Genomic DNA, 72089 nt, shown 5'->3' on the forward strand with positions numbered 1-72089 from the left:
TGATTGTGATTGCGTGATTGTGATTGCGTGATTGTGATTGCGTGAATGTGATTGCGTGATTGTGATTGCGGGATTGTGATTGCGTGATTGTGATTGCGTGATTGTGATCGCGTTATTGTGGTTACGTGATTGTGATGGCGTGATTGTCATTGTGATTGTGTGATTGTGATTGTGATTGTGATTGTGATTGTGATTGTGATTGTGATTGTGATTGTGATTGTGATTGTGATTGTGATTGTGACTGTGATTGTGATTGTGATTGTGATTGTGATTGTGATTGTGATTGTGATTGTGTGATTGTGATTGTGTGATTGTGATTGTGTGACTGTGCTTGTGTGATTGTGATTGTGTGATTGTGATTGTGTGATTGTGATTGTGTGATTGTGATTGCGTGATTGTGATTGCGTGATTGTGATTGCGTGATTGTGATTGCGTGATTGTGATTGCGTGATTGTGATTTCGTGATTGTGATTGCGTGATTGTGATTGCGTGATAGTGATTGCGTGATTGTGATGGCGTGATTGTGATTGCGTGATTGTGATTGCGTGATTGTGATTGCGTGAATGTGATTGCGTGATTGTGATTGCGTGATTGTTGTTGCGTTATTGTGATTGCGTTATTGTGGTTGCGTGATTGTGATTGCGTGATTGTGATCGCGTTATTGTGGTTACGTGATTGTGATGGCGTGATTGTGATTTTGATTGTGTGATTGTGATTGTGATTGTGATTGTGATTGTGATTGTGATTGTGATTGTGATTGTGATTGCGATTGTGATTGTGATTATGATTGTGTGATTGTGATTGTGTGATTGGGATTGTGTGATTGTGATTGTGTGACTGTGATTGTGTGATTGCGATTGTGTGATTGTGATTGTGTGATTGTGATTGTGGGATTGTGATTGTGTGATTGTAATTGTGTGATTCTGATTGCGTGATTCTGATTGCGTGATTGTGATGGCGTGATTGTGATGGCGTGATTGTGATGGCGTGATTGTGGTTGCGTGATTGTGATTGCGTTATTGTGGTTGCGTGATTGTGATGGCGTGATTGTGATTGTGGTTGTGTGGTTGTGATTGTGTGATTGTAATTGTGTGATTGTGATTATGTGATTGTGATTATGTGATTGTGATTGTGTGATTGTGATTGTGTGACTGTGATTGTGTGATTGTGATTGTGCGATTGTGATTGTGTGATTGTGATTGCGTGATTGTGATTGCGTGATTGTGATTGCGTGATTGTGATTGCGTGATTGTGATTTCGTGATTGTGATTGCGTGATTGTGATTGCGTGATTGTGATTGCGTGATTGTGATTGCGTGACTGTGATTGCGTGATTGTGATTGCGTGATTGTGATTGCGTGATAGTGATTGCGTGATTGTGATTGCGTGATTGTGATTGTGATTGTGTGATGGTGATTGCGTGATTGTGATGGCGTGATTGTGATTGCGTGATTGTGATTGCGTGATTGTGATTGCGTGAATGTGATTGCGTGATTGTGATTGCGGGATTGTGATTGCGTGATTGTGATTGCGTGATTGTGATTGCGTGATTGTGATCGCGTTATTGTGATCGTGTGATTGTGATCGTGTGATTGTGATTGTGTGATTGTGATTGTGTGATTGTGATTGTGTGATTGTGATTGTGTGATTGTGTGATTGTGATTGCGTGATTGTGACTGTCTGATTGTGATTGTGATTGTGTTAGTGTGATTGTGTGTTTGTGATTGTGTGATTGTAATTGTCTGATTCTGATTGCGTGACTCTGATTGCGTGATTGTGATTGGGTGATTGTGATTGCGTGATTGTGATTGCGTGATAGAGATTGCGTGATTGTGATGGCGTGATTGTGACTGCGTGATTGTGATTGCGTGATTGTGATTGCGTGATTGTGATTGCGTGATTGTGATTGCGTGATTGTGATTGCGTGATTGTGATCGCGTGACTGTGATCGCGTGATTGTGATCGCGTTATTGTGGTTACGTGATTGTGATTGTGATTGTGATTGTGTGATAGTGATTGTGATTGTGTGATTGTGATTGTGATTGTGTGATTGTGATTGCGTGATTCTGATGGCGTGATTGTGATTGCGTGATTGTGATTGCGTGATTGTGATTGCGTGATTGTTGTTGCGTTATTGTGATTGCGTTATTGTGGTTGCGTGATTGTGATGACGTGATTGTGATTGTGATTGTGTGATTGTGATTGTGATTGTGATTGTGATTGTGATTGTGATTGTGATTGTGATTGTTATTGTGTGATTGTGATTGTGTGATTGGGATTGTGTGATTGTGATAGTGTGGCTGTGATTGTGTGATGGTGATTGTGTGATTCTGATTGTGTGATTGTGATTGAGGGATTGTGATTGTGTGATTCTGATTGCGTGATTCTGATTGCGTGATTGTGATGGCGTGATTGTGATGGCGTGATTGTGATTGCGTGATTGTGATTGCGTTATTGTGGTTGCGTGATTGTGATGGCGTGATTGTGATTGTGATTGTGTGATTGTGTTTGTCTGATTGTGATTGTGTGATTGTGATTGTGCGATTGTGATTGTGCGATTGTGATTGTGCGATTGTGATTGTGCGATTGTGATTGTGCGATTGTGATTGTGCGATTGTGATTGTGTGATTGTGATTGTGTGATTGTGATTGTGTGATTGTGATTGTGTGATTGTGATTGTGTGATTGTGTGATTGTGATTGTGTGATTGTGTGATTGTGATTGTGTGATTGTGATTGTGTATTTGTGATTGTGTGATTGTGATTGTGTGATTGTGATTGTGTGATTGTGATTGTGTGATTGTGACTGTGTGATTGTGATTGTGTGATTGTGATTGTGTGATTGTGATTGTGTGATTGTGATTGTGTGATTGTATGATTGTGATTGCGTGATTGTGATTGCGTGATTGTGATTGCGTGATTGTGATTGCGCGATTGTTGTTGCGTTATTGTGATTGCGTTATTGTGGTTGCGTGATTGTGATTGCGTGATTGTGATCGCGTTATTGTGGTTACGTGATTGTGATGGCGTGATTGTGATTGTGATTGTGTGATTGTGATTGTGATTGTGATTGTGATTGTGATTGTGATTGTGATTGTGATTGTGATTGTGATTTTGATTGTGATTGTGATTGTGATTGTGATTGTGATTGTGATTGTGATTGTGATTGTGATTGTGATTGTGATTGTGATTGTGATTGTGATTGTGATTGTGATTGTGATTGTGATTGCGATTGTGATTGTGATTGTGATTGTGTGATTGTGATTGTGCGATTGGGATTGTGCGATTGTGATTGTGTGACTGTGATTGTGTGATTGCGATTGTGTGATTGTGATTGTGTGATTGTGATTGTGGGATTGTGATTGTGTGATTGTAATTGTGTGATTCTGATTGCGTGATTCTGATTGCGTGATTGTGATTGTGTGATTGTGATGGCGTGATTGTGATGGCGTGATTGTGGTTGCGTGATTGTGATTGCGTTATTGTGGTTGCGTGATTGTGATGGCGTGATTGTGATTGTGGTTGTGTGGTTGTGATTGTGTGATTGTAATTGTGTGATTGTGATTATGTGATTGTGATTGTGTGATTGTGATTGTGTGACTGTGATTGTGTGATTGTGATTGTGCGATTGTGATTGTGTGATTGTGATTGCGTGATTGTGATTGCGTGATTGTGATTGCGTGATTGTGATTGCGTGATTGTGATTTCGTGATTGTGATTGCGTGATTGTGATTGCGTGATTGTGATTGCGTGATTGTGATTGCGTGATTGTGATTGCGTGATTGTGATTGCGTGATAGTGATTGCGTGATTGTGATTGCGTGATTGTGATTGTGATTGTGTGATTGTGTTTGTCTGATTGTGATTGTGTGATTGTGATTGTGTGATTGTGATTGTGTGATTGTGATTGTGTGATTGTGATTGTGTGATTGTGATTGTGTGATTGTGATTGTGTGATTGTGATTGTGTGATTGTGATTGTGTGATTGTGATTGTGTGATTGTGATTGTGTGATTGTGATTGTGTGATTGTGATTGTGTGATTGTGATTGTGTGATTGTGATTGTGTGATTGTGATTGTGTGATTGTGATTGTGTGATTGTGATTGTGTGATTGTGATTGTGTGATTGTGATTGTGTGATTGTGATTGTGTGATTGTGATTGTGTGATTGTGATTGTGTGATTGTGATTGTGTGATTGTGATTGTGTGATTGTGATTGTGTGATTGTGATTGTGTGATTGTGATTGTGTGATTGTATGATTGTGATTGCGTGATTGTGATTGCGTGATTGTGATCGCGTTATTGTGATCGTGTGATTGTGATCGTGTGATTGTGATTGTGTGATTGTGATTGTGTGATTGTGATTGTGTGATTGTGATTGTGTGATTGTGTGATTGTGATTGCGTGATTGTGACTGTCTGATTGTGATTGTGATTGTGTTAGTGTGATTGTGTGTTTGTGATTGTGTGATTGTAATTGTCTGATTCTGATTGCGTGACTCTGATTGCGTGATTGTGATTGCGTGATTGTGATTGCGCGATTGTTGTTGCGTTATTGTGATTGCGTTATTGTGGTTGCGTGATTGTGATTGCGTGATTGTGATCGCGTTATTGTGGTTACGTGATTGTGATGGCGTGATTGTGATTGTGATTGTGTGATTGTGATTGTGATTGTGATTGTGTGATTGTGATTGTGGGATTGTGATTGTGTGATTGTAATTGTGTGATTCTGATTGCGTGATTCTGATTGCGTGATTGTGATTGTGTGATTGTGATGGCGTGATTGTGATGGCGTGATTGTGGTTGCGTGATTGTGATTGCGTTATTGTGGTTGCGTGATTGTGATGGCGTGATTGTGATTGTGGTTGTGTGGTTGTGATTGTGTGATTGTAATTGTGTGATTGTGATTATGTGATTGTGATTGTGTGATTGTGATTGTGTGACTGTGATTGTGTGATTGTGATTGTGCGATTGTGATTGTGTGATTGTGATTGCGTGATTGTGATTGCGTGATTGTGATTGCGTGATTGTGATTGCGTGATTGTGATTTCGTGATTGTGATTGCGTGATTGTGATTGCGTGATTGTGATTGCGTGATTGTGATTGCGTGATTGTGATTGCGTGATTGTGATTGCGTGATAGTGATTGCGTGATTGTGATTGCGTGATTGTGATTGTGATTGTGTGATTGTGTTTGTCTGATTGTGATTGTGTGATTGTGATTGTGTGATTGTGATTGTGTGATTGTGATTGTGTGATTGTGATTGTGTGATTGTGATTGTGTGATTGTGATTGTGTGATTGTGATTGTGTGATTGTGATTGTGTGATTGTGATTGTGTGATTGTGATTGTGTGATTGTGATTGTGTGATTGTGATTGTGTGATTGTGATTGTGTGATTGTGATTGTGTGATTGTGATTGTGTGATTGTGATTGTGTGATTGTGATTGTGTGATTGTGATTGTGTGATTGTGATTGTGTGATTGTGATTGTGTGATTGTGATTGTGTGATTGTGATTGTGTGATTGTGATTGTGTGATTGTGATTGTGTGATTGTGATTGTGTGATTGTGATTGCGTGATTGTGATTGTGATTGTGTGATTGTGTTTGTCTGATTGTGATTGTGTGATTGTGATTGCGGGATTGTGATTGTGTGATTGTGATTGTGTGATTGTGATTGTGTGATTGTGATTGTGTATTTGTGATTGTGTGATTGTGATTGTGTGATTGTGATTGTGTGATTGTGATTGTGTGATTGTGATTGTGTGATTGTGATTGTGTGATTGTGATTGTGTGATTGTGATTGTGTGATTGTATGATTGTGATTGCGTGATTGTGATTGCGTGATTGTGATTGCGTGATTGTGATTGCGTGATTGTGATTGCGTGATTGTTGTTGCGTTATTGTGATTGCGTTATTGTGGTTGCGTGATTGTGATGGCGTGATTGTGATTGTGATTGTGTTTGTGTGATTGTGACTGTCTGATTGTGATTGTGATTGTGTTAGTGTGATTGTGTGGTTGTGATTGTGTGATTGTAATTGTCTGATTCTGATTGCGTGACTCTGATTGCGTGATTGTGATTGGGTGATTGTGGTTGGGTGATTGTGATTGCGTGATTGTGATTGCGTGATTGTGATTGCGTGATAGTGATTGCGTGATTGTGATGGCGTGATTGTGATTGCGTGATTGTGATTGCGTGATTGTGATTGCGTGAATGTGATTGCGTGATTGTGATTGCGGGATTGTGATTGCGTGATTGTGATTGCGTGATTGTGATCGCGTTATTGTGGTTACGTGATTGTGATGGCGTGATTGTCATTGTGATTGTGTGATTGTGATTGTGATTGTGATTGTGATTGTGATTGTGATTGTGATTGTGATTGTGATTGTGATTGTGATTGTGACTGTGATTGTGATTGTGATTGTGATTGTGATTGTGATTGTGATTGTGATTGTGTGATTGTGATTGTGTGATTGTGATTGTGTGACTGTGCTTGTGTGATTGTGATTGTGTGATTGTGATTGTGTGATTGTGATTGCGTGATTGTGATTGCGTGATTGTGATTGCGTGATTGTGATTGCGTGAATGTGATTGCGTGATTGTGATTGCGGGATTGTGATTGCGTGATTGTGATTGCGTGATTGTGATTGCGTGATTGTGATTGCGTGATTGTGATCGCGTTATTGTGGTTACGTGATTGTGATGGCGTGATTGTCATTGTGATTGTGTGATTGTGATTGTGATTGTGATTGTGATTGTGATTGTGATTGTGATTGTGATTGTGATTGTGATTGTGATTGTGATTGTGATTGTGACTGTGATTGTGATTGTGATTGTGATTGTGATTGTGATTGTGTGATTGTGATTGTGTGATAGGGATTGTGTGATTGTGATTGTGTGACTGTGATTGTGTGATTGTGATTGTGTGATTGTGATTGTGTGATTGTGTGATTGTGATTGTGTTAGTGTGATTGTGAGGTTGTGATTGTGTGATTGTAATTGTCTGATTCTGATTGGGTGATTGTGATTGCGTGATTGCGATTGGGTGATTTTGATTGCGTTACTGTGATTGCGTGATTGTGATTGCGTGATTGTGATTGTGTGATTGTGATTGTGTGATTGCGTGATTGTGATTGCGTGATTGTGATTGGGTGATTGTGATTGCGTGATTGTGATTGCGTGATTGTGATTGCGTGATTGTAATTGCGTGATTGTGATTGCGTGATTGTGATTGCGTCATTGTGGTTCCGTCATTGTGGTTGCGTCATTGTGGTTGCGTCATTGTAGTTGCGGTATTGTGGTTGCGTGATTGTGGTTGCGTGATTGTGATTGCGTGATTGTGATTGCGTGATTGTGATTGCGTGATTGTGATTGCGTGATTGTGATTGCGTGATTGTGATGGCGTGATTGGGATTGCGTGATTGTGATTGCGTGATTGTGATTGCGTGATTGTGATTGCGTGATTTTGATTGCGTGATTGTGATTGCGTGATTGTGATTGCGTGATTGTGATTGCGTGATTTTGATCGCGTGATTGTGATTGCGTTATTGTGGTTACGTGATTGTGATGGCGTGATTGTGATTGTGATTGTGTGATTGTGATTGTGATTGTGATTGTGATTGTGATTGTGATTGTGTGAATGTGATTGTGTGATTAGGATTTGTGTGATTGTGATTGTGTGACTGTGATTGTGTGATTGTGATTGTGTGATTGTGATTGTGTGATTGTGATTGTGGGATTGTGATTGTGTGATTGTGATTGTGTGATTGTAATTGTGTGATTCTGATTGCGTGATTCCGATTGCGTGATTGTGATTGCGTGATTGTGATGGCGTGATTGTGATGGCGTGATTGTGGTTGCGTGATTGTGATTGCGTTATTGTGGTTGCGTGATTGTGATTGTGATTCTGATTGCGTGATTTTGATTGCGGGATTGTGGTTGCGTTATTGTGATTGCGTTACTGTGGTTGAGTGATTGTGAATGCGTGATTGTGATTGCGTGATTGTGATTGCGTGATTGTGATTGCGTGATTGTGATTGCGTGATTGTGATTGCGTGATTGTGATTGCGTGATTGTGATTGCGTGATTGTGATTGCGTGATTGTGATTGCGTGATTGTGATTGCGTGAATGTGATTGCGTGATTGTGATTGCGGGATTGTGATTGCGTGATTGTGATTGCGTGATTGTGATTGCGTGATTGTGATCGCGTTATTGTGGTTACGTGATTGTGATGGCGTGATTGTCATTGTGATTGTGTGATTGTGATTGTGATTGTGATTGTGATTGTGATTGTGATTGTGATTGTGATTGTGATTGTGATTGTGATTGTGATTGTGACTGTGATTGTGATTGTGATTGTGATTGTGATTGTGATTGTGATTGTGTGATTGTGATTGTGTGACTGTGCTTGTGTGATTGTGATTGTGTGATTGTGATTGTGTGATTGTGATTGCGTGATTGTGATTGCGTGATTGTGATTGCGTGATTGTGATTGCGTGATTGTGATTTCGTGATTGTGATTGCGTGATTGTGATTGCGTGATAGTGATTGCGTGATTGTGATGGCGTGATTGTGATTGCGTGATTGTGATTGCGTGATTGTGATTGCGTGAATGTGATTGCGTGATTGTGATTGCGGGACTGTGATTGCGTGATTGTGATTGCGTGATTGTGATTGCGTGATTGTGATTGCGTGATTGTGATCGCGTTATTGTGGTTACGTGATTGTGATGGCGTGATTGTCATTGTGATTGTGTGATTGTGATTGTGATTGTGATTGTGATTGTGATTGTGATTGTGATTGTGATTGTGATTGTGATTGTGATTGTGATTGTGACTGTGATTGTGATTGTGATTGTGATTGTGATTGTGATTGTGTGATTGTGATTGTGTGATTGGGATTGTGTGATTGTGATTGTGTGACTGTGATTGTGTGATTGTGATTGTGTGATTGTGATTGTGTGATTGTGATTGTGTGATTGTGTGATTGTGATTGTGTTAGTGTGATTGTGAGGTTGTGATTGTGTGATTGTAATTGTCTGATTCTGATTGGGTGATTGTGATTGCGTGATTGCGATTGGGTGATTTTGATTGCGTTACTGTGATTGCGTGATTGTGATTGCGTGATTGTGATTGCGTGATTGTGATTGTGTGATTGCGTGATTGTGATTGCGTGATTGTGATTGGGTGATTGTGATTGCGTGATTGTGATTGCGTGATTGTGATTGCGTGATTGTAATTGCGTGATTGTGATTGCGTGATTGTGATTGCGTCATTGTGGTTCCGTCATTGTGGTTGCGTCATTGTGGTTGCGTCATTGTAGTTGCGGTATTGTGGTTGCGTGATTGTGGTTGCGTGATTGTGATTGCGTGATTGTGATTGCGTGATGGTGATTGCGTGATTGTGATTGCGTGATTGTGATTGCGTGATTGTGATGGCGTGATTGGGATTGCGTGATTGTGATTGCGTGATTGTGATTGCGTGATTGTGATTGCGTGATTTTGATTGCGTGATTGTGATTGCGTGATTGTGATTGCGTGATTTTGATCGCGTGATTGTGATTGCGTTATTGTGGTTACGTGATTGTGATGGCGTGATTGTGATTGTGATTGTGTGATTGTGATTGTGATTGTGATTGTGATTGTGTGAATGTGATTGTGTGATTAGGATTTGTGTGATTGTGATTGTGTGACTGTGATTGTGTGATTGTGATTGTGTGATTGTGATTGTGTGATTGTGATTGTGGGATTGTGATTGTGTGATTGTGATTGTGTGATTGTAATTGTGTGATTCTGATTGCGTGATTCCGATTGCGTGATTGTGATTGCGTGATTGTGATGGCGTGATTGTGATGGCGTGATTGTGGTTGCGTGATTGTGATTGCGTTATTGTGGTTGCGTGATTGTGATTGTGATTCTGATTGCGTGATTTTGATTGCGGGATTGTGGTTGCGTTATTGTGATTGCGTTACTGTGGTTGAGTGATTGTGAATGCGTGATTGTGATTGCGTGATTGTGATTGCGTGATTGTGATTGCGTGATTGGGATTGCGTGATTGTGATTGCGTGATTGTGATTGCGTGATTGTGATTGCGTGATTTTGATTGCGTGATTGTGATTGCGTGATTGTGATTGCGTGATTGTGATTGCGTGATTTTGATCGCGTGATTGTGATTGCGTTATTGTGGTTACGTGATTGTGATGGCGTGATTGTGATTGTGATTGTGTGATTGTATGATTGTGATTGCGTGATTGTGATTGCGTGATTGTGATTGTGTGATTGTGATTGTGTGATTGTGATTGTGTAATTGTGATTGTGTGATTGTGATTTGTGTGATTGTGATTGTGTATTTGTGATTGTGTGATTGTGATTGTGTGATTGTGATTGTGTGATTGTGATTGTGTGATTGTGATTGTGTGATTGTGATTGTGTGATCGTGATTGTGTGATTGTGATTGTGTGATTGTATGATTGTGATTGCGTGATTGTGATTGCGTGATTGTGATTGCGTGATTGTGATTGCGTGATTGTTGTTGCGTTATTGTGATTGCGTTATTGTGGTTGCGTGATTGTGATTGCGTGATTGTGATCGCGTTATTGTGGTTACGTGATTGTGATGGCGTGATTGTGATTGTGATTGTGTGATTGTGATTGTGATTGTGATTGTGATTGTGATTGTGATTGTGATTGTGATTGTGATTGTGATTGTGATTGTGATTGTGATTGTGATTGTGATTGTGATTGTGATTGTGATTGTGATTGTGATTGTGATTGTGATTGTGATTGTGATTGTGATTGTGATTGTGATTGTGATTGTGATTGCGATTGTGATTGTGATTGTGATTGTGTGATTGTGATTGTGCGATTGGGATTGTGTGATTGTGATTGTGTGACTGTGATTGTGTGATTGCGATTGTGTGATTGTGATTGTGTGATTGTGATTGTGGGATTGTGATTGTGTGATTGTAATTGTGTGATTCTGATTGCGTGATTCTGATTGCGTGATTGTGATTGTGTGATTGTGATGGCGTGCTTGTGATGGCGTGATTGTGGTTGCGTGATTGTGATTGCGTTATTGTGGTTGCGTGATTGTGATGGCGTGATTGTGATTGTGGTTGTGTGGTTGTGTGGTTGTGATTGTGTGATTGTAATTGTGTGATTGTGATTATGTGATTGTGATTGTGTGATTGTGATTGTGTGACTGTGATTGTGTGATTGTGATTGTGCGATTGTGATTGTGCGATTGTGATTGCGTGATTGTGATTGCGTGATTGTGATTGCGTGATTGTGATTGCGTGATTGTGATTTCGTGATTGTGATTGCGTGATTGTGATTGCGTGATTGTGATTGCGTGATTGTGATTGCGTGATTGTGATTGCGTGATTGTGATTGCGTGATTGTGATTGTGATTGCGTGATTGTGTTTGTCTGATTGTGATTGTGTGATGGTGATTGTGTGATTGTGATTGTGTGATTGTGATTGTGTGATTGTGATTGTGTGATTGTGATTGTGTGATTGTGATTGTGTGATTGTGATTGTGTGATTGTGATTGTGTGATTGTGATTGTGTGATTGTGAATGTGTGATTGTGTGATTGTGATTGTGTGATTGTGTGATTGTGTGATTGTGATTGTGTGATTGTGATTGTGTGATTGTGATTGTGTGATTGTGATTGTGTGATTGTGATTGTGTGATTGTCATAGTGTGATTGTGATTGTGTGATTGTGATTGTGTGATTGTGATTGTGTGATTGTGATTGTGCGATTGTGATTGTGTGATTGTGATTGTGTGATTGTGATTGTGTGATTGTGATTGTGTGATTGTGATTGTGTGATTGTGATTGTGATTGTGATTGTGATTGTGATTGTGATTGTGATTGTGATTGTGATTGTGATTGTGATTGTGATTGTGATTGCGATTGTGATTGTGATTGTGATTGTGTGATTGTGATTGTGCGATTGGGATTGTGTGATTGTGATTGTGTGATTGTGTGATTGTGTGATTGTGATTGTGTGATTGTGATTGTGTGATTGTGATTGTGTGATTGTGATTGTGTGATTGTGATTGTGTGATTGTCATAGTGTGATTGTGATTGTGTGATTGTGATTGTGTGATTGTGATTGTGTGATTGTGATTGTGCGATTGTGATTGTGTGATTGTGATTGTGTGATTGTGATTGTGTGATTGTGATTGTGTGATTGTGATTGTGTGATTGTGATTGTGTATTTGTGATTGTGTGATTGTGATTGTGTGATTGTGATTGTGTGATTGTGATTGTGTGATTGTGATTGTGTGATTGTGATTGTGTGATTGTGATTGTGTGATTGTGATTGTGTGATTGTATGATTGTGATTGCGTGATTGTGATTGCGTGATTGTGATTGCGTGATTGTGATTGCGTGATTGTGATTGCGTGATTGTTGTTGCGTTATTGTGATTGCGTTATTGTGGTTGCGTGATTGTGATGGCGTGATTGTGATTGTGATTGTGTTTGTGTGATTGTGACTGTCTGATTGTGATTGTGATTGTGTTAGTGTGATTGTGTGGTTGTGATTGTGTGATTGTAATTGTCTGATTCTGATTGCGTGACTCTGATTGCGTGATTGTGATTGGGTGATTGTGGTTGGGTGATTGTGATTGCGTGATTGTGATTGCGTGATTGTGATTGCGTGATAGTGATTGCGTGATTGTGATGGCGTGATTGTGATTGCGTGATTGTGATTGCGTGATTGTGATTGCGTGAATGTGATTGCGTGATTGTGATTGCGGGATTGTGATTGCGTGATTGTGATTGCGTGATTGTGATCGCGTTATTGTGGTTACGTGATTGTGATGGCGTGATTGTCATTGTGATTGTGTGATTGTGATTGTGATTGTGATTGTGATTGTGATTGTGATTGTGATTGTGATTGTGATTGTGATTGTGATTGTGATTGTGACTGTGATTGTGATTGTGATTGTGATTGTGATTGTGATTGTGATTGTGATTGTGTGATTGTGATTGTGTGATTGTGATTGTGTGACTGTGCTTGTGTGATTGTGATTGTGTGATTGTGATTGTGTGATTGTGATTGCGTGATTGTGATTGCGTGATTGTGATTGCGTGATTGTGATTGCGTGATTGTGATTGCGTGATTGTGATTTCGTGATTGTGATTGCGTGATTGTGATTGCGTGATAGTGATTGCGTGATTGTGATGGCGTGATTGTGATTGCGTGATTGTGATTGCGTGATTGTGATTGCGTGAATGTGATTGCGTGATTGTGATTGCGTGATTGTTGTTGCGTTATTGTGATTGCGTTATTGTGGTTGCGTGATTGTGATTGCGTGATTGTGATCGCGTTATTGTGGTTACGTGATTGTGATGGCGTGATTGTGATTTTGATTGTGTGATTGTGATTGTGATTGTGATTGTGATTGTGATTGTGATTGTGATTGTGATTGTGATTGTGATTGCGATTGTGATTGTGATTATGATTGTGTGATTGTGATTGTGTGATTGGGATTGTGTGATTGTGATTGTGTGACTGTGATTGTGTGATTGCGATTGTGTGATTGTGATTGTGTGATTGTGATTGTGGGATTGTGATTGTGTGATTGTAATTGTGTGATTCTGATTGCGTGATTCTGATTGCGTGATTGTGATGGCGTGATTGTGATGGCGTGATTGTGATGGCGTGATTGTGGTTGCGTGATTGTGATTGCGTTATTGTGGTTGCGTGATTGTGATGGCGTGATTGTGATTGTGGTTGTGTGGTTGTGATTGTGTGATTGTAATTGTGTGATTGTGATTATGTGATTGTGATTATGTGATTGTGATTGTGTGATTGTGATTGTGTGACTGTGATTGTGTGATTGTGATTGTGCGATTGTGATTGTGTGATTGTGATTGCGTGATTGTGATTGCGTGATTGTGATTGCGTGATTGTGATTGCGTGATTGTGATTTCGTGATTGTGATTGAGTGATTGTGATTGCGTGATTGTGATTGCGTGATTGTGATTGCGTGACTGTGATTGCGTGATTGTGATTGCGTGATTGTGATTGCGTGATAGTGATTGCGTGATTGTGATTGCGTGATTGTGATTGTGATTGTGTGATGGTGATTGCGTGATTGTGATGGCGTGATTGTGATTGCGTGATTGTGATTGCGTGATTGTGATTGCGTGAATGTGATTGCGTGATTGTGATTGCGGGATTGTGATTGCGTGATTGTGATTGCGTGATTGTGATTGCGTGATTGTGATCGCGTTATTGTGATCGTGTGATTGTGATCGTGTGATTGTGATTGTGTGATTGTGATTGTGTGATTGTGATTGTGTGATTGTGATTGTGTGATTGTGATTGTGTGATTGTGTGATTGTGATTGCGTGATTGTGACTGTCTGATTGTGATTGTGATTGTGTTAGTGTGATTGTGTGTTTGTGATTGTGTGATTGTAATTGTCTGATTCTGATTGCGTGACTCTGATTGCGTGATTGTGATTGGGTGATTGTGATTGCGTGATTGTGATTGCGTGATAGTGATTGCGTGATTGTGATGGCGTGATTGTGACTGCGTGATTGTGATTGCGTGATTGTGATTGCGTGATTGTGATTGCGTGATTGTGATTGCGTGATTGTGATTGCGTGATTGTGATCGCGTGATTGTGATCGCGTGATTGTGATCGCGTTATTGTGGTTACGTGATTGTGATTGTGATTGTGATTGTGTGATAGTGATTGTGATTGTGTGATTGTGATTGTGATTGTGTGATTGTGATTGCGTGATTCTGATGGCGTGATTGTGATGGCGTGATTGTGGTTGCGTGATTGTGATTGCGTTATTGTGGTTGCGTGATTGTGATGGCGTGATTGTGATTGTGGTTGTGTGGTTGTGATTGTGTGATTGTAATTGTGTGATTGTGATTATGTGATTGTGATTGTGTGATTGTGATTGTGTGACTGTGATTGTGTGATTGTGATTGTGCGATTGTGATTGTGTGATTGTGATTGCGTGATTGTGATTGCGTGATTGTGATTGCGTGATTGTGATTGCGTGATTGTGATTTCGTGATTGTGATTGAGTGATTGTGATTGCGTGATTGTGATTGCGTGATTGTGATTGCGTGACTGTGATTGCGTGATTGTGATTGCGTGATTGTGATTGCGTGATAGTGATTGCGTGATTGTGATTGCGTGATTGTGATTGTGATTGTGTGATGGTGATTGCGTGATTGTGATGGCGTGATTGTGATTGCGTGATTGTGATTGCGTGATTGTGATTGCGTGAATGTGATTGCGTGATTGTGATTGCGGGATTGTGATTGCGTGATTGTGATTGCGTGATTGTGATTGCGTGATTGTGATCGCGTTATTGTGATCGTGTGATTGTGATCGTGTGATTGTGATTGTGTGATTGTGATTGTGTGATTGTGATTGTGTGATTGTGATTGTGTGATTGTGATTGTGTGATTGTGTGATTGTGATTGCGTGATTGTGACTGTCTGATTGTGATTGTGATTGTGTTAGTGTGATTGTGTGTTTGTGATTGTGTGATTGTAATTGTCTGATTCTGATTGCGTGACTCTGATTGCGTGATTGTGATTGGGTGATTGTGATTGCGTGATTGTGATTGCGTGATAGTGATTGCGTGATTGTGATGGCGTGATTGTGACTGCGTGATTGTGATTGCGTGATTGTGATTGCGTGATTGTGATTGCGTGATTGTGATTGCGTGATTGTGATTGCGTGATTGTGATCGCGTGATTGTGATCGCGTGATTGTGATCGCGTTATTGTGGTTACGTGATTGTGATTGTGATTGTGATTGTGTGATAGTGATTGTGATTGTGTGATTGTGATTGTGATTGTGTGATTGTGATTGCGTGATTCTGATGGCGTGATTGTGATTGCGTGATTGTGATTGCGTGATTGTGATTGCGTGATTGTGATTGCGTGATTGTTGTTGCGTTATTGTGATTGCGTTATTGTGGTTGCGTGATTGTGATGACGTGATTGTGATTGTGATTGTGTGATTGTGATTGTGATTGTGATTGTGATTGTGATTGTGATTGTTATTGTGTGATTGTGATTGTGTGATTGGGATTGTGTGATTGTGATAGTGTGGCTGTGATTGTGTGATGGTGATTGTGTGATTCTGATTGTGTGATTGTGATTGAGGGATTGTGATTGTGTGATTCTGATTGCGTGATTCTGATTGCGTGATTGTGATGGCGTGATTGTGATGGCGTGATTGTGATTGCGTGATTGTGATTGCGTGATTGTGATTGCGTGACTGTGATTGCGTGATTGTGATTGCGTGATTGTGATTGCGTGATAGTGATTGCGTGATTGTGATTGCGTGATTGTGATTGTGATTGTGTGATGGTGATTGCGTGATTGTGATGGCGTGATTGTGATTGCGTGATTGTGATTGCGTGATTGTGATTGCGTGAATGTGATTGCTTGATTGTGATTGCGGGATTGTGATTGCGTGATTGTGATTGCGTGATTGTGATTGCGTGATTGTGATCGCGTTATTGTGATCGTGTGATTGTGATCGTGTGATTGTGATTGTGTGATTGTGATTGTGTGATTGTGATTGTGTGATTGTGTGATTGTGATAGCGTGATTGTGACTGTCTGATTGTGATTGTGATTGTGTTAGTGTGATTGTGTGTTTGTGATTGTGTGATTGTAATTGTCTGATTCTGATTGCGTGACTCTGATTGCGTGATTGTGATTGGGTGATTGTGATTGCGTGATTGTGATTGCGTGATAGTGATTGCGTGATTGTGATGGCGTGATTGTGACTGCGTGATTGTGATTGCGTGATTGTGATTGCGTGATTGTGATTGCGTGATTGTGATTGCGTGATTGTGATTGCGTGATTGTGATTGCGTGATTGTGATCGCGTGATTGTGATCGCGTGATTGTGATCGCGTTATTGTGGTTACGTGATTGTGATTGTGATTGTGATTGTGTGATAGTGATTGTGATTGTGTGATTGTGATTGTGATTGTGTGATTGTGATTGCGTGATTCTGATGGCGTGATTGTGATTGCGTGATTGTGATTGCGTGATTGTGATTGCGTGATTGTGATTGCGTGATTGTGATTGCGTGATTGTGATTGCGTGATTGTGATTGCGTGATTGTTGTTGCGTTATTGTGATTGCGTTATTGTGGTTGCGTGATTGTGATGACGTGATTGTGATTGTGATTGTGTGATTGTGATTGTGATTGTGATTGTGATTGTGATTGTGATTGTGATTGTGATTGTGATTGTGATTGTGATTGTGATTGTGATTGTGATTGTTATTGTGTGATTGTGATTGTGTGATTGGGATTGTGTGATTGTGATAGTGTGGCTGTGATTGTGTGATGGTGATTGTGTGATTCTGATTGTGTGATTGTGATTGTTGGATTGTGATTGTGTGATTCTGATTGCGTGATTCTGATTGCGTGATTGTGATGGCGTGATTGTGATGGCGTGATTGTGATTGCGTGATTGTGATTGCGTTATTGTGGTTGCGTGATTGTGATGGCGTGATTGTGATTGTGACTGTGTGATTGTGTTTGTCTGATTGTGATTGTGTGATTGTGATTGTGCGATTGTGATTGTGCGATTGTGATTGTGCGATTGTGATTGTGTGATTGTGATTGTGTGATTGTGATTGTGTGATTGTGATTGTGTGATTGTTATTGTGTGATTGTGATTGTGTGATTGTGATTGTGTGATTGTGATTGTGTGATTGTGATTGTGTGATTGTGTGATTGTGATTGTGTGATTGTGTGATTGTGATTGTGTGATTGTGTGATTGTGATTGTGTGATTGTGATTGTGTGATTGTGATTGTGTGATTGTGATTGTGTAATTGTGATTGTGTGATTGTGATTGTGTGATTGTGATTGTGTATTTGTGATTGTGTGATTGTGATTGTGTGATTGTGATTGTGTGATTGTGATTGTGTGATTGTGATTGTGTGATTGTGATTGTGTGATCGTGATTGTGTGATTGTGATTGTGTGATTGTATGATTGTGATTGCGTGATTGTGATTGCGTGATTGTGATTGCGTGATTGTGATTGCGTGATTGTGATTGCGTGATTGTTGTTGCGTTATTGTGATTGCGTTATTGTGGTTGCGTGATTGTGATTGCGTGATTGTGATCGCGTTATTGTGGTTACGTGATTGTGATGGCGTGATTGTGATTGTGATTGTGTGATTGTGATTGTGATTGTGATTGTGATTGTGATTGTGATTGTGATTGTGATTGTGATTGTGATTGTGATTGTGATTGTGATTGTGATTGTGATTGTGATTGTGATTGTGATTGTGATTGTGATTGTGATTGTGATTGTGATTGTGATTGTGATTGTGATTGTGATTGCGATTGTGATTGTGATTGTGATTGTGTGATTGTGATTGTGCGATTGGGATTGTGTGATTGTGATTGTGTGACTGTGATTGTGTGATTGCGATTGTGTGATTGTGATTGTGTGATTGTGATTGTGGGATTGTGATTGTGTGATTGTAATTGTGTGATTCTGATTGCGTGATTCTGATTGCGTGATTGTGATTGTGTGATTGTGATGGCGTGCTTGTGATGGCGTGATTGTGGTTGCGTGATTGTGATTGCGTTATTGTGGTTGCGTGATTGTGATGGCGTGATTGTGATTGTGGTTGTGTGGTTGTGATTGTGTGATTGTAATTGTGTGATTGTGATTATGTGATTGTGATTGTGTGATTGTGATTGTGTGACTGTGATTGTGTGATTGTGATTGTGCGATTGTGATTGTGTGATTGTGATTGCGTGATTGTGATTGTGTGATTGTGATTGTGTGATTGTGATTGTGGGATTGTGATTGTGATTGTGATTGTGATTGTGTGATTGTGATTGTGTGATTGTGATTGTGTGATTGCGTGATTGTGATTGCGTGATTGTGATTGGGTGATTGTTATTGCGTGATTGTGATTGCGTGATTGTGATTGCGTGATTGTGATTGCGTCATTGTGATTGCGTCATTGTGATTGCGTCATTGTGATTGCGTCATTGTGATTGCGTGATTGTGATTGCGTGATTGTGATTGCGTGATTGTGATTGCGTGATTCTGATTGCGTGATTCTGATTGCGTGATTGTGATTGCGTGATTGTGATCGCGTGATTGTGATTGCGTTATTGTGGTTACGTGATTGTGATGGCGTGAATGTGATTGTGATTATGTGATTGTGATTGTGATTGTGATTGTGATTGTGATTGTGATTGTGATTGTGATTGTGATTGTGATTGTGATTGTGATTGTGATTGTGTGATTGTGATTGTGTGATTGGGATTGTGTGATTGTGATTGTGTGACTGTGATTGTGTGATTGTGATTGTGTGATTGTGATTGTGTGATTGTGATTGTGTGTTTGTGATTGTGTGATTGTGATTGTGTGATTGTGATTGTGTGATTGTGATTGTGTGATTGTGATTGTGTGATTGTGATTGTGTGATTGTGATTGCGTGATTGTGATTGCGTGATTGTGACTGTCTGATTGTGATTGTGATTGTGTTAGTGTGATTGTGTGCTTGTGATTGTGTGATTGTAATTGTCTGATTCTGATTGCGTGACTCTGATTGCGTGATTGTGATTGGGTGATTGTGATTGCGTGATTGTGATTGCGTGATAGTGATTGCGTGATTGTGATGGCGTGATTGTGATTGCGTGATTGTGATTGCGTGATTGTGATTGCGTGATTGTGATTGCGTGATTGTGATTGCGTGATTGTGATTGCGTGATTGTGATTGCGTGATTGTGATCGCGTGATTGTGATCGCGTGATTGTGATCGCGTTATTGTGGTTACGTGATTGTGATTGTGATTGTGATTGTGTGATAGTGATTCTGATTGTGTGATTGTGATTGTGATTGTGTGATTGTGATTGCGTGATTCTGATGGCGTGATTGTGATTGCGTGATTGTGATTGCGTGATTGTGATTGCGTGATTGTGATTGCGTGATTGTTGTTGCGTTATTGTGATTGCGTTATTGTGGTTGCGTGATTGTGATGACGTGATTGTGATTGTGATTGTGTGATTGTGATTGTGATTGTGATTGTGATTGTGATTGTTATTGTGTGATTGTGATTGTGTGATTGGGATTGTGTGATTGTGATTGTGTGATTGTGTGATTGTGATTGTGTGATTGTGTGATTGTGATTGTGTGATTGTGTGATTGTGATTGTGTGATTGTGTGATTGTGTGATTGTGATTGTGTGATTGTGATTGTGTGATTGTGATTGTGTGATTGTGATTGTGTGATTGTGATTGTGATTGTGTGATTGTGATTGTGTGATTGTGATTGTGTTAGTGTGATTGTGTGGTTGTGATTGTGTGATCGTAATTGTCTGATTCTGATTGGGTGATTGTGATTGCGTGATTGTGATTGCGTGATTGTGATTGCGTCATTGTGATTGCGTCATTGTGATTGCGTGATTGTGATTGCGTGATTGTGATTGCGTGATTGTGATTGCGTGATTGTGATTGCGTGATTGTGATTGCGTGATTGTGATTGCGTGATTTTGATTGCGTGATTTTGATTGCGTGATTCTGATTGCGTGATTGTGATTGCGTGATTGTGGTTGCGTTATTGTGATTGCGTGATTGTGATTGCGTGATTGTGATTGGGTGATTGTGATTGCGTGATTGTGATTGCGTGATTGTGATTGCGTGATTGTGATTGCGTGATTGTGATTGCGTGATTGTGATTGCGTGATTGTGATTGCGTGATTGTGATTGCGTCATTGTGGTTGCGTCATTGTAGTTGCGGTAGTGTGGTTGCGTGATTGTGGTTGCGTGATTGTGATTGCGTGATTGTGATTGCGTGATTGTGATTGCGTGATTGTGATTGCGTGATTGTGATTGCGTGATTCTGATTGCGTGATTGTGATTGCGTGATTGTGATTGCGTGATTGTGATTGCGTGATTGTGATCGCGTGATTGTGATCGCGTTATTGTGGTTACGTGATTGTGATGGCGTGATTGCGATTGTGATTGTGTGATTGTGATTGTGATTGTGATTGTGATTGTGATTGTGTGATTGTGATTGTGTGATTGGGATTGTGTGATTGTGATTGTGTTAGTGTGATTGTGTGGTTGTGATTGTGTGATTGTAATTGTCTGATTCTGATTGGGTGATTGTGATTGCGTGATTGCGATTGGGTGATTGTGATTGCGTAATTGTGATTGCGTTACTGTGATTGCGTGATTGTGATTGCGTGATTGTGATTGCGTGATTGTGATTGTGTGATTGCGTGATTGTGATTGCGTGATTGTGATTGGGTGATTGTGATTGCGTGATTGTGATTGCGTGATTGTGATTGCGTGATTGTGATTGCGTGATTGTGATTGCGTGATTGTGGTTGCGTGATTGTGATGGCGTGATTGTGATTGCGTGATTGTGATTGCGTGATTGTGATTGCGTGATTGTGATTGCGTGATTGTGATTGCGTGATTGTGATTGCGTGATTTTGATTGCGTGATTTTGATTGCGTGATTCTGATTGCGTGATTGTGATTGCGTGATTGTGGTTGCGTTATTGTGATTGCGTGATTGTGATTGCGTGATTGTGATTGGGTGATTGTGATTGCGTGATTGTGATTGCGTGATTGTGATTGCGTGATTGTGATTGCGTGATTGTGATTGCGTGATTGTGATCGCGTGATTGTGATCGCGTGATTGTGATCGCGTTATTGTGGTTACGTGATTGTGATTGTGATTGTGATTGTGTGATAGTGATTCTGATTGTGTGATTGTGATTGTGATTGTGTGATTGTGATTGCGTGATTCTGATGGCGTGATTGTGATTGCGTGATTGTGATTGCGTGATTGTGATTGCGTGATTGTGATTGCGTGATTGTTGTTGCGTTATTGTGATTGCGTTATTGTGGTTGCGTGATTGTGATGACGTGATTGTGATTGTGATTGTGTGATTGTGATTGTGATTGTGATTGTGATTGTGATTGTTATTGTGTGATTGTGATTGTGTGATTGGGATTGTGTGATTGTGATTGTGTGATTGTGTGATTGTGATTGTGTGATTGTGTGATTGTGATTGTGTGATTGTGTGATTGTGATTGTGTGATTGTGTGATTGTGTGATTGTGATTGTGTGATTGTGATTGTGTGATTGTGATTGTGTGATTGTGATTGTGTGATTGTGATTGTGATTGTGTGATTGTGATTGTGTGATTGTGATTGTGTTAGTGTGATTGTGTGGTTGTGATTGTGTGATCGTAATTGTCTGATTCTGATTGGGTGATTGTGATTGCGTGATTGTGATTGCGTGATTGTGATTGCGTCATTGTGATTGCGTCATTGTGATTGCGTGATTGTGATTGCGTGATTGTGATTGCGTGATTGTGATTGCGTGATTGTGATTGCGTGATTGTGATTGCGTGATTGTGATTGCGTGATTTTGATTGCGTGATTTTGATTGCGTGATTCTGATTGCGTGATTGTGATTGCGTGATTGTGGTTGCGTTATTGTGATTGCGTGATTGTGATTGCGTGATTGTGATTGGGTGATTGTGATTGCGTGATTGTGATTGCGTGATTGTGATTGCGTGATTGTGATTGCGTGATTGTGATTGCGTGATTGTGATTGCGTGATTGTGATTGCGTGATTGTGATTGCGTGATTGTGATTGCGTCATTGTGGTTGCGTCATTGTAGTTGCGGTAGTGTGGTTGCGTGATTGTGGTTGCGTGATTGTGATTGCGTGATTGTGATTGCGTGATTGTGATTGCGTGATTGTGATTGCGTGATTGTGATTGCGTGATTGTGATTGCGTGATTCTGATTGCGTGATTGTGATTGCGTGATTGTGATTGCGTGATTGTGATTGCGTGATTGTGATCGCGTGATTGTGATCGCGTTATTGTGGTTACGTGATTGTGATGGCGTGATTGCGATTGTGATTGTGTGATTGTGATTGTGATTGTGATTGTGATTGTGATTGTGTGATTGTGATTGTGTGATTGGGATTGTGTGATTGTGATTGTGTTAGTGTGATTGTGTGGTTGTGATTGTGTGATTGTAATTGTCTGATTCTGATTGGGTGATTGTGATTGCGTGATTGCGATTGGGTGATTGTGATTGCGTAATTGTGATTGCGTTACTGTGATTGCGTGATTGTGATTGCGTGATTGTGATTGCGTGATTGTGATTGTGTGATTGCGTGATTGTGATTGCGTGATTGTGATTGGGTGATTGTGATTGCGTGATTGTGATTGCGTGATTGTGATTGCGTGATTGTGATTGCGTGATTGTGATTGCGTGATTGTGGTTGCGTGATTGTGATGGCGTGATTGTGATTGCGTGATTGTGATTGCGTGATTGTGATTGCGTGATTGTGATTGCGTGATTGTGATTGCGTGATTGTGATTGCGTGATTTTGATTGCGTGATTTTGATTGCGTGATTCTGATTGCGTGATTGTGATTGCGTGATTGTGGTTGCGTTATTGTGATTGCGTGATTGTGATTGCGTGATTGTGATTGGGTGATTGTGATTGCGTGATTGTGATTGCGTGATTGTGATTGCGTGATTGTGATTGCGTGATTGTGATTGCGTGATTGTGATTGCGTGATTGTGATTGCGTGATTGTGATTGCGTGATTGTGATTGCGTCATTGTGGTTGCGTCATTGTGGTTGCGTCATTGTAGTTGCGGTAGTGTGGTTGCGTGATTGTGGTTGCGTGATTGTGATTGCGTGATTGTGATTGCGTGATTGTGATTGCGTGATTGTGATTGCGTGATTGTGGTTGCGTGATTGTGATGGCGTGATTGTGATTGCGTGATTGTGATTGCGTGACTGTGATTGCGTGATTGTGATTGCGTGATTGTGATTGCGTGATTCTGATTGCGTGATTGTGATTGCGTGATTGTGATTGCGTGATTGTGATTGCGTGATTGTGATCGCGTGATTGTGATCGCGTTATTGTGGTTACGTGATTGTGATGGCGTGATTGCGATTGTGATTGTGTGATTGTGATTGTGATTGTGATTGTGATTGTGATTGTGTGATTGTGATTGTGTGATTGGGATTGTGTGATTGTGATTGTGTTAGTGTGATTGTGTGGTTGTGATTGTGTGATTGTAATTGTCTGATTCTGATTGGGTGATTGTGATTGCGTGATTGCGATTGGGTGATTGTGATTGCGTAATTGTGATTGCGTTACCGTGATTGCGTGATTGTGATTGCGTGATTGTGATTGTGTGATTGTGATTGTGTGATTGCGTGATTGTGATTGCGTGATTGTGATTGGGTGATTGTGATTGCGTGATTGTGATTGCGTGATTGTGATTGCGTGATTGTGATTGCGTGATTGTGATTGTGATTGTGTGATTGTCTTTGTCTGATTGTGATTGTGTGATTGTGATTGTGTGATTGTGTGATTGTGATTGTGTGATTGTGATTGTGTGATTGTGATTGCGTGATTGTGATTGCGTGATTGTGATTGCGTGATTGTAATTGTCTGATTCTGATTGGGTGATTGTGATTGCGTGATTGTGATTGGGTGATTGTGATTGCGTGATTGTGATTGGGTGATTGTGATTGCGTGATTGTGATTGCGTGATTGTGACTGCGTGATTGTGATTGCGTGATTGTGATTGTGTGATTGTGTTTGTCTGATTGTGATTGTGTGATTGTGATTGTGTGATTGTGTGATTGTGATTGTGTGATTGTGATTGTGTGATTGTGATTGCGTGATTGTGATTGCGTGATTGTGATTGCGTGATTGTAATTGTCTGATTCTGATTGGGTGATTGTGATTGCGTGATTGTGATTGCGTGATTGTGATTGCGTGATTGTTGATGCGTTATTGTGATTGCGTTATTGTGGTTGCGTGATTGTGATGGCGTGATTGTGATTGTGATTGTGATTGTGTGATTGTGACTGTCTGATTGTGATTGTGATTGTGTTAGTGTGATTGTGTGGTTGTGATTGTGTGATTGTAATTGTCTGATTCTGATTGCGTGACTCTGATTGCGTGATTGTGATTGGGTGATTGTGATTGCGTGATTGTGATTGCGTGATTGTGATTGCGTGATTGTGATTGCGTGATTGTGATTGCGGGATTGTGATTGCGTGATTGTGATTGTGTGATTGTGATTGTGTGATTGTGATTGTGGGATTGTGATTGTGATTGTGATTGTGATTGTGTGATTGTGATTGTGTGATTGTGATTGTGTGATTGCGTGATTGTGATTGCGTGATTGTGATTGGGTGATTGTGATTGCGTGATTGTGATTGCGTGATTGTGATTGCGTGAATGTGATTGCGTGATTGTGATTGCGGGATTGTGATTGCGTGATTGTGATTGCGTGATTGTGATCGCGTGATTGTGATCGCCTTATTGTGGTTACGTGATTGTGATTGCGGGATTGTGATTGCGTGATTGTGATTGCGTGATTGTGATCGCGTGATTGTGATCGCGTTATTGTGGTTACGTGATTGTGATGGCGTGATTGAGATTGTGTGATTGTGATTGTGATTGTGATTGTGATTGTGATTGTGATTGTGATTGTGATTGTGATTGTGATTGTGATTGTGATTGTGATTGTGATTGTGATTGTGATTGTGATTGTGATTGTGATTGTGATTGTGATTGTGATTGTGATTGTGATTGTGATTGTGTGATTGTGATTGTGTGATTCTGATTGTGTGATTGTGATTGTGGGATTGTGATTGTGATTGTGATTGTGATTGTGTGATTGTGATTGTGTGATTGGGATTGTGTGATTGTGATTGTGTGACTGTGATATTGTGATTGTGATTGTGATTGTGATTGTGATTGTGTGATTGTGATTGTGTGATTGGGATTGTGTTAGTGTGATTGTGTGGTTGTGATTGCGTGATTGTGGTTGCGTCATTGCGGTTGCGTCATTGTGGTTGCGTCATTGTAGTTGCGGTATTGTGGTTGCGTGATTGTGGTTGCGTGATAGTGATTGCGTGATTGTGATTGCGTGATTGTGATTGCGTGATTGTGATTGCGTGATTGTAATTGCGTGATTGTGATTGCGTGATTGTGATTGCGTCATTGTGATTGCGTCATTGTGATTGCGTCATTGTGATTGCGTCATTGTGATTGCGTGATTGTGATTGCGTGATTGTGATTGCGTGATTGTGATTGCGTGATTCTGATTGCGTGATTCTGATTGCGTGATTGTGATTGCGTGATTGTGATCGCGTGATTGTGATTGCGTTATTGTGGTTACGTGATTGTGATGGCGTGAATGTGATTGTGATTATGTGATTGTGATTGTGATTGTGATTGTGATTGTGATTGTGATTGTGATTGTGATTGTCATTGTGATTGTGTGATTGTGATTGTGTGATTGGGATTGTGTGATTGTGATTGTGTGACTGTGATTGTGTGATTGTGATTGTGTGATTGTGATTGTGTGATTGTGATTGTGTGTTTGTGATTGTGTGATTGTGATTGTGTGATTGTGATTGTGTGATTGTGATTGTGTGATTGTGATTGTGTGATTGTGATTGTGTGATTGTGATTGCGTGATTGTGATTGCGTGATTGTGACTGTCTGATTGTGATTGTGATTGTGTTAGTGTGATTGTGTGTTTGTGATTGTGTGATTGTAATTGTCTGATTCTGATTGCGTGACTCTGATTGCGTGATTGTGATTGGGTGATTGTGATTGCGTGATTGTGATTGCGTGATAGTGATTGCGTGATTGTGATGGCGTGATTGTGATTGCGTGATTGTGATTGCGTGATTGTGATTGCGTGATTGTGATTGCGTGATTGTGATTGCGTGATTGTAATTGCGTGATTGTGATCGCGTGATTGTGATCGCGTGATTGTGATCGCGTTATTGTGGTTACGTGATTGTGATTGTGATTGTGATTGTGTGATAGTGATTCTGATTGTGTGATTGTGATTGTGATTGTGTGATTGTGATTGCGTGATTCTGATGGCGTGATTGTGATTGCGTGATTGTGATTGCGTGATTGTGATTGCGTGATTGTGATTGCGTGATTGTTGTTGCGTTATTGTGATTGCGTTATTGTGGTTGCGTGATTGTGATGACGTGATTGTGATTGTGATTGTGTGATTGTGATTGTGATTGTGATTGTGATTGTGATTGTTATTGTGTGATTGTGATTGTGTGATTGGGATTGTGTGATTGTGATTGTGTGATTGTGTGATTGTGATTGTGTGATTGTGTGATTGTGATTGTGTGATTGTGTGATTGTGATTGTGTGATTGTGATTGTGTGATTGTGATTGTGTGATTGTGATTGTGTGATTGTGATTGTGTTAGTGTGATTGTGTGGTTGTGATTGTGTGATCGTAATTGTCTGATTCTGATTGGGTGATTGTGATTGCGTGATTGTGATTGCGTGATTGTGATTGCGTCAATGTGATTGCGTCATTGTGATTGCGTGATTGTGATTGCGTGATTGTGATTGCGTGATTGTGATTGCGTGATTGTGATTGCGTGATTGTGATTGCGTGATTGTGATTGCGTGATTGTGATTGCGTGATTTTGATTGCGTGATTTTGATTGCGTGATTCTGATTGCGTGATTGTGATTGCGTGATTGTGGTTGCGTTATTGTGATTGCGTGATTGTGATTGCGTGATTGTGATTGGGTGATTGTGATTGCGTGATTGTGATTGCGTGATTGTGATTGCGTGATTGTGATTGCGTGATTGTGATTGCGTGATTGTGATTGCGTGATTGTGATTGCGTGATTGTGATTGCGTGATTGTGATTGCGTCATTGTGGTTGCGTCATTGTGGTTGCGTCATTGTAGTTGCGGTAGTGTGGTTGCGTGATTGTGGTTGCGTGATTGTGATTGCGTGATTGTGATTGCGTGATTGTGATTGCGTGATTGTGATTGCGTGATTGTGATTGTGATTGTGTGATTGTGTTTGTCTGATTGTGATTGTGTGATTGTGATTGTGTGATTGTGTGATTGTGATTGTGTGATTGTGATTGTGTGATTGTGATTGCGTGATTGTGATTGCGTGATTGTGATTGCGTGATTGTAATTGTCTGATTCTGATTGGGTGATTGTGATTGCGTGATTGTGATTGGGTGATTGTGATTGCGTGATTGTGATTGCGTGATTGTGATGGCTAGATTGTGATTGTGATTGTGATTGTTATTGTGTGATTGTGATTGTGTGATTGGGATTGTGTGATTGTCATTGTGTGACTGTGATTGTGTGATTGTGATTGTGTGATTGTGATTGTGTGATTGTGATTGCGTGATTGTGATTGCGTGATTGTGATTGCGTGATTGTAATTGTCTGATTCTGATTGGGTGATTGTGATTGCGTGATTGTGATTGGGTGATTGTGATTGCGTGATTGTGATTGCGTGATTGTGATGGCTAGATTGTGATTGTGATTGTGATTGTTATTGTGTGATTGTGATTGTGTGATTGGGATTGTGTGATTGTCATTGTGTGACTGTGATTGTGTGATTGTGATTGTGTGATTGTGATTGTGTGATTGTGATTGTGTGATTGTGATTGTGTGATTGTGTGATTGTGTGATTGTGATTGTGTGATTGTGATTGTGTGATTGTGATTGTGTGATTGTGATTGTGTGTTTGTGATTGTGTGATTGTGATTGTGTGATTGTGATTGTGTGATTGTGATTGTGTGATTGTGATTGTGTGATTGTGATTGTGTGATTGTGATTGTGTGATTGTGATTGTGTGATTGTGATTGTGTGATTGTGATTGTGTGATTGTGTGATTGTGATTGCGTGATTGTGATTGCGTGATTGTGATTGCGTGATTGTGATTGCGTGATTGTGATTGCGTGATTGTGATTGCGTGATTGTAATTGTCTGATTCTGATTGGGTGATTGTGATTGCGTGATTGTGATTGGGTGATTGTGATTGCGTGATTGTGATTGCGTGATTGTGATGGCTAGATTGTGATTGTGATTGTGATTGTTATTGTGTGATTGTGATTGTGTGATTGGGATTGTGTGATTGTCATTGTGTGACTGTGATTGTGTGATTGTGATTGTGTGATTGTGATTGTGTGATTGTGATTGCGTGATTGTGATTGCGTGATTGTGATTGCGTGATTGTAATTGTCTGATTCTGATTGGGTGATTGTGATTGCGTGATTGTGATTGGGTGATTGTGATTGCGTGATTGTGATTGCGTGATTGTGATGGCTAGATTGTGATTGTGATTGTGATTGTTATTGTGTGATTGTGATTGTGTGATTGGGATTGTGTGATTGTCATTGTGTGACTGTGATTGTGTGATTGTGATTGTGTGATTGTGATTGTGTGATTGTGATTGTGTGATTGTGTGATTGTGTGATTGTGATTGTGTGATTGTGATTGTGTGATTGTGATTGTGTGATTGTGATTGTGTGATTGTGATTGTGTGTTTGTGATTGTGTGATTGTGATTGTGTGATTGTGATTGTGTGATTGTGATTGTGTGATTGTGATTGTGTGATTGTGATTGTGTGATTGTGATTGTGTGATTGTGATTGTGTGATTGTGATTGTGTGATTGTGTGATTGTGATTGCGTGATTGTGATTGCGTGATTGTGATTGCGTGATTGTGATTGCGTGATTGTTGATGCGTTATTGTGATTGCGTTATTGCGGTTGCGTGATTGTTGATGCGTTATTGTGATTGCGTTATTGTGGTTGCGTGATTGTGATGGCGTGATTGTGATTGTGATTGTGATTGTGTGATTGTGACTGTCTGATTGTGATTGTGATTGTGTTAGTGTGATTGTGTGGTTGTGATTGTGTGATTGTAATTGTCTGATTCTGATTGCGTGACTCTGATTGCGTGATTGTGATTGGGTGATTGTGATTGCGTGATTGTGATTGCGTGATTGTGATTGCGTGATTGTGATTGCGTGATTGTGATTGCGGGATTGTGATTGCGTGATTGTGATTGCGTGATTGTGATTGGGTGATTGTTATTGCGTGATTGTGATTGCGTGATTGTGATTGCGTGATTGTGATTGCGTGATTGTGATTGCGTGATTGTGATTGCGTGATTGTGGTTGCGTCATTGCGGTTGCGTCATTGTGGTTGCGTCATTGTAGTTGCGGTATTGTGGTTGCGTGATTGTGGTTGCGTGATAGTGATTGCGTGATTGTGATTGCGTGATTATGATTGCGTGATTGTGATTGCGTGATTGTGATTGCGTGATTGTGATTGCGTCATTGTGATTGCGTCATTGTGATTGCGTCATTGTGATTGCGTCATTGTGATTGCGTCATTGTGATTGCGTGATTGTGATTGCGTGATTGTGATTGCGTGATTGTGATTGCGTGATTCTGATTGCGTGATTCTGATTGCGTGATTGTGATTGCGTGATTGTGATCGCGTGATTGTGATTGCGTTATTGTGATTGCGTGATTGTGATCGCGTTATTGTGATCGTGTGATTGTGATCGTGTGATTGTGATTGTGTGATTGTGATTGTGATTGTGTGATTGTGATTGTGTGATTGTGATTGTGTGATTGTGTGATTGTGATTGCGTGATTGTGACTGTCTGATTGTGATTGTGATTGTGTTAGTGTGATTGTGTGTTTGTGATTGTGTGATTGTAATTGTCTGATTCTGATTGCGTGACTCTGATTGCGTGATTGTGATTGGGTGATTGTGATTGCGTGATTGTGATTGCGTGATAGTGATTGCGTGATTGTGATGGCGTGATTGTGACTGCGTGATTGTGATTGCGTGATTGTGATTGCGTGATTGTGATTGCGTGATTGTGATTGCGTGATTGTGATTGCGTGATTGTGATCGCGTGATAGTGATCGCGTGATTGTGATCGCGTTATTGTGGTTACGTGATTGTGATTGTGATTGTGATTGTGTGATAGTGATTGTGATTGTGTGATTGTGATTGTGATTGTGTGATTGTGATAGCGTGATTCTGATGGCGTGATTGTGATTGCGTGATTGTGATTGCGTGATTGTGATTGCGTGATTGTGATTGCGTGATTGTGATTGCGTGATTGTTGTTGCGTTATTGTGATTGCGTTATTGTGGTTGCGTGATTGTGATGACGTGATTGTGATTGTGATTGTGTGATTGTGATTGTGATTGTGATTGTGATTGTGATTGTGATTGTGATTGTTATTGTGTGATTGTGATTGTGTGATTGGGATTGTGTGATTGTGATAGTGTGGCTGTGATTGTGTGATGGTGATTGTGCGATTCTGATTGTGTGATTGTGATTGAGGGATTGTGATTGTGTGATTCTGATTGCGTGATTCTGATTGCGTGATTGTGATGGCGTGATTGTGATTGCGTGATTGTGATTGCGTTATTGTGGTTGCGTGATTGTGATGGCGTGATTGTGATTGTGATTGTGTGATTGTGTTTGTCTGATTGTGATTGTGTGATTGTGATTGTGCGATTGTGATTGTGCGATTGTGATTGTTGTTGCGTTATTGTGATTGCGTTATTGTGGTTGCGTGATTGTGATTGCGTGATTGTGATCGCGTTATTGTGGTTACGTGATTGTGATGGCGTGATTGTGATTGTGATTGTGTGATTGTGATTGTGATTGTGATTGTGATTGTGATTGTGATTGTGATTGTGATTGTGATTGTGATTGTGATTGTGATTGTGATTGTGATTGTGATTGTGATTGTGATTGTGATTGTGATTGTGATTGTGATTGTGATTGTGATTGCGATTGTGATTGTGATTGTGATTGTGTGATTGTGATTGTGCGATTGGGATTGTGTGATTGTGATTGTGTGACTGTGATTGTGTGATTGCGATTGTGTGATTGTGATTGTGTGATTGTGATTGTGGGATTGTGATTGTGTGATTGTAATTGTGTGATTCTGATTGCGTGATTCTGATTGCGTGATTGTGATTGTGTGATTGTGATGGCGTGATTGTGATGGCGTGATTGTGGTTGCGTGATTGTGATTGCGTTATTGTGGTTGCGTGATTGTGATGGCGTGATTGTGATTGTGGTTGTGTGGTTGTGATTGTGTGATTGTAATTGTGTGATTGTGATTATGTGATTGTGATTGTGTGATTGTGATTGTGTGACTGTGATTGTGTGATTGTGATTGTGCGATTGTGATTGTGTGATTGTGATTGCGTGATTGTGATTGCGTGATTGTGATTGCGTGATTGTGATTGCGTGATTGTGATTTCGTGATTGTGATTGCGTGATTGTGATTGCGTGATTGTGATTGCGTGATTGTGATTGCGTGATTGTGATTGCGTGATTGTGATTGCGTGATAGTGATTGCGTGATTGTGATTGCGTGATTGTGATTGTGATTGTGTGATTGTGTTTGTCTGATTGTGATTGTGTGATTGTGATTGTGTGATTGTGATTTTGTGATTGTGATTGTGTGATTGTGATTGTGTGATTGTGATTGTGTGATTGTGATTGTGTGATTGTGATTGTGTGATTGTGATTGTGTGATTGTGATTGTGTGATTGTGTGATTGTGATTGTGTGATTGTGTGATTGTGATTGTGTGATTGTGATTGTGTGATTGTGATTGTGTGATTGGGATTGTGTGATTGTGATTGTGTGATTGTCATAGTGTGATTGTGATTGTGTGATTGTGATTGTGTGATTATGATTGTGTGATTGTGATTGCGTGATTGTGATTGCGTGATTGTGATTGCGTGATTGTGATTGCGTTATTGTGATTGCGTTATTGTGGTTGCGTGATTGTGATGACGTGATTGTGATTGTGATTGTGTGATTGTGATTGTGATTGTGATTGTGATTGTGATTGTGATTGTTATTGTGTGATTGTGATTGTGTGATTGGGATTGTGTGATTGTGATAGTGTGGCTGTGATTGTGTGATGGTGATTGTGTGATTCTGATTGTGTGATTGTGATTGAGGGATTGTGATTGTGTGATTCTGATTGCGTGATTCTGATTGCGTGATTGTGATGGCGTGATTGTGATGGCGTGATTGTGATTGTGATTGTGTGATTGTGTTTGTCTGATTGTGATTGTGTGATTGTGATTGCGTGATTGTGATTGTGTGATTGTGATTGTGTGATTCTGATTGCGTGATTCTGATTGCGTGATTGTGATGGCGTGATTGTGATGGCGTGATTGTGATTGCGTGATTGTGATTGCGTTATTGTGGTTGCGTGATTGTGATGGCGTGATTGTGATTGTGATTGTGTGATTGTGTTTGTCTGATTGTGATTGTGTGATTGTGATTGTGCGATTGTGATTGTGCGATTGTGATTGTGCGATTGTGATTGTGTGATTGTGATTGTGTGATTGTGATTGTGTGATTGTGATTGTGTGATTGTGATTGTGTGATTGTGATTGTGTGATTGTGATTGTGTGATTGTGATTGTGTGATTGTGATTGTGTGATTGTGATTGTGTGATTGTGATTGTGTGATTGTGATTGTGTGATTGTGTGATTGTGATTGTGTGATTGTGATTGTGTGATTGTGATTGTGTGATTGTGATTGTGTGATTGTCATAGTGTGATTGTGATTGTGTGATTGTGATTGTGTGATTGTGATTGTGTGATTGTGATTGTGTGATTGTGATTGCGTGATTGTGATTGCGTGATTGTGATTGCGTGATTGTTGTTGCGTTATTGTGATTGCGTTATTGTGGTTGCGTGATTGTGATGACGTGATTGTGATTGTGATTGTGTGATTGTGATTGTGATTGTGATTGTGATTGTGATTGTGATTGTTATTGTGTGATTGTGATTGTGTGATTGGGATTGTGTGATTGTGATAGTGTGGCTGTGATTGTGTGATGGTGATTGTGTGATTCTGATTGTGTGATTGTGATTGAGGGATTGTGATTGTGTGATTCTGATTGCGTGATTCTGATTGCGTGATTGTGATGGCGTGATTGTGATGGCGTGATTGTGATTGCGTGATTGTGATTGCGTTATTGTGTTTGCGTGATTGTGATGGCGTGATTGTGATTGTGATTGTGTGATTGTGTTTGTCTGATTGTGATTGTGTGATTGTGATTGTGCGATTGTGATTGTGCGATTGTGATTGTGCGATTGTGATTGTGCGATTGTGATTGTGTGATTGTGATTGTGTGATTGTGATTGTGTGATTGTGATTGTGTGATTGTGATTGTGTGATTGTGATTGTGTGATTGTGATTGTGTGATTGTGGTTGTGTGATTGTGTGATTGTGATTGTGTGATTGTGTGATTGTGATTGTGTGATTGTGTGATTGTGATTGTGTGATTGTGATTGTGTGATTGTGATTGTGTGATTGTGATTGTGTAATTGTGATTGTGTGATTGTGATTGTGTGATTGTGATTGTGTATTTGTGATTGTGTGATTGTGATTATGTGATTGTGATTGTGTGATTGTGATTGTGTGACTGTGATTGTGTGATTGTGATTGTGCGATTGTGATTGTGTGATTGTGATTGCGTGATTGTGATTGCGTGATTGTGATTGCGTGATTGTGATTGCGTGATTGTGATTTCGTGATTGTGATTGCGTGATTGTGATTGCGTGATTGTGATTGCGTGATTGTGATTGCGTGATTGTGATTGCGTGATTGTGATTGCGTGATTGTGATTGCGTGATAGTGATTGCGTGATTGTGATTGCGTGATTGTGATTGTGATTGTGTGATTGTGTTTGTCTGATTGTGATTGTGTGATTGTGATTGTGTGATTGTGATTGTGTGATTGTGATTGTGTGATTGTGATTGTGTGATTGTGATTGTGTGATTGTGATTGTGTGATTGTGATTGTGTGATTGTGATTGTGTGATTGTGATTGTGTGATTGTGTGATTGTGATTGTGTGATTGTGTGATTGTGATTGTGTGATTGTGATTGTGTGATTGTGATTGTGTGATTGTGATTGTGTGATTGTGATTGTGTGATTGTGATTGTGTGATTGTGATTGTGTGATTGTGATTGTGTGATTGTGATTGTGTGATTGTGATTGTGTGATTGTGATTGTGTATTTGTGATTGTGTGATTGTGATTGTGTGATTGTGATTGTGTGATTGTGATTGTGTGATTGTGATTGTGTGATTGTGATTGTGTGATTGTATGATTGTGATTGCGTGATTGTGATTGCGTGATTGTGATTGCGTGATTGTGATTGCGTGATTGTGATTGCGTGATTGTGATTGCGTGATTGTTGTTGCGTTATTGTGATTGCGTTATTGTGGTTGCGTGATTGTGATGGCGTGATTGTGATTGTGATTGTGTTTGTGTGATTGTGACTGTCTGATTGTGATTGTGATTGTGTTAGTGTGATTGTGTGGTTGTGATTGTGTGATTGTAATTGTCTGATTCTGATTGCGTGACTCTGATTGCGTGATTGTGATTGGGTGATTGTGGTTGGGTGATTGTGATTGCGTGATTGTGATTGCGTAATTGTGATTGCGTGATAGTGATTGCGTGATTGTGATGGCGTGATTGTGATTGCGTGATTGTGATTGCGTGATTGTGATTGCGTGAATGTGATTGCGTGATTGTGATTGCGGGATTGTGATTGCGTGATTGTGATTGCGTGATTGTGATCGCGTTATTGTGGTTACGTGATTGTGATGGCGTGATTGTCATTGTGATTGTGTGATTGTGATTGTGATTGTGATTGTGATTGTGATTGTGATTGTGATTGTGATTGTGATTGTGATTGTGATTGTGATTGTGATTGTGATTGTGACTGTGATTGTGATTGTGATTGTGATTGTGATTGTGATTGTGATTGTGATTGTGTGATCGCGATTGTGTGATTGTGATTGTGTGACTGTGCTTGTGTGATTGTGATTGTGTGATTGTGATTGTGTGATTGTGATTGCGTGATTGTGATTGCGTGATTGCGATTGCGTGATTGTGATTGCGTGATTGTGATTGCGTGATTGTGATTTCGTGATTGTGATTGCGTGATTGTGATTGCGTGATAGTGATTGCGTGATTGTGATGGCGTGATTGTGATTGCGTGATTGTGATTGCGTGATTGTGATTGCGTGAATGTGATTGCGTGATTGTGATTGCGTGATTGTTGTTGCGTTATTGTGATTGCGTTATTGTGGTTGCGTGATTGTGATTGCGTGATTGTGATCGCGTTATTGTGGTTACGTGATTGTGATGGCGTGATTGTGATTTTGATTGTGTGATTGTGATTGTGATTGTGATTGTGATTGTGATTGTGATTGTGATTGTGATTGTGATTGTGATTGTGATTGTGATTGTGATTGTGATTGTGATTGTGATTGTGATTGCGATTGTGATTGTGATTATGATTGTGTGATTGTGATTGTGTGATTGGGATTGTGTGATTGTGATTGTGTGACTGTGATTGTGTGATTGCGATTGTGTGATTGTGATTGTGTGATTGTGATTGTGGGATTGTGATTGTGTGATTGTAATTGTGTGATTCAGATTGCGTGATTCTGATTGCGTGATTGTGATGGCGTGATTGTGATGGCGTGATTGTGATGGCGTTATTGTGGTTGCGTGATTGTGATTGCGTTATTGTGGTTGCGTGATTGTGATGGCGTGATTGTGATTGTGGTTGTGTGGTTGTGATTGTGTGATTGTAATTGTGTGATTGTGATTATGTGATTGTGATTGTGTGATTGTGATTGTGTGACTGTGATTGTGTGATTGTGATTGTGCGATTGTGATTGTGTGATTGTGATTGCGTGATTGTGATTGCGTGATTGTGATTGCGTGATTGTGATTGCGTGATTGTGATTTCGTGATTGTGATTGCGTGATTGTGATTGCGTGATTGTGATTGCGTGATTGTGATTGCGTGACTGTGATTGCGTGATTGTGATTGCGTGATTGTGTTTGCGTGATAGTGATTGCGCGATTGTGATTGCGTGATTGTGATTGTGATTGTGTGATGGTGATTGCGTGATTGTGATGGCGTGATTGTGATTGCGTGATTGTGATTGCGTGATTGTGATTGCGTGAATGTGATTGCGTGATTGTGATTGCGGGATTGTGATTGCGTGATTGTGATTGCGTGATTGTGATTGCGTGATTGTGATCGCGTGATTGTGATCGCGTTATTGTGATCGTGTGATTGTGATCGTGTGATTGTGATTGTGTGATTGTGATTGTGTGATTGTGATTGTGTGATTGTGATTGTGTGATTGTGATTGTGTGATTGTGATTGTGTGATTGTGTGATTGTGATTGCGTGATTGTGACTGTCTGATTGTGATTGTGATTGTGTTAGTGTGATTGTGTGTTTGTGATTGTGTGATTGTAATTGTCTGATTCTGATTGCGTGACTCTGATTGCGTGATTGTGATTGGGTGATTGTGATTGCGTGATTGTGATTGCGTGATAGTGATTGCGTGATTGTGATGGCGTGATTGTGACTGCGTGATTGTGATTGCGTGATTGTGATTGCGTGATTGTGATTGCGTGATTGTGATTGCGTGATTGTGATTGCGTGATTGTGATCGCGTGATTGTGATCGCGTGATTGTGATCGCGTTATTGTGGTTACGTGATTGTGATTGTGATTGTGATTGTGTGATAGTGATTGTGATTGTGTGATTGTGATTGTGATTGTGTGATTGTGATTGCGTGATTCTGATGGCGTGATTGTGATTGCGTGATTGTGATTGCGTGATTGTGATTGCGTGATTGTGATTGCGTGATTGTTGTTGCGTTATTGTGATTGCGTTATTGTGGTTGCGTGATTGTGATGACGTGATTGTGATTGTGATTGTGTGATTGTGTGATTGTGATTGTGATTGTGATTGTGACTGTGATTGTGATTGTTATTGTGTGATTGTGATTGTGTGATTGGGATTGTGTGATTGTGATAGTGTGGCTGTGATTGTGTGATGGTGATTGTGTGATTCTGATTGTGTGATTGTGATTGAGGGATTGTGATTGTGTGATTCTGATTGCGTGATTCTGATTGCGTGATTGTGATGGCGTGATTGTGATGGCGTGATTGTGATTGCGTGATTGTGATTGCGTTATTGTGGTTGCGTGATTGTGATGGCGTGATTGTGATTGCGTGATTGTGATTGCGTGATTGTGATTGCGTGATTCTGATTGCGTGATTCTGATTGCGTGATTGTGATTGCGTGATTGTGATCGCGTGATTGTGATTGCGTTATTGTGGTTACGTGATTGTGATGGCGTGAATGTGATTGTGATTATGTGATTGTGATTGTGATTGTGATTGTGATTGTGATTGTGATTGTGATTGTGATTGTGATTGTGATTGTGATTGTGTGATTGTGATTGTGTGATTGGGATTGTGTGATTGTGATTGTGTGACTGTGATTGTGTGATTGTGATTGCGTGATTGTGATTGCGTGATTGCGATTGCGTGATTGTGATTGCGTGATTGTGATTGCGTGATTGTGATTTCGTGATTGTGATTGCGTGATTGTGATTGCGTGATAGTGATTGCGTGATTGTGATGGCGTGATTGTGATTGCGTGATTGTGATTGCGTGATTGTGATTGCGTGAATGTGATTGCGTGATTGTGATTGCGTGATTGTTGTTGCGTTATTGTGATTGCGTTATTGTGGTTGCGTGATTGTGATTGCGTGATTGTGATCGCGTTATTGTGGTTACGTGATTGTGATGGCGTGATTGTGATTGTGATTGTGATTGTGATTGTGATTGTGATTGTGATTGTGATTGTGATTGTGATTGTGATTGTGATTGTGATTGTGATTGTGATTGTGATTGCGATTGTGATTGTGATTATGATTGTGTGATTGTGATTGTGTGATTGGGATTGTGTGATTGTGATTGTGTGACTGTGATTGTGTGATTGCGATTGTGTGATTGTGATTGTGTGATTGTGATTGTGGGATTGTGATTGTGTGATTGTAATTGTGTGATTCAGATTGCGTGATTCTGATTGCGTGATTGTGATGGCGTGATTGTGATGGCGTGATTGTGATGGCGTTATTGTGGTTGCGTGATTGTGATTGCGTTATTGTGGTTGCGTGATTGTGATGGCGTGATTGTGTGGTTGTGATTGTGTGATTGTAATTGTGTGATTGTGATTATGTGATTGTGATTGTGTGATTGTGATTGTGTGACTGTGATTGTGTGATTGTGATTGTGCGATTGTGATTGTGTGATTGTGATTGCGTGATTGTGATTGCGTGATTGTGATTGCGTGATTGTGATTGCGTGATTGTGATTTCGTGATTGTGATTGCGTGATTGTGATTGCGTGATTGTGATTGCGTGATTGTGATTGCGTGACTGTGATTGCGTGATTGTGATTGCGTGATTGTGTTTGCGTGATAGTGATTGCGCGATTGTGATTGCGTGATTGTGATTGTGATTGTGTGATGGTGATTGCGTGATTGTGATGGCGTGATTGTGATTGCGTGATTGTGATTGCGTGATTGTGATTGCGTGAATGTGATTGCGTGATTGTGATTGCGGGATTGTGATTGCGTGATTGTGATTGCGTGATTGTGATTGCGTGATTGTGATCGCGTGATTGTGATCGCGTTATTGTGATCGTGTGATTGTGATCGTGTGATTGTGATTGTGTGATTGTGATTGTGTGATTGTGATTGTGTGATTGTGATTGTGTGATTGTGATTGTGTGATTGTGTGATTGTGATTGCGTGATTGTGACTGTCTGATTGTGATTGTGATTGTGTTAGTGTGATTGTGTGTTTGTGATTGTGTGATTGTAATTGTCTGATTCTGATTGCGTGACTCTGATTGCGTGATTGTGATTGGGTGATTGTGATTGCGTGATTGTGATTGCGTGATAGTGATTGCGTGATTGTGATGGCGTGATTGTGACTGCGTGATTGTGATTGCGTGATTGTGATTGCGTGATTGTGATTGCGTGATTGTGATTGCGTGATTGTGATTGCGTGATTGTGATCGCGTGATTGTGATCGCGTGATTGTGATCGCGTTATTGTGGTTACGTGATTGTGATTGTGATTGTGATTGTGTGATAGTGATTGTGATTGTGTGATTGTGATTGTGATTGTGTGATTGTGATTGCGTGATTCTGATGGCGTGATTGTGATTGCGTGATTGTGATTGCGTGATTGTGATTGCGTGATTGTGATTGCGTGATTGTTGTTGCGTTATTGTGATTGCGTTATTGTGGTTGCGTGATTGTGATGACGTGATTGTGATTGTGATTGTGTGATTGTGTGATTGTGATTGTGATTGTGATTGTGACTGTGATTGTGATTGTTATTGTGTGATTGTGATTGTGTGATTGGGATTGTGTGATTGTGATAGTGTGGCTGTGATTGTGTGATGGTGATTGTGTGATTCTGATTGTGTGATTGTGATTGAGGGATTGTGATTGTGTGATTCTGATTGCGTGATTCTGATTGCGTGATTGTGATGGCGTGATTGTGATGGCGTGATTGTGATTGCGTGATTGTGATTGCGTTATTGTGGTTGCGTGATTGTGATGGCGTGATTGTGATTGCGTGATTGTGATTGCGTGATTGTGATTGCGTGATTCTGATTGCGTGATTCTGATTGCGTGATTGTGATTGCGTGATTGTGATCGCGTGATTGTGATTGCGTTATTGTGGTTACGTGATTGTGATGGCGTGAATGTGATTGTGATTATGTGATTGTGATTGTGATTGTGATTGTGATTGTGATTGTGATTGTGATTGTGATTGTGATTGTGATTGTGATTGTGTGATTGTGATTGTGTGATTGGGATTGTGTGATTGTGATTGTGTGACTGTGATTGTGTGATTGTGATTGTGTGATTGTGATTGTGTGATTGTGATTGTGTGTTTGTGATTGTGTGATTGTGATTGTGTGATTGTGATTGTGTGATTGTGATTGTGTGATTGTGATTGTGTGATTGTGATTGTGTGATTGTGATTGCGTGATTGTGATTGCGTGATTGTGACTGTCTGATTGTGATTGTGATTGTGTTAGTGTGATTGTGTGTTTGTGATTGTGTGATTGTAATTGTCTGATTCTGATTGCGTGACTCTGATTGCGTGATTGTGATTGGGTGATTGTGATTGCGTGATTGTGATTGCGTGATAGTGATTGCGTGATTGTGATGGCGTGATTGTGATTGCGTGATTGTGATTGCGTGATTGTGATTGCGTGATTGTGATTGCGTGATTGTGATTGCGTGATTGTTGTTGCGTTATTGTGATTGCGTTATTGTGGTTGCGTGATTGTGATTGCGTGATTGTGATCGCGTTATTGTGGTTACGTGATTGTGATGGCGTGATTGTGATTTTGATTGTGTGATTGTGATTGTGATTGTGATTGTGATTGTGATTGTGATTGTGATTGTGATTGTGATTGTGATTGTGATTGTGATTGTGATTGTGATTGCGATTGTGATTGTGATTATGATTGTGTGATTGTGATTGTGTGATTGGGATTGTGTGATTGTGATTGTGTGACTGTGATTGTGTGATTGCGATTGTGTGATTGTGATTGTGTGATTGTGATTGTGGGATTGTGATTGTGTGATTGTAATTGTGTGATTCAGATTGCGTGATTCTGATTGCGTGATTGTGATGGCGTGATTGTGATGGCGTGATTGTGATGGCGTTATTGTGGTTGCGTGATTGTGATTGCGTTATTGTGGTTGCGTGATTGTGATGGCGTGATTGTGATTGTGGTTGTGTGGTTGTGATTGTGTGATTGTAATTGTGTGATTGTGATTATGTGATTGTGATTGTGTGATTGTGATTGTGTGACTGTGATTGTGTGATTGTGATTGTGCGATTGTGATTGTGTGATTGTGATTGCGTGATTGTGATTGCGTGATTGTGATTGCGTGATTGTGATTGCGTGATTGTGATTTCGTGATTGTGATTGCGTGATTGTGATTGCGTGATTGTGATTGCGTGATTGTGATTGCGTGACTGTGATTGCGTGATTGTGAATGCGTGATTGTGTTTGCGTGATAGTGATTGCGTGATTGTGATTGCGTGATTGTGATTGTGATTGTGTGATGGTGATTGCGTGATTGTGATGGCGTGATTGTGATTGCGTGATTGTGATTGCGTGATTGTGATTGCGTGAATGTGATTGCGTGATTGTGATTGCGGGATTGTGATTGCGTGATTGTGATTGCGTGATTGTGATTGCGTGATTGTGATCGCGTGATTGTGATCGCGTTATTGTGATCGTGTGATTGTGATCGTGTGATTGTGATTGTGTGATTGTGATTGTGTGATTGTGATTGTGTGATTGTGATTGTGTGATTGTGATTGTGATTGTGTGATTGTGTGATTGTGATTGCGTGATTGTGACTGTCTGATTGTGATTGTGATTGTGTTAGTGTGATTGTGTGTTTGTGATTGTGTGATTGTAATTGTCTGATTCTGATTGCGTGACTCTGATTGCGTGATTGTGATTGGGTGATTGTGATTGCGTGATTGTGATTGCGTGATAGTGATTGCGTGATTGTGATGGCGTGATTGTGACTGCGTGATTGTGATTGCGTGATTGTGATTGCGTGATTGTGATTGCGTGATTGTGATTGTGATTGTGATTGTGTGATAGTGATTGTGATTGTGTGATTGTGATTGTGATTGTGTGATTGTGATTGCGTGATTCTGATGGCGTGATTGTGATTGCGTGATTGTGATTGCGTGATTGTGATTGCGTGATTGTGATTGCGTGATTGTTGTTGCGCTATTGTGATTGCGTTATTGTGGTTGCGTGATTGTGATGACGTGATTGTGATTGTGATTGTGTGATTGTGTGATTGTGATTGTGATTGTGATTGTGACTGTGATTGTGATTGTTATTGTGTGATTGTGATTGTGTGATTGTGATTGTGTGATTGTGATAGTGTGGCTGTGATTGTGTGATGGTGATTGTGTGATTCTGATTGTGTGATTGTGATTGTGGGATTGTGATTGTGTGATTCTGATTGCGTGATTCTGATTGCGTGATTGTGATGGCGTGATTGTGATGGCGTGATTGTGATTGCGTGATTGTGATTGCGTTATTGTGGTTGCGTGATTGTGATGGCGTGATTGTGATTGCGTGATTGTGATTGCGTGATTGTGATTGCGTGATTCTGATTGCGTGATTCTGATTGCGTGATTGTGATTGCGTGATTGTGATCGCGTGATTGTGATTGCGTTATTGTGGTTACATGATTGTGATGGCGTGAATGTGATTGTGATTATGTGATTGTGATTGTGATTGTGATTGTGATTGTGATTGTGATTGTGATTGTGATTGTGATTGTGATTGTGATTGTGTGATTGTGATTGTGTGATTGGGATTGTGTGATTGTGATTGTGTGACTGTGATTGTGTGATTGTGATTGTGTGATTGTGATTGTGTGATTGTGATTGTGTGTTTGTGATTGTGTGATTGTGATTGTGTGATTGTGATTGTGTGATTGTGATTGTGTGATTGTGATTGTGTGATTGTGATTGCGTGATTGTGATTGCGTGATTGTGACTGTCTGATTGTGATTGTGATTGTGTTAGTGTGATTGTGTGTTTGTGATTGTGTGATTGTAATTGTCTGATTCTGATTGCGTGACTCTGATTGCGTGATTGTGATTGGGTGATTGTGATTGCGTGATTGTGATTGCGTGATAGTGATTGCGTGATTGTGATGGCGTGATTGTGATTGCGTGATTGTGATTGCGTGATTGTGATTGCGTGATTGTGATTGCGTGATTGTGATTGTGTATTTGTGATTGTGTGATTGTGATTGTGTGATTGTGATTGTGTGATAGTGATTGTGTGATTGTGATTGTGATTGTGTGATTGTGATTGTGTGATTGTGATTGTGTGATTGTGATTGTGTGATTGTGATTGTGTGATTGTGATTGTGTGATTGTATGATTGTGATTGCGTGATTGTGATTGCGTGATTGTGATTGCGTGATTGTGATTGCGTGATTGTTGTTGCGTTATTGTGATTGCGTTATTGTGGTTGCGTGATTGTGATTGCGTGATTGTGATCGCGTTATTGTGGTTACGTGATTGTGATGGCGTGATTGTGATTTTGATTGTGTGATTGTGATTGTGATTGTGATTGTGATTGTGATTGTGATTGTGATTGTGATTGTGATTGTGATTGTGATTGTGATTGTGATTGTGATTGTGATTGTGATTGTGATTGTGATTGTGATTGTGATTGTGATTGTGATTGTGATTGCGATTGTGATTGTGATTATGATTGTGTGATTGTGATTGTGTGATTGGGATTGTGTGATTGTGATTGCGTGATTGTGATTGCGTGATTGTGATTGCATGATTCTGATTGCGTGATTCTGATTGCGTGATTGTGATTGCGTGATTGTGATCGCGTGATTGTGATTGCGTTATTGTGGTTACGTGATTGTGATGGCGTGAATGTGATTGTGATTATGTGATTGTGATGGCGTGATTGTGATGGCGTGATTGTGATGGCGTGATTGTGGTTGCGTGATTGTGATTGCGTTATTGTGGTTGCGTGATTGTGGTTGCGTGATTGTGATGGCGTGATTGTGATTGTGGTTGTGTGGTTGTGATTGTGTGATTGTAATTGTGTGATTGTGATTATGTGATTGTGATTGTGTGATTGTGATTGTGTGACTGTGATTGTGTGATTGTGATTGTGCGATTGTGATTGTGTGATTGTGATTGCGTGATTGTGATTGCGTGATTGTGATTGCGTGATTGTGATTGCGTGATTGTGATTTCGTGATTGTGATTGCGTGATTGTGATTGCGTGATTGTGATTGCGTGATTGTGATTGCGTGACTGTGATTGCGTGATTGTGATTGCGTGATTGTGATTGCGTGATAGTGATTGCGTGATTGTGATTGCGTGATTGTGATTGTGATTGTGTGATGGTGATTGCGTGATTGTGATGGCGTGATTGTGATTGCGTGATTGTGATTGCGTGATTGTGATTGCGTGATTGTGATTGCGTGAATGTGATTGCGTGATTGTGATTGCGGGATTGTGATTGCGTGATTGTGATTGCGTGATTGTGATTGCGTGATTGTGATCGCGTTATTGTGATCGTGTGATTGTGATCGTGTGATTGTGATTGTGTGATTGTGATTGTGTGATTGTGATTGTGTGATTGTGATTGCGTGATTGTGATTGCGTGATTGTGATCGCGTTATTGTGATCGTGTGATTGTGATAGTGTGATTGTGATTGTGTGATTGTGATTGTGTGATTGTGATTGTGTGATTGTGATTGTGTGATTGTGTGATTGTGATTGCGTGATTGTGACTGTCTGATTGTGATTGTGATTGTGTTAGTGTGATTGTGTGTTTGTGATTGTGTGATTGTAATTGTCTGATTCTGATTGCGTGACTCTGATTGCGTGATTGTGATTGGGTGATTGTGATCGCGTGATTGTGATCGCGTGATTGTGATCGCGTTATTGTGGTTACGTGATTGTGATTGTGATTGTGATTGTGTGATAGTGATTGTGATTGTGTGATTGTGATTGTGATTGTGATTGTGTGATTGTGATTGCGTGATTCTGATGGCGTGATTGTGATTGCGTGATTGTGATTGCGTGATTGTGATTGCGTGATTGTGATTGCGTGATTGTTGTTGCGTTATTGTGATTGCGTTATTGTGGTTGCGTGATTGTGATGACGTGATTGTGATTGTGATTGTGTGATTGTGATTGTGATTGTGATTGTGATTGTGATTGTGATTGTGATTGTGATTGTGATTGTGATTGTGATTGTGATTGTTATTGTGTGATTGTGATTGTGTGATTGGGATTGTGTGATTGTGATAGTGTGGCTGTGATTGTGTGATGGTGATTGTGTGATTCTGATTGTGTGATTGTGATTGAGGGATTGTGATTGTGTGATTCTGATTGCGTGATTCTGATTGCGTGATTGTGATGGCGTGATTGTGATGGCGTGATTGTGATTGCGTGATTGTGATTGCGTTATTGTGGTTGCGTTATTGTGGTTGCGTGATTGTGATGGCGTGATTGTGATTGTGATTGTGTGATTGTGTTTGTCTGATTGTGATTGTGTGATTGTGATTGTGCGATTGTGATTGTGCGATTGTGATTGTGTGATTGTGATTGTGTGATTGTGATTGTGTGATTGTGATTGTGTGATTGTGATTGTGTGATTGTGATTGTGTGATTGTGATTGTGTGATTGTGATTGTGTGATTGTGATTGTGTGATTGTGATTGTGTGATTGTGATTGTGTGATTGTGATTGTGTGATTGTGATTGTGTGATTGTGTGATTGTGATTGTGTGATTGTGTGATTGTGATTCTGTGATTGTGTGATTGTGATTGTGTGATTGTGATTGTGTGATTGTGATTGTGTGATTGTGATTGTGTAATTGTGATTGTGTGATTGTGATTGTGTGATTGTGATTGTGTATTTGTGATTGTGTGATTGTGATTGTGTGATTGTGATTGTGTGATTGTGATTGTGTGATTGTGATTGTGTGATTGTGATTGTGTGATCGTGATTGTGTGATTGTGATTGTGTGATTGTATGATTGTGATTGCGTGATTGTGATTGCGTGATTGTGATTGCGTGATTGTGATTGCGTGATTGTTGTTGCGTTATTGTGATTGCGTTATTGTGGTTGCGTGATTGTGATTGCGTGATTGTGATCACGTTATTGTGGTTACGTGATTGTGATGGCGTGATTGTGATTGTGATTGTGTGATTGTGATTGTGATTGTGATTGTGATTGTGATTGTGATTGTGATTGTGATTGTGATTGTGATTGTGATTGTGATTGTGATTGTGATTGTGATTGTGATTGTGATTGTGATTGTGATTGTGATTGTGATTGTGATTGCGATTGTGATTGTGATTGTGATTGTGTGATTGTGATTGTGCGATTGGGATTGTGTGATTGTGATTGTGTGACTGTGATTGTGTGATTGCGATTGTGTGATTGTGATTGTGTGATTGTGATTGTGGGATTGTGATTGTGTGATTGTAATTGTGTGATTCTGATTGCGTGATTCTGATTGCGTGATTGTGATTGTGTGATTGTGATGGCGTGATTGTGATGGCGTGATTGTGGTTGCGTGATTGTGATTGCGTTATTGTGGTTGCGTGATTGTGATGGCGTGATTGTGATTGTGGTTGTGTGGTTGTGATTGTGTGATTGTAATTGTGTGATTGTGATTATGTGATTGTGATTGTGTGATTGTGATTGTGTGACTGTGATTGTGTGATTGTGATTGTGCGATTGTGATTGTGTGATTGTGATTGCGTGATTGTGATTGCGTGATTGTGATTGCGTGATTGTGATTGCGTGATTGTGATTTCGTGATTGTGATTGCGTGATTGTGATTGCGTGATTGTGATTGCGTGATTGTGATTGCGTGATTGTGATTGCGTGATTGTGATTGCGTGATTGTGATTGCGTGATAGTGATTGCGTGATTGTGATTGCGTGATTGTGATTGTGATTGTGTGATTGTGTTTGTCTGATTGTGATTGTGTGATTGTGATTGTGTGATTGTGATTGTGTGATTGTGATTGTGTGATTGTGATTGTGTGATTGTGATTGTGTGATTGTGATTGTGTGATTGTGATTGTGTGATTGTGATTGTGTGATTGTGATTGTGTGATTGTGATTGTGTGATTGTGATTGTGTGATTGTGAATGTGTGATTGTGTGATTGTGATTGTGTGATTGTGATTGTGTGATTGTGATTGTGTGATTGTGATTGTGTGATTGTCATAGTGTGATTGTGATTGTGTGATTGTGATTGTGTGATTGTGATTGTGCGATTGTGATTGTGTGATTGTGATTGTGTGATTGTGATTGTGTGATTGTGATTGTGTATTTGTGATTGTGTGATTGTGATTGTGTGATTGTGATTGTGTGATTGTGATTGTGTGATTGTGATTGTGTGATTGTGATTGTGTGATTGTATGATTGTGATTGCGTGATTGTGATTGCGTGATTGTGATTGCGTGATTGTGATTGCGTGATTGTGATTGCGTGATTGTTGTTGCGTTATTGTGATTGCGTTATTGTGGTTGCGTGATTGTGATGGCGTGATTGTGATTGTGATTGTGTTTGTGTGATTGTGACTGTCTGTTTGTGATTGTGATTGTGTTAGTGTGATTGTGTGGTTGTGATTGTGTGATTGTAATTGTCTGATTCTGATTGCGTGACTCTGATTGCGTGATTGTGATTGGGTGATTGTGGTTGGGTGATTGTGATTGCGTGATTGTGATTGCGTGATTGTGATTGCGTGATAGTGATTGCGTGATTGTGATGGCGTGATTGTGATTGCGTGATTGTGATTGCGTGATTGTGATTGCGTGAATGTGATTGCGTGATTGTGATTGCGGGATTGTGATTGCGTGATTGTGATTGCGTGATTGTGATCGCGTTATTGTGGTTACGTGATTGTGATGGCGTGATTGTCATTGTGATTGTGTGATTGTGATTGTGATTGTGATTGTGATTGTGATTGTGATTGTGATTGTGATTGTGATTGTGATTGTGATTGTGATTGTGATTGTGATTGTGACTGTGATTGTGATTGTGATTGTGATTGTGATTGTGATTGTGATTGTGATTGTGTGATTGTGATTGTGTGATTGTGATTGTGTGACTGTGCTTGTGTGATTGTGATTGTGTGATTGTGATTGTGTGATTGTGATTGCGTGATTGTGATTGCGTGATTGTCATTGCGTGATTGTGATTGCGTGATTGTGATTTCGTGATTGTGATTGCGTGATTGTGATTGCGTGATAGTGATTGCGTGATTGTGATGGCGTGATTGTGATTGCGTGATTGTGATTGCGTGATTGTGATTGCGTGAATGTGATTGCGTGATTGTGATTGCGTGATTGTTGTTGCGTTATTGTGATTGCGTTATTGTGGTTGCGTGATTGTGATTGCGTGATTGTGATCGCGTTATTGTGGTTACGTGATTGTGATGGCGTGATTGTGATTTTGATTGTGTGATTGTGATTGTGATTGTGATTGTGATTGTGATTGTGATTGTGATTGTGATTGTGATTGTGATTGTGATTGTGATTGTGATTGTGATTGTGATTGTGATTGTGATTGTGATTGTGATTGTGATTGTGATTGTGATTGCGATTGTGATTGTGATTATGATTGTGTGATTGTGATTGTGTGATTGGGATTGTGTGATTGTGATTGTGTGACTGTGATTGTGTGATTGCGATTGTGTGATTGTGATTGTGTGATTGTGATTGTGGGATTGTGATTGTGTGATTGTAATTGTGTGATTCTGATTGCGTGATTCTGATTGCGTGATTGTGATTGCGTGACTGTGATTGCGTGATTGTGATTGCGTGATTGTGATTGCGTGATAGTGATTGCGTGATTGTGATTGCGTGATTGTGATTGTGATTGTGTGATGGTGATTGCGTGATTGTGATGGCGTGATTGTGATTGCGTGATTGTGATTGCGTGATTGTGATTGCGTGAATGTGATTGCGTGATTGTGATTGCGTGATTGTGATTGCGTGATTGTGATCGCGTGATTGTGATCGCGTGATTGTGATCGCGTTATTGTGGTTACGTGATTGTGATTGTGATTGTGATTGTGATTGTGTGATAGTGATTGTGATTGTGTGATTGTGATTGTGATTGTGTGATTGTGATTGCGTGATTCTGATGGCGTGATTGTGATTGCGTGATTGTGATTGCGTGATTGTGATTGCGTGATTGTGATTGCGTGATTGTTGTTGCGTTATTGTGATTGCGTTATTGTGGTTGCGTGATTGTGATGACGTGATTGTGATTGTGATTGTGTGATTGTGATTGTGATTGTGATTGTGATTGTGATTGTGATTGTTATTGTGTGATTGTGATTGTGTGATTGGGATTGTGTGATTGTGATAGTGTGGCTGTGATTGTGTGATGGTGATTGTGTGATTCTGATTGTGTGATTGTGATTGAGGGATTGTGATTGTGTGATTCTGATTGCGTGATTCTGATTGCGTGATTGTGATGGCGTGATTGTGATGGCGTGATTGTGATTGCGTGATTGTGATTGCGTGATTGTGATTGCGTGACTGTGATTGCGTGATTGTGATTGCGTGATTGTGATTGCGTGATAGTGATTGCGTGATTGTGATTGCGTGATTGTGATTGTGATTGTGTGATGGTGATTGCGTGATTGTGATGGCGTGATTGTGATTGCGTGATTGTGATTGCGTGATTGTGATTGCGTGAATGTGATTGCGTGATTGTGATTGCGGGATTGTGATTGCGTGATTGTGATTGCGTGATTGTGATTGCGTGATTGTGATCGCGTTATTGTGATCGTGTGATTGTGATCGTGTGATTGTGATTGTGTGATTGTGATTGTGTGATTGTGATTGTGTGATTGTGATTGTGTGATTGTGTGATAGTGATTGCGTGATTGTGACTGTCTGATTGTGATTGTGATTGTGTTAGTGTGATTGTGTGTTTGTGATTGTGTGATTGTAATTGTCTGATTCTGATTGCGTGACTCTGATTGCGTGATTGTGATTGGGTGATTGTGATTGCGTGATTGTGATTGCGTGATAGTGATTGCGTGATTGTGATGGCGTGATTGTGACTGCGTGATTGTGATTGCGTGATTGTGATTGCGTGATTGTGATTGCGTGATTGTGATTGCGTGATTGTGATTGCGTGATTGTGATCGCGTGATTGTGATCGCGTGATTGTGATCGCGTTATTGTGGTTACGTGATTGTGATTGTGATTGTGATTGTGATTGTGTGATAGTGATTGTGATTGTGTGATTGTGATTGTGATTGTGTGATTGTGATTGCGTGATTCTGATGGCGTGATTGTGATTGCGTGATTGTGATTGCGTGATTGTGATTGCGTGATTGTGATTGCGTGATTGTGATTGCGTGATTGTGATTGCGTAATTGTTGTTGCGTTATTGTGATTGCGTTATTGTGGTTGCGTGATTGTGATGACGTGATTGTGATTGTGATTGTGTGATTGTGATTGTGATTGTGATTGTGATTGTGATTGTGATTGTGATTGTGATTGTGATTGTGATTGTGATTGTGATTGTGATTGTGATTGTGATTGTGATTGTTATTGTGTGATTGTGATTGTGTGATTGGGATTGTGTGATTGTGATAGTGTGGCTGTGATTGTGTGATGGTGATTGTGTGATTCTGATTGTGTGATTGTGATTGAGGGATTGTGATTGTGTGATTCTGATTGCGTGATTCTGATTGCGTGATTGTGATGGCGTGATTGTGATGGCGTGATTGTGATTGCGTGATTGTGATTGCGTTATTGTGGTTGCGTGATTGTGATGGCGTGATTGTGATTGTGACTGTGTGATTGTGTTTGTCTGATTGTGATTGTGTGATTGTGATTGTGCGATTGTGATTGTGCGATTGTGATTGTGCGATTGTGATTGTGTGATTGTGATTGTGTGATTGTGATTGTGTGATTGTGATTGTGTGATTGTTATTGTGTGATTGTGATTGTGTGATTGTGATTGTGTGATTGTGATTGTGTGATTGTGATTGTGTGATTGTGATTGTGTGATTGTGTGATTGTGATTGTGTGATTGTGTGATTGTGATTGTGTGATTGTGATTGTGTGATTGTGATTGTGTGATTGTGATTGTGTAATTGTGATTGTGTGATTGTGATTGTGTGATTGTGATTGTGTATTTGTGATTGTGTGATTGTGATTGTGTGATTGTGATTGTGTGATTGTGATTGTGTGATTGTGATTGTGTGATTGTGATTGTGTGATTGTGATTGTGTGATCGTGATTGTGTGATTGTGATTGTGTGATTGTATGATTGTGATTGCGTGATTGTGATTGCGTGATTGTGATTGCGTGATTGTGATTGCGTGATTGTTGTTGCGTTATTGTGATTGCGTTATTGTGGTTGCGTGATTGTGATTGCGTGATTGTGATCGCGTTATTGTGGTTACGTGATTGTGATGGCGTGATTGTGATTGTGATTGTGTGATTGTGATTGTGATTGTGATTGTGATTGTGATTGTGATTGTGATTGTGATTGTGATTGTGATTGTGATTGTGATTGTGATTGTGATTGTGATTGTGATTGTGATTGTGATTGTGATTGTGATTGTGATTGTGATTGTGATTGTGATTGTGATTGTGATTGTGATTGTGATTGTGATTGTGATTGTGATTGTGATTGCGATTGTGATTGTGATTGTGATTGTGTGATTGTGATTGTGCGATTGGGATTGTGTGATTGTGATTGTGTGACTGTGATTGTGTGATTGCGATTGTGTGATTGTGATTGTGTGATTGTGATTGTGGGATTGTGATTGTGTGATTGTAATTGTGTGATTCTGATTGCGTGATTCTGATTGCGTGATTGTGATTGTGTGATTGTGATGGCGTGCTTGTGATGGCGTGATTGTGGTTGCGTGATTGTGATTGCGTTATTGTGGTTGCGTGATTGTGATGGCGTGATTGTGATTGTGGTTGTGTGGTTGTGATTGTGTGATTGTAATTGTGTGATTGTGATTATGTGATTGTGATTGTGTGATTGTGATTGTGTGACTGTGATTGTGTGATTGTGATTGTGCGATTATGATTGTGTGATTGTGATTGCGTGATTGTGATTGCGTGATTGTGATTGCGTGATTGTGATTGCGTGATTGTGATTTCGTGATTGTGATTGCGTGATTGTGATTGCGTGATTGTGATTGCGTGATTGTGATTGCGTGATTGTGATTGCGTGATTGTGATTGCGTGATTGTGATTGTGATTGCGTGATTGTGTTTGTCTGATTGTGATTGTGTGATTGTGATTGTGTGATTGTGATTGTGTGATTGTGATTGTGTGATTGTGATTGTGTGATTGTGATTGTGTGATTGTGATTGTGTGATTGTGATTGTGTGATTGTGATTGTGTGATTGTGATTGTGTGATTGTGATTGTGTGATTGTGATTGTGTGATTGTGAATGTGTGATTGTGTGATTGTGATTGTGTGATTGTGTGATTGTGTGATTGTGATTGTGTGATTGTGATTGTGTGATTGTGATTGTGTGATTGTGATTGTGTGATTGTCATAGTGTGATTGTGATTGTGTGATTGTGATTGTGTGATTGTGATTGTGTGATTGTGATTGTGTGATTGTGATTGTGTGATTGTGATTGTGTGATTGTGATTGTGTGATTGTGATTGTGTGATTGTGATTGTGTGATTGTGATTGTGTATTTGTGATTGTGTGATTGTGATTGTGTGATTGTGATTGTGTGATTGTGATTGTGTGATTGTGATTGTGTGATTGTGATTGTGTGATTGTATGATTGTGATTGCGTGATTGTGATTGCGTGATTGTGATTGCGTGATTGTGATTGCGTGATTGTGATTGCGTGATTGTTGTTGCGTTATTGTGATTGCGTTATTGTGGTTGCGTGATTGTGATGGCGTGATTGTGATTGTGTGATTGTGATTGTGTGATTGTGTGATTGTGATTGCGTGATTGTGACTGTCTGATTGTGATTGTGATTGTGTTAGTGTGATTGTGTGTTTGTGATTGTGTGATTGTAATTGTCTGATTCTGATTGCGTGACTCTGATTGCGTGATTGTGATTGGGTGATTGTGATTGCGTGATTGTGATTGCGTGATAGTGATTGCGTGATTGTGATGGCGTGATTGTGACTGCGTGATTGTGATTGCGTGATTGTGATTGCGTGATTGTGATTGCGTGATTGTGATTGCGTGATTGTGATTGCGTGATTGTGATCGCGTGATTGTGATCGCGTGATTGTGATCGCGTTATTGTGGTTACGTGATTGTGATTGTGATTGTGATTGTGTGATAGTGATTGTGATTGTGTGATTGTGATTGTGATTGTGTGATTGTGATTGCGTGATTCTGATGGCGTGATTGTGATTGCGTGATTGTGATTGCGTGATTGTGATTGCGTGATTGTGATTGCGTGATTGTGATTGCGTGATTGTTGTTGCGTTATTGTGATTGCGTTATTGTGGTTGCGTGATTGTGATGACGTGATTGTGATTGTGATTGTGTGATTGTGATTGTGATTGTGATTGTGATTGTGATTGTGATTGTGATTGTGATTGTGATTGTGATTGTGATTGTGATTGTGATTGTTATTGTGTGATTGTGATTGTGATTGTGTGATTGGGATTGTGTGATTGTGATAGTGTGGCTGTGATTGTGTGATGGTGATTGTGTGATTCTGATTGTGTGATTGTGATTGAGGGATTGTGATTGTGTGATTCTGATTGCGTGATTCTGATTGCGTGATTGTGATGGCGTGATTGTGATGGCGTGATTGTGATTGCGTGATTGTGATTGCGTTATTGTGGTTGCGTGATTGTGATGGCGTGATTGTGATTGTGATTGTGTGATTGTGTTTGTCTGATTGTGATTGTGTGATTGTGATTGTGCGATTGTGATTGTGCGATTGTGATTGTGCGATTGTGATTGTGCGATTGTGATTGTGTGATTGTGATTGTGTGATTGTGATTGTGTGATTGTGATTGTGTGATTGTGATTGTGTGATTGTGATTGTGTGATTGTGACTGTGTGATTGTGATTGTGTGATTGTGTGATTGTGATTGTGTGATTGTGTGATTGTGATTCTGTGATTGTGTGATTGTGATTGTGTGATTGTGATTGTGTGATTGTGATTGTGTGATTGTGATTGTGTGATTGTGATTGTGTGATTGTGATTGTGTAATTGTGATTGTGTGATTGTGATTGTGTGATTGTGATTGTGTATTTGTGATTGTGTGATTGTGATTGTGTGATTGTGATTGTGTGATTGTGATTGTGTGATTGTGATTGTGTGATTGTGATTGTGTGATCGCGATTGTGTGATTGTGATTGTGTGATTGTATGATTGTGATTGCGTGATTGTGATTGCGTGATTGTGATTGCGTGATTGTGATTGCGTGATTGTTGTTGCGTTATTGTGATTGCGTTATTGTGGTTGCGTGATTGTGATTGCGTGATTGTGATCGCGTTATTGTGGTTACGTGATTGTGATGGCGTGATTGTGATTGTGATTGTGTGATTGTGATTGTGATTGTGATTGTGATTGTGATTGTGATTGTGATTGTGATTGTGATTGTGATTGTGATTGTGATTGTGATTGTGATTGTGATTGTGATTGTGATTGTGATTGTGATTGTGATTGTGATTGTGATTGTGATTGTGATTGTGATTGTGATTGTGATTGCGATTGTGATTGTGATTGTGATTGTGTGATTGTGATTGTGCGATTGGGATTGTGTGATTGTGATTGTGTGACTGTGATTGTGTGATTGCGATTGTGTGATTGTGATTGTGTGATTGTGATTGTGGGATTGTGATTGTGTGATTGTAATTGTGTGATTCTGATTGCGTGATTCTGATTGCGTGATTGTGATTGTGTGATTGTGATGGCGTGATTGTGATGGCGTGATTGTGGTTGCGTGATTGTGATTGCGTTATTGTGGTTGCGTGATTGTGATGGCGTGATTGTGATTGTGGTTGTGTGGTTGTGATTGTGTGATTGTAATTGTGTGATTGTGATTATGTGATTGTGATTGTGTGATTGTGATTGTGTGACTGTGATTGTGTGATTGTGATTGTGCGATTGTGATTGTGTGATTGTGATTGCGTAATTGTTGTTGCGTTATTGTGATTGCGTTATTGTGGTTGCGTGATTGTGATGACGTGATTGTGATTGTGATTGTGTGATTGTGATTGTGATTGTGATTGTGATTGTGATTGTGATTGTGATTGTGATTGTGATTGTGATTGTGATTGTGATTGTGATTGTGATTGTGATTGTTATTGTGTGATTGTGATTGTGTGATTGGGATTGTGTGATTGTGATAGTGTGGCTGTGATTGTGTGATGGTGATTGTGTGATTCTGATTGTGTGATTGTGATTGAGGGATTGTGATTGTGTGATTCTGATTGCGTGATTCTGATTGCGTGATTGTGATGGCGTGATTGTGATGGCGTGATTGTGATTGCGTGATTGTGATTGCGTTATTGTGGTTGCGTGATTGTGATGGCGTGATTGTGATTGTGACTGTGTGATTGTGTTTGTCTGATTGTGATTGTGTGATTGTGATTGTGCGATTGTGATTGTGCGATTGTGATTGTGCGATTGTGATTGTGTGATTGTGATTGTGTGATTGTGATTGTGTGATTGTGATTGTGTGATTGTTATTGTGTGATTGTGATTGTGTGATTGTGATTGTGTGATTGTGATTGTGTGATTGTGATTGTGTGATTGTGATTGTGTGATTGTGTGATTGTGATTGTGTGATTGTGTGATTGTGATTGTGTGATTGTGATTGTGTGATTGTGATTGTGTGATTGTGATTGTGTGATTGTGATTGTGTAATTGTGATTGTGTGATTGTGATTGTGTGATTGTGATTGTGTATTTGTGATTGTGTGATTGTGATTGTGTGATTGTGATTGTGTGATTGTGATTGTGTGATTGTGATTGTGTGATTGTGATTGTGTGATCGTGATTGTGTGATTGTGATTGTGTGATTGTATGATTGTGATTGCGTGATTGTGATTGCGTGATTGTGATTGCGTGATTGTGATTGCGTGATTGTTGTTGCGTTATTGTGATTGCGTTATTGTGGTTGCGTGATTGTGATTGCGTGATTGTGATCGCGTTATTGTGGTTACGTGATTGTGATGGCGTGATTGTGATTGTGATTGTGTGATTGTGATTGTGATTGTGATTGTGATTGTGATTGTGATTGTGATTGTGATTGTGATTGTGATTGTGATTGTGATTGTGATTGTGATTGTGATTGTGATTGTGATTGTGATTGTGATTGTGATTGTGATTGTGATTGTGATTGTGATTGTGATTGTGATTGTGATTGTGATTGTGATTGTGATTGTGATTGTGATTGCGATTGTGATTGTGATTGTGATTGTGTGATTGTGATTGTGCGATTGGGATTGTGTGATTGTGATTGTGTGACTGTGATTGTGTGATTGCGATTGTGTGATTGTGATTGTGTGATTGTGATTGTGGGATTGTGATTGTGTGATTGTAATTGTGTGATTCTGATTGCGTGATTCTGATTGCGTGATTGTGATTGTGTGATTGTGATTGTGTGATTGTGATGGCGTGCTTGTGATGGCGTGATTGTGGTTGCGTGATTGTGATTGCGTTATTGTGGTTGCGTGATTGTGATGGCGTGATTGTGATTGTGGTTGTGTGGTTGTGATTGTGTGATTGTAATTGTGTGATTGTGATTATGTGATTGTGATTGTGTGATTGTGATTGTGTGACTGTGATTGTGTGATTGTGATTGTGCGATTATGATTGTGTGATTGTGATTGCGTGATTGTGATTGCGTGATTGTGATTGCGTGATTGTGATTGCGTGATTGTGATTTCGTGATTGTGATTGCGTGATTGTGATTGCGTGATTGTGATTGCGTGATTGTGATTGCGTGATTGTGATTGCGTGATTGTGATTGCGTGATTGTGATTGTGATTGCGTGATTGTGTTTGTCTGATTGTGATTGTGTGATTGTGATTGTGTGATTGTGATTGTGTGATTGTGATTGTGTGATTGTGATTGTGTGATTGTGATTGTGTGATTGTGATTGTGTGATTGTGATTGTGTGATTGTGATTGTGTGATTGTGATTGTGTGATTGTGATTGTGTGATTGTGATTGTGTGATTGTGAATGTGTGATTGTGTGATTGTGATTGTGTGATTGTGTGATTGTGTGATTGTGATTGTGTGATTGTGATTGTGTGATTGTGATTGTGTGATTGTGATTGTGTGATTGTCATAGTGTGATTGTGATTGTGTGATTGTGATTGTGTGATTGTGATTGTGTGATTGTGATTGTGTGATTGTGATTGTGTGATTGTGATTGTGTGATTGTGATTGTGTGATTGTGATTGTGTGATTGTGATTGTGTGATTGTGATTGTGTATTTGTGATTGTGTGATTGTGATTGTGTGATTGTGATTGTGTGATTGTGATTGTGTGATTGTGATTGTGTGATTGTGATTGTGTGATTGTATGATTGTGATTGCGTGATTGTGATTGCGTGATTGTGATTGCGTGATTGTGATTGCGTGATTGTGATTGCGTGATTGTTGTTGCGTTATTGTGATTGCGTTATTGTGGTTGCGTGATTGTGATGGCGTGATTGTGATTGTGTGATTGTGATTGTGTGATTGTGTGATTGTGATTGCGTGATTGTGACTGTCTGATTGTGATTGTGATTGTGTTAGTGTGATTGTGTGTTTGTGATTGTGTGATTGTAATTGTCTGATTCTGATTGCGTGACTCTGATTGCGTGATTGTGATTGGGTGATTGTGATTGCGTGATTGTGATTGCGTGATAGTGATTGCGTGATTGTGATGGCGTGATTGTGACTGCGTGATTGTGATTGCGTGATTGTGATTGCGTGATTGTGATTGCGTGATTGTGATTGCGTGATTGTGATTGCGTGATTGTGATCGCGTGATTGTGATCGCGTGATTGTGATCGCGTTATTGTGGTTACGTGATTGTGATTGTGATTGTGATTGTGTGATAGTGATTGTGATTGTGTGATTGTGATTGTGATTGTGTGATTGTGATTGCGTGATTCTGATGGCGTGATTGTGATTGCGTGATTGTGATTGCGTGATTGTGATTGCGTGATTGTGATTGCGTGATTGTGATTGCGTGATTGTTGTTGCGTTATTGTGATTGCGTTATTGTGGTTGCGTGATTGTGATGACGTGATTGTGATTGTGATTGTGTGATTGTGATTGTGATTGTGATTGTGATTGTGATTGTGATTGTGATTGTGATTGTGATTGTGATTGTGATTGTGATTGTTATTGTGTGATTGTGATTGTGATTGTGTGATTGGGATTGTGTGATTGTGATAGTGTGGCTGTGATTGTGTGATGGTGATTGTGTGATTCTGATTGTGTGATTGTGATTGAGGGATTGTGATTGTGTGATTCTGATTGCGTGATTCTGATTGCGTGATTGTGATGGCGTGATTGTGATGGCGTGATTGTGATTGCGTGATTGTGATTGCGTTATTGTGGTTGCGTGATTGTGATGGCGTGATTGTGATTGTGATTGTGTGATTGTGTTTGTCTGATTGTGATTGTGTGATTGTGATTGTGCGATTGTGATTGTGCGATTGTGATTGTGCGATTGTGATTGTGTGATTGTGATTGTGTGATTGTGATTGTGTGATTGTGATTGTGTGATTGTGATTGTGTGATTGTGATTGTGTGATTGTGATTGTGTGATTGTGACTGTGTGATTGTGATTGTGTGATTGTGTGATTGTGATTGTGTGATTGTGTGATTGTGATTCTGTGATTGTGTGATTGTGATTGTGTGATTGTGATTGTGTGATTGTGATTGTGTGATTGTGATTGTGTGATTGTGATTGTGTGATTGTGATTGTGTAATTGTGATTGTGTGATTGTGATTGTGTGATTGTGATTGTGTATTTGTGATTGTGTGATTGTGATTGTGTGATTGTGATTGTGTGATTGTGATTGTGTGATTGTGATTGTGTGATTGTGATTGTGTGATCGCGATTGTGTGATTGTGATTGTGTGATTGTATGATTGTGATTGCGTGATTGTGATTGCGTGATTGTGATTGCGTGATTGTGATTGCGTGATTGTTGTTGCGTTATTGTGATTGCGTTATTGTGGTTGCGTGATTGTGATTGCGTGATTGTGATCGCGTTATTGTGGTTACGTGATTGTGATGGCGTGATTGTGATTGTGATTGTGTGATTGTGATTGTGATTGTGATTGTGATTGTGATTGTGATTGTGATTGTGATTGTGATTGTGATTGTGATTGTGATTGTGATTGTGATTGTGATTGTGATTGTGATTGTGATTGTGATTGTGATTGTGATTGTGATTGTGATTGTGATTGTGATTGTGATTGTGATTGCGATTGTGATTGTGATTGTGATTGTGTGATTGTGATTGTGCGATTGGGATTGTGTGATTGTGATTGTGTGACTGTGATTGTGTGATTGCGATTGTGTGATTGTGATTGTGTGATTGTGATTGTGGGATTGTGATTGTGTGATTGTAATTGTGTGATTCTGATTGCGTGATTCTGATTGCGTGATTGTGATTGTGTGATTGTGATGGCGTGATTGTGATGGCGTGATTGTGGTTGCGTGATTGTGATTGCGTTATTGTGGTTGCGTGATTGTGATGGCGTGATTGTGATTGTGGTTGTGTGGTTGTGATTGTGTGATTGTAATTGTGTGATTGTGATTATGTGATTGTGATTGTGTGATTGTGATTGTGTGACTGTGATTGTGTGATTGTGATTGTGCGATTGTGATTGTGTGATTGTGATTGCGTGATTGTGATTGCGTGATTGTGATTGCGTGATTGTGATTTCGTGATTGTGATTGCGTGATTGTGATTGCGTGATTGTGATTGCGTGATTGTGATTGCGTGATTGTGATTGCGTGATTGTGATTGCGTGATAGTGATTGCGTGATTGTGATTGCGTGATTGTGATTGTGATTGTGTGATTGTGTTTGTCTGATTGTGATTGTGTGATTGTGATTGTGTGATTGTGATTGTGTGATTGTGATTGTGTGATTGTGATTGTGTGATTGTGATTGTGTGATTGTGATTGTGTGATTGTGATTGTGTGATTGTGATTGTGTGATTGTGAATGTGTGATTGTGTGATTGTGATTGTGCGATTGTGTGATTGTGATTGTGTGATTGTGATTGTGTGATTGTCATAGTGTGATTGTGATTGTGTGATTGTGATTGTGTGATTGTGATTGTGCGATTGTGATTGTGTGATTGTGATTGTGTGATTGTGATTGTGTGATTGTGATTGTGTATTTGTGATTGTGTGATTGTGATTGTGTGATTGTGATTGTGTGATTGTGATTGTGTGATTGTGATTGTGTGATTGTATGATTGTGATTGCGTGATTGTGATTGCGTGATTGTGATTGCGTGATTGTGATTGCGTGATTGTGATTGCGTGATTGTTGTTGCGTTATTGTGATTGCGTTATTGTGGTTGCGTGATTGTGATGGCGTGATTGTGATTGTGATTGTGTTTGTGTGATTGTGACTGTCTGATTGTGATTGTGATTGTGTTAGTGTGATTGTGTGGTTGTGATTGTGTGATTGTAATTGTCTGATTCTGATTGCGTGACTCTGATTGCGTGATTGTGATTTCGTGATTGTGATTGCGTGATTGTGATTGCGTGATTGTGATTGCGTGATTGTGATTGCGTGATTGTGATTGCGTGATTGTGATTGCGTGATAGTGATTGCGTGATTGTGATTGCGTGATTGTGATTGTGATTGTGTGATTGTGTTTGTCTGATTGTGATTGTGTGATTGTGATTGTGTGATTGTGATTGTGTGATTGTGATTGTGTGATTGTGAATGTGTGATTGTGTGATTGTGATTGTGTGATTGTGTGATTGTGTGATTGTGATTGTGTGATTGTGATTGTGTGATTGTGATTGTGTGATTGTCATAGTGTGATTGTGATTGTGTGATTGTGATTGTGTGATTGTGATTGTGTGATTGTGATTGTGTGGTTGTGATTGTGTGATTGTGATTGTGTGATTGTGATTGTGTGATTGTGATTGTGTGATTGTGATTGTGTGATTGTGATTGTGTATTTGTGATTGTGTGATTGTGATTGTGTGATTGTGATTGTGTGATTGTGATTGTGTGATTGTGATTGTGTGATTGTGATTGTGTGATTGTGATTGTGTGATTGTATGATTGTGATTGCGTGATTGTGATTGCGTGATTGTGATTGCGTGATTGTGATTGCGTGATTGTGATTGCGTGATTGTTGTTGCGTTATTGTGATTGCGTTATTGTGGTTGCGTGATTGTGATGGCGTGATTGTGATTGTGTGATTGTGATTGTGTGATTGTGTGATTGTGATTGCGTGATTTTGACTGTCTGATTGTGATTGTGATTGTGTTAGTGTGATTGTGTGTTTGTGATTGTGTGATTGTAATTGTCTGATTCTGATTGCGTGACTCTGATTGCGTGATTGTGATTGGGTGATTGTGATTGCGTGATTGTGATTGCGTGATAGTGATTGCGTGATTGTGATGGCGTGATTGTGACTGCGTGATTGTGATTGCGTGATTGTGATTGCGTGATTGTGATTGCGTGATTGTGATTGCGTGATTGTGATTGCGTGATTGTGATCGCGTGATTGTGATCGCGTGATTGTGATCGCGTTATTGTGGTTACGTGATTGTGATTGTGATTGTGATTGTGTGATAGTGATTGTGATTGTGTGATTGTGATTGTGATTGTGTGATTGTGATTGCGTGATTCTGATGGCGTGATTGTGATTGCGTGATTGTGATTGCGTGATTGTGATTGCGTGATTGTGATTGCGTGATTGTGATTGCGTGATTGTTGTTGCGTTATTGTGATTGCGTTATTGTGGTTGCGTGATTGTGATGACGTGATTGTGATTGTGATTGTGTGATTGTGATTGTGATTGTGATTGTGATTGTGATTGTGATTGTGATTGTGATTGTGATTGTGATTGTGATTGTTATTGTGTGATTGTGATTGTGTGATTGGGATTGTGTGATTGTGATAGTGTGGCTGTGATTGTGTGATGGTGATTGTGTGATTCTGATTGTGTGATTGTGATTGAGGGATTGTGATTGTGTGATTCTGATTGCGTGATTCTGATTGCGTGATTGTGATGGCGTGATTGTGATGGCGTGATTGTGATTGCGTGATTGTGATTGCGTTATTGTGGTTGCGTGATTGTGATGGCGTGATTGTGATGGCGTGATTGTGATTGTGATTGTGTGATTGTGTTTGTCTGATTGTGATTGTGTGATTGTGATTGTGCGATTGTGATTGTGCGATTGTGATTGTGCGATTGTGATTGTGTGATTGTGATTGTGTGATTGTGATTGTGTGATTGTGATTGTGTGATTGTGATTGTGTGATTGTGATTGTGTGATTGTGATTGTGTGATTGTGATTGTGTGATTGTGACTGTGTGATTGTGATTGTGTGATTGTGATTGTGTGATTGTGTGATTGTGATTCTGTGATTGTGTGATTGTGATTGTGTGATTGTGATTGTGTGATTGTGATTGTGTGATTGTGATTGTGTGATTGTGATTGTGTGATTGTGATTGTGTGATTGTGATTGTGTGATTGTGATTGTGTGATTGTGATTGTGTGATTGTGATTGTGTATTTGTGATTGTGTGATTGTGATTGTGTGATTGTGATTGTGTGATTGTGATTGTGTGATTGTGATTGTGTGATTGTGATTGTGTGATCGTGATTGTGTGATTGTGATTGTGTGATTGTATGATTGTGATTGCGTGATTGTGATTGCGTGATTGTGATTGCGTGATTGTGATTGCGTGATTGTTGTTGCGTTATTGTGATTGCGTTATTGTGGTTGCGTGATTGTGATCGCGTGATTGTGATCGCGTTATTGTGGTTACGTGATTGTGATGGCGTGATTGTGATTGTGATTGTGTGATTGTGATTGTGATTGTGATTGTGATTGTGATTGTGATTGTGATTGTGATTGTGATTGTGATTGTGATTGTGATTGTGATTGTGATTGTGATTGTGATTGTGATTGTGATTGTGATTGTGATTGTGATTGTGATTGTGATTGTGATTGTGATTGTGATTGTGATTGTGATTGCGATTGTGATTGTGATTGTGATTGTGTGATTGTGATTGTGCGATTGGGATTGTGTGATTGTGATTGTGTGACTGTGATTGTGTGATTGCGATTGTGTGATTGTGATTGTGTGATTGTGATTGTGGGATTGTGATTGTGTGATTGTAATTGTGTGATTCTGATTGCGTGATTCTGATTGTGTGATGGTGATTGTGTGATTCTGATTGTGTGATTGTGATTGAGGGATTGTGATTGTGTGATTCTGATTGCGTGATTCTGATTGCGTGATTGTGATGGCGTGATTGTGATGGCGTGATTGTGATTGCGTGATTGTGATTGCGTTATTGTGGTTGCGTGATTGTGATGGCGTGATTGTGATTGTGATTGTGTGATTGTGTTTGTCTGATTGTGATTGTGTGATTGTGATTGTGCGATTGTGATTGTGCGATTGTGATTGCGTGATTGTGATTGCGTGATTGTGATTGCGTGATTGTGATTGCGTGATAGTGATTGCGTGATTGTGATTGCGTGATTGTGATTGTGATTGTGTGATTGTGTTTGTCTGATTGTGATTGTGTGATTGTGATTGTGTGATTGTGATTGTGTGATTGTGATTGTGTGATTGTGATTGTGTGATTGTGATTGTGTGATTGTGATTGTGTGATTGTGATTGTGTGATTGTGAATGTGTGATTGTGTGATTGTGATTGTGTGATTGTGTGATTGTGATTGTGTGATTGTGATTGTGTGATTGTGATTGTGTGATTGTGATTGTGTGATTGTGATTGTGTGATTGTCATAGTGTGATTGTGATTGTGTGATTGTGATTGTGTGATTGTGATTGTGCGATTGTGATTGTGTGATTGTGATTGTGTGATTGTGATTGTGTGATTGTGATTGTGTATTTGTGATTGTGTGATTGTGATTGTGTGATTGTGATTGTGTGATTGTGATTGTGTGATTGTGATTGTGTGATTGTGATTGTGTGATTGTATGATTGTGATTGCGTGATTGTGATTGCGTGATTGTGATTGCGTGATTGTGATTGCGTGATTGTGATTGCGTGATTGTTGTTGCGTTATTGTGATTGCGTTATTGTGGTTGCGTGATTGTGATGGCGTGATTGTGATTGTGATTGTGTTTGTGTGATTGTGACTGTCTGATTGTGATTGTGATTGTGTTAGTGTGATTGTGTGGTTGTGATTGTGTGATTGTAATTGTCTGATTCTGATTGCGTGACTCTGATTGCGTGATTGTGATTGGGTGATTGTGGTTGGGTGATTGTGATTGCGTGATTGTGATTGCGTGATTGTGATTGCGTGATAGTGATTGCGTGATTGTGATTGCGTGATTGTGATTGCGTGATTGTGATTGCGTGATTGTGATTTCGTGATTGTGATTGCGTGATTGTGATTGCGTGATAGTGATTGCGTGATTGTGATGGCGTGATTGTGATTGCGTGATTGTGATTGCGTGATTGTGATTGCGTGAATGTGATTGCGTGATTGTGATTGCGTGATTGTTGTTGCGTTATTGTGATTGCGTTATTGTGGTTGCGTGATTGTGATTGCGTGATTGTGATCGCGTTATTGTGGTTACGTGATTGTGATGGCGTGATTGTGATTTTGATTGTGTGATTGTGATTGTGATTGTGATTGTGATTGTGATTGTGATTGTGATTGTGATTGTGATTGTGATTGTGATTGTGATTGTGATTGTGATTGTGATTGTGATTGTGATTGTGATTGTGATTGTGATTGTGATTGTGATTGCGATTGTGATTGTGATTATGATTGTGTGATTGTGATTGTGTGATTGGGATTGTGTGATTGTGATTGTGTGATTGTGATTGTGTGATTGTGATTGTGTGATTGTGATTGTGTGATTGTGAATGTGTGATTGTGTGATTGTGATTGTGTGATTGTGTGATTGTGTGATTGTGATTGTGTGATTGTGATTGTGTGATTGTGATTGTGTGATTGTGATTGTGTGATTGTCATAGTGTGATTGTGATTGTGTGATTGTGATTGTGTGATTGTGATTGTGTGATTGTGATTGTGTGATTGTGATTGTGTGATTGTGATTGTGTGATTGTGATTGTGTGATTGTGATTGTGTGATTGTGATTGTGTGATTGTGATTGTGTATTTGTGATTGTGTGATTGTGATTGTGTGATTGTGATTGTGTGATTGTGATTGTGTGATTGTGATTGTGTGATTGTGATTGTGTGATTGTATGATTGTGATTGCGTGATTGTGATTGCGTGATTGTGATTGCGTGATTGTGATTGCGTGATTGTGATTGCGTGATTGTTGTTGCGTTATTGTGATTGCGTTATTGTGGTTGCGTGATTGTGATGGCGTGATTGTGATTGTGTGATTGTGATTGTGTGATTGTGTGATTGTGATTGCGTGATTGTGACTGTCTGATTGTGATTGTGATTGTGTTAGTGTGGTTGTGTGTTTGTGATTGTGTGATTGTAATTGTCTGATTCTGATTGCGTGACTCTGATTGCGTGATTGTGATTGGGTGATTGTGATTGCGTGATTGTGATTGCGTGATAGTGATTGCGTGATTGTGATGGCGTGATTGTGACTGCGTGATTGTGATTGCGTGATTGTGATTGCGTGATTGTGATTGCGTGATTGTGATTGCGTGATTGTGATTGCGTGATTGTGATCGCGTGATTGTGATCGCGTGATTGTGATCGCGTTATTGTGGTTACGTGATTGTGATTGTGATTGTGATTGTGTGATAGTGATTGTGATTGTGTGATTGTGATTGTGATTGTGTGATTGTGATTGCGTGATTCTGATGGCGTGATTGTGATTGCGTGATTGTGATTGCGTGATTGTGATTGCGTGATTGTGATTGCGTGATTGTGATTGCGTGATTGTTGTTGCGTTATTGTGATTGCGTTATTGTGGTTGCGTGATTGTGATGACGTGATTGTGATTGTGATTGTGTGATTGTGATTGTGATTGTGATTGTGATTGTGATTGTGATTGTGATTGTGATTGTGATTGTGATTGTGATTGTGATTGTTATTGTGTGATTGTGATTGTGATTGTGTGATTGGGATTGTGTGATTGTGATAGTGTGGCTGTGATTGTGTGATGGTGATTGTGTGATTCTGATTGTGTGATTGTGATTGAGGGATTGTGATTGTGTGATTCTGATTGCGTGATTCTGATTGCGTGATTGTGATGGCGTGATTGTGATGGCGTGATTGTGATTGCGTGATTGTGATTGCGTTATTGTGGTTGCGTGATTGTGATGGCGTGATTGTGATTGTGATTGTGTGATTGTGTTTGTCTGATTGTGATTGTGTGATTGTGATTGTGCGATTGTGATTGTGCGATTGTGATTGTGCGATTGTGATTGTGTGATTGTGATTGTGTGATTGTGATTGTGTGATTGTGATTGTGTGATTGTGATTGTGTGATTGTGATTGTGTGATTGTGATTGTGTGATTGTGACTGTGTGATTGTGATTGTGTGATTGTGTGATTGTGATTGTGTGATTGTGTGATTGTGATTCTGTGATTGTGTGATTGTGATTGTGTGATTGTGATTGTGTGATTGTGATTGTGTGATTGTGATTGTGTGATTGTGATTGTGTGATTGTGATTGTGTAATTGTGATTGTGTGATTGTGATTGTGTGATTGTGATTGTGTATTTGTGATTGTGTGATTGTGATTGTGTGATTGTGATTGTGTGATTGTGATTGTGTGATTGTGATTGTGTGATCGCGATTGTGTGATTGTGATTGTGTGATTGTATGATTGTGATTGCGTGATTGTGATTGCGTGATTGTGATTGCGTGATTGTGATTGCGTGATTGTTGTTGCGTTATTGTGATTGCGTTATTGTGGTTGCGTGATTGTGATTGCGTGATTGTGATCGCGTTATTGTGGTTACGTGATTGTGATGGCGTGATTGTGATTGTGATTGTGTGATTGTGATTGTGATTGTGATTGTGATTGTGATTGTGATTGTGATTGTGATTGTGATTGTGATTGTGATTGTGATTGTGATTGTGATTGTGATTGTGATTGTGATTGTGATTGTGATTGTGATTGTGATTGTGATTGTGATTGTGATTGTGATTGTGATTGTGATTGTGATTGCGATTGTGATTGTGATTGTGATTGTGTGATTGTGATTGTGCGATTGGGATTGTGTGATTGTGATTGTGTGACTGTGATTGTGTGATTGCGATTGTGTGATTGTGATTGTGTGATTGTGATTGTGGGATTGTGATTGTGTGATTGTAATTGTGTGATTCTGATTGCGTGATTCTGATTGCGTGATTGTGATTGTGTGATTGTGATGGCGTGATTGTGATGGCGTGATTGTGGTTGCGTGATTGTGATTGCGTTATTGTGGTTGCGTGATTGTGATGGCGTGATTGTGATTGTGGTTGTGTGGTTGTGATTGTGTGATTGTAATTGTGTGATTGTGATTATGTGATTGTGATTGTGTGATTGTGATTGTGTGACTGTGATTGTGTGATTGTGATTGTGCGATTGTGATTGTGTGATTGTGATTGCGTGATTGTGATTGCGTGATTGTGATTGCGTGATTGTGATTTCGTGATTGTGATTGCGTGATTGTGATTGCGTGATTGTGATTGCGTGATTGTGATTGCGTGATTGTGATTGCGTGATTGTGATTGCGTGATAGTGATTGCGTGATTGTGATTGCGTGATTGTGATTGTGATTGTGTGATTGTGTTTGTCTGATTGTGATTGTGTGATTGTGATTGTGTGATTGTGATTGTGTGATTGTGATTGTGTGATTGTGATTGTGTGATTGTGATTGTGTGATTGTGATTGTGTGATTGTGATTGTGTGATTGTGATTGTGTGATTGTGAATGTGTGATTGTGTGATTGTGATTGTGCGATTGTGTGATTGTGATTGTGTGATTGTGATTGTGTGATTGTCATAGTGTGATTGTGATTGTGTGATTGTGATTGTGTGATTGTGATTGTGCGATTGTGATTGTGTGATTGTGATTGTGTGATTGTGATTGTGTGATTGTGATTGTGTATTTGTGATTGTGTGATTGTGATTGTGTGATTGTGATTGTGTGATTGTGATTGTGTGATTGTGATTGTGTGATTGTATGATTGTGATTGCGTGATTGTGATTGCGTGATTGTGATTGCGTGATTGTGATTGCGTGATTGTGATTGCGTGATTGTTGTTGCGTTATTGTGATTGCGTTATTGTGGTTGCGTGATTGTGATGGCGTGATTGTGATTGTGATTGTGTTTGTGTGATTGTGACTGTCTGATTGTGATTGTGATTGTGTTAGTGTGATTGTGTGGTTGTGATTGTGTGATTGTAATTGTCTGATTCTGATTGCGTGACTCTGATTGCGTGATTGTGATTTCGTGATTGTGATTGCGTGATTGTGATTGCGTGATTGTGATTGCGTGATTGTGATTGCGTGATTGTGATTGCGTGATTGTGATTGCGTGATAGTGATTGCGTGATTGTGATTGCGTGATTGTGATTGTGATTGTGTGATTGTGTTTGTCTGATTGTGATTGTGTGATTGTGATTGTGTGATTGTGATTGTGTGATTGTGATTGTGTGATTGTGAATGTGTGATTGTGTGATTGTGATTGTGTGATTGTGTGATTGTGTGATTGTGATTGTGTGATTGTGATTGTGTGATTGTGATTGTGTGATTGTCATAGTGTGATTGTGATTGTGTGATTGTGATTGTGTGATTGTGATTGTGTGATTGTGATTGTGTGGTTGTGATTGTGTGATTGTGATTGTGTGATTGTGATTGTGTGATTGTGATTGTGTGATTGTGATTGTGTGATTGTGATTGTGTATTTGTGATTGTGTGATTGTGATTGTGTGATTGTGATTGTGTGATTGTGATTGTGTGATTGTGATTGTGTGATTGTGATTGTGTGATTGTGATTGTGTGATTGTGATTGTGTGATTGTATGATTGTGATTGCGTGATTGTGATTGCGTGATTGTGATTGCGTGATTGTGATTGCGTGATTGTGATTGCGTGATTGTTGTTGCGTTATTGTGATTGCGTTATTGTGGTTGCGTGATTGTGATGGCGTGATTGTGATTGTGTGATTGTGATTGTGTGATTGTGTGATTGTGATTGCGTGATTTTGACTGTCTGATTGTGATTGTGATTGTGTTAGTGTGATTGTGTGTTTGTGATTGTGTGATTGTAATTGTCTGATTCTGATTGCGTGACTCTGATTGCGTGATTGTGATTGGGTGATTGTGATTGCGTGATTGTGATTGCGTGATAGTGATTGCGTGATTGTGATGGCGTGATTGTGACTGCGTGATTGTGATTGCGTGATTGTGATTGCGTGATTGTGATTGCGTGATTGTGATTGCGTGATTGTGATTGCGTGATTGTGATCGCGTGATTGTGATCGCGTGATTGTGATCGCGTTATTGTGGTTACGTGATTGTGATTGTGATTGTGATTGTGTGATAGTGATTGTGATTGTGTGATTGTGATTGTGATTGTGTGATTGTGATTGCGTGATTCTGATGGCGTGATTGTGATTGCGTGATTGTGATTGCGTGATTGTGATTGCGTGATTGTGATTGCGTGATTGTGATTGCGTGATTGTTGTTGCGTTATTGTGATTGCGTTATTGTGGTTGCGTGATTGTGATGACGTGATTGTGATTGTGATTGTGTGATTGTGATTGTGATTGTGATTGTGATTGTGATTGTGATTGTGATTGTGATTGTGATTGTGATTGTGATTGTGATTGTTATTGTGTGATTGTGATTGTGTGATTGGGATTGTGTGATTGTGATAGTGTGGCTGTGATTGTGTGATGGTGATTGTGTGATTCTGATTGTGTGATTGTGATTGAGGGATTGTGATTGTGTGATTCTGATTGCGTGATTCTGATTGCGTGATTGTGATGGCGTGATTGTGATGGCGTGATTGTGATTGCGTGATTGTGATTGCGTTATTGTGGTTGCGTGATTGTGATGGCGTGATTGTGATTGTGATTGTGTGATTGTGTTTGTCTGATTGTGATTGTGTGATTGTGATTGTGCGATTGTGATTGTGCGATTGTGATTGTGTGATTGTGATTGTGTGATTGTGATTGTGTGATTGTGATTGTGTGATTGTGATTGTGTGATTGTGATTGTGTGATTGTGATTGTGTGATTGTGATTGTGTGATTGTGATTGTGTGATTGTGACTGTGTGATTGTGATTGTGTGATTGTGTGATTGTGATTGTGTGATTGTGTGATTGTGATTCTGTGATTGTGTGATTGTGATTGTGTGATTGTGATTGTGTGATTGTGATTGTGTGATTGTGATTGTGTGATTGTGATTGTGTGATTGTGATTGTGTGATTGTGATTGTGTGATTGTGATTGTGTGATTGTGATTGTGTGATTGTGATTGTGTGATTGTGATTGTGTATTTGTGATTGTGTGATTGTGATTGTGTGATTGTGATTGTGTGATTGTGATTGTGTGATTGTGATTGTGTGATTGTGATTGTGTGATCGTGATTGTGTGATTGTGATTGTGTGATTGTATGATTGTGATTGCGTGATTGTGATTGCGTGATTGTGATTGCGTGATTGTGATTGCGTGATTGTTGTTGCGTTATTGTGATTGCGTTATTGTGGTTGCGTGATTGTGATCGCGTGATTGTGATCGCGTTATTGTGGTTACGTGATTGTGATGGCGTGATTGTGATTGTGATTGTGTGATTGTGATTGTGATTGTGATTGTGATTGTGATTGTGATTGTGATTGTGATTGTGATTGTGATTGTGATTGTGATTGTGATTGTGATTGTGATTGTGATTGTGATTGTGATTGTGATTGTGATTGTGATTGTGATTGTGATTGTGATTGTGATTGTGATTGTGATTGTGATTGCGATTGTGATTGTGATTGTGATTGTGTGATTGTGATTGTGCGATTGGGATTGTGTGATTGTGATTGTGTGACTGTGATTGTGTGATTGCGATTGTGTGATTGTGATTGTGTGATTGTGATTGTGGGATTGTGATTGTGTGATTGTAATTGTGTGATTCTGATTGCGTGATTCTGATTGTGTGATGGTGATTGTGTGATTCTGATTGTGTGATTGTGATTGAGGGATTGTGATTGTGTGATTCTGATTGCGTGATTCTGATTGCGTGATTGTGATGGCGTGATTGTGATGGCGTGATTGTGATTGCGTGATTGTGATTGCGTTATTGTGGTTGCGTGATTGTGATGGCGTGATTGTGATTGTGATTGTGTGATTGTGTTTGTCTGATTGTGATTGTGTGATTGTGATTGTGCGATTGTGATTGTGCGATTGTGATTGCGTGATTGTGATTGCGTGATTGTGATTGCGTGATTGTGATTGCGTGATAGTGATTGCGTGATTGTGATTGCGTGATTGTGATTGTGATTGTGTGATTGTGTTTGTCTGATTGTGATTGTGTGATTGTGATTGTGTGATTGTGATTGTGTGATTGTGATTGTGTGATTGTGATTGTGTGATTGTGATTGTGTGATTGTGATTGTGTGAT

The sequence above is a fragment of the Megachile rotundata genome, chromosome 16 (assembly GCF_050947335.1).
Source record: "Megachile rotundata isolate GNS110a chromosome 16, iyMegRotu1, whole genome shotgun sequence".
Taxonomy (NCBI): domain Eukaryota; kingdom Metazoa; phylum Arthropoda; class Insecta; order Hymenoptera; family Megachilidae; genus Megachile; species Megachile rotundata.